The following is a 61,597-nucleotide window of genomic DNA, read 5'->3' on the forward strand; positions in this document are numbered from 1 at the left end:
GACTTGAAAATCTGCACTATTCATACAACTTACTTTATATAAAGCTTGGATGGGAAGTTTATTCATGTACTCCCATATTTCTGCAGATAAACATAAACAGTATTTTGAATCCATCTCCCAAAAAAAAAAGTATTTTCTCACTTTTCAAATTCCCATACTTAATTAAATACATTTATTTCAGTGCAAAGAATTAAGTGAGGCTTGTGAATGAACTAGGTATCTGTATAATCTGTATTTTAGGTCCCCAGGCCCTCAGTTTGGAGGAACACATTCCCCACATATTACTCCTAAAAACCTCTCTAAATTATTGCACAGTATACTTCTTTACACACAACAGCATCAGTTCATTGCCCTACCATATCGCGCCAGCAAATTGAATACCGCAGCGCCTCTGCCAAAAATAAGTCGCATTATTCAAGGTACTGGCATATCTCCAGACAATGCACCACCAGTTAACCAAAGTTAGATATTACGTTTAGAATTATTGCCGGTACTTGCTCACGTTGCAATGGTTTATCTCATTCGGTTGGAACAAATAGTTTTTAATTAGAAATGCTGTCGACACGTCTTGGCGATAGCGGTGAAGTTTACAACTAGAGTGGGTATTAAAGTACGTAATGTTACATTTATTTCAGACAAGTTATGAGCCAAGTAAAATAAAATAGACTTAAAATATATAAAACTTAAGTAACGCTAGTAAAAGTCTGAAGAATTAGGTATACCTAAGTACTATTGTCTCAGCTGTCTTCATCAACGACGTAAGAGACTGGTTAGCGTTGAAAGTAAAATACTTAAAAATAATTGAAAGACAAATAATTAACACCATTTTTCTTTATTTTTATTCATAAACCAAACCATATTCAATATCATATTCTAGGTAGTCCGGTAGTCCACCGGTCCGTCGAGCACCTATCATTCCTTTTAACTCAGGATACGCTTTCATCAACATCCTCATTGTATTCTTATTAATTGTACCATTGACAACAATATCCCTGAACGTCGAATTCTTAATATATTCCTGGTTCATGCCCTTTATTTCGTTTAATCGTTTCTGCAACGCCGCATCGATCTGTACCATCTCCATTTCATGTATATCCTTAACTGCTTTCCGATCCTTCTTATATTTCCTCTTCATTTCCTTTATGAATTTCTTCAATTGCTTCGTTTTCTTCTTTCTTGCTGTTGTTCCATTTCTGAACGATCTGTTCAATATCTTCGTTATTTCGCGTATGATTTTCTTTATGTCCCTCTTTATTTTGCGTTTACGCTTTAATCTTTCTCTTCTACGCCGTTTCTGGTCACGTTTTCGTTTCCTACGCTTTCTTTCCTTGGAGCCTCTATCTCTATTCTTTTTTTCATCAGAATCCGTTCGTAAGATTGAGTCTTCGAATGATACATCGAAGCCTGCGTATAAATCATAGGCAGTCATCAGCAAACCGCAGCAGACAAATTTCGTTCGACCACAGTAGAAGTCACCTCTATATATTCTGTATTCTGGTTCACATTCCATCGGCAACATGCAGCTACCCCACGGTGAATCGTGTTGATTTGGATCACCGCACGGCACACCCCAGGGTCCTATACAGAATACCTTATCATAGTTTAAATGTAAATGATGAAAAAATAATTAGGCAGAAATTTCTCGATTGACATGGTAAACAGTAGTTATGAAACACTTAAAATTTTTATAAAACCTGATATATAATACAATTAAATAAAATTTTATTGCATCTACTGTTACACAACTAATCGCTAAATTTAGGATACAACATATTTCTAACAGTTGAAACAATGTATAAAAGAAATAAGAAGGATTAGAGCTTATTTACGATCAAAGATTGGTGCTACATACTTGCTGCAACCATGTTGACTTTATCCCCCTTAGGTATTGAAGAATTTATGGCCTCAAGCTTTTTCAGCAACCAATGTTCTTTCCACTCATCTTTCCAATTTTTCATTTCTAAGCTTGAACTAGATGCGCTATCTGTTGACAAATCATTCAATCTTCTGGCATCCCTATGCCTCCTAATTACGTCTAAAACAGGATCTCTGCGGTATATCTGTCTTATTATGTCTGGATCTTTAAGAACGGAAGGAGCGACATCACCTTCCTTTTTAGGAGCAAATCTTTGAAAGACCTTGGATTTGTGCTGAGCTGATTTTGCATAATTCCAATCTAATTTATTCTTGCTTTCACCTGCTTGAAAATTATCATTACCAGAATTGATGTATGCCAGTCTCTTCTCCTTCGTATATATTGAACATTTGAGTCCAGCTAAATTGGTAATTATCAAAAAGAAAAAAATACCTTTCTGCATTTTGAAGCTACATTTCGCTTTTAAATAATAATCACTTCTCACCGTTTTATGTAAAAACTATAAAATTTCTCAATATCGGTTCAATATTCGATATTATTATTGTAATAAAATATTTTACGGCATTGGTTTAAATTCAATTATGTCCAACTTATACAATAACTTTTTACGAGGTGTTAGAATTGAGACCTATGTTTTAGACGGATAAGTCGAAAGCAAGACTTTTAAATTACTTCTCCATTATACACTTATGGAACAATAGCGAAACGCAGCACGGGGATGTTAACAATCCATCTATTAATACACTACTCCGGGTTTTGCTATAAATTTTAAATATTCCTATACCCTAAAACTGATTCGAACGCGGTCTTTTCGATCCGTACGAACATACTAATCACTAGATATTATTGTCTTCAAAGTAGAGTAGCTCTAACATATAAATCCCTACACGTACATTAGTAGATTGTCAGTAAGTATAAAATCCGTTTTACTAAACAAGAACATTTGAATTTGATTTATAGAGCTCGGTACACATGCATTATTCATAAAATTTTTATCTACCAGCTAGAGCGGTGCGCCCGAAATCTCAAATACAGGTCATAATTTTGTTGCTATATTTTAAAGTAAACAACAATTTTATTTGAATTTAATTTTTTTTATACCAAGAATATTAACGTAAATACAATATAGTAATTAGTATTTATAATAAGAAATAGTAACACGCTACGCTACAGTTAATTTTTAGGTACACAAGTAATTTGAGCTTCTTACAAATCCGGTCATTTACTGGACCTAGTATTAGTTCTAATAATATTGCAGTCGCTTTTTTGAGCATTTTTTACTAACGCTCATGCATAATTTGTTTATTATTCTTCAAAAAACATATTTTATACAACGCCATCTATTCATACTTAATGGAAACTAATTCTATGTCGTAAACTAGGAAAACAATATTAAGTAAGCATTAATTATTACTAAGATTACTATTACATATTATTTCTTTTTATAAAAATAAAGATATGACTATTATTTTCTAGGAGATTGAATCAATCCATACATTACCTAATTTATTGATCATAAATTTTGTGTAACAGAACTGACACTTTAATATATACTAAGAAAAGAACTTAGAAGTTATGATAGTAGGGTAAATTATAATAGATTATGTTAGATAAGTATGAATTAAGTTTCTTAACAGATATCTGGTGTCTCTATTATGTCGCAGCAAATGAGCTTAATCAGCCGTTTCATTAAAAACCTAGGCCATTTTTTCATATTATTATGTGTTGTGTGGTGGAATGTGGAAATTTGGCTAGTAACAAATGAAAGTCAAATATATTTACACTGTTTTAATAACTTCAACAACACCGTCTGGATTTTCTAACCATACTCTATGATCTTTATTTTTATCTGCCAGATAATTCTTCTTTGTTCCACAGGTGTTACATATCTTCTGGATAAACTTTGATTTATTTCTTGTGTTTAATTTCACTTTGCTTGATTTATTGTTTAGCGCACACTTGCATTTTTTACAAATCTGTCGTTTAATATCTGGATGTCTGAAATGATAAAAATTAAATATAAAATAGCATATCGCCTAATATTACAAATTAATTCCTGAACAGTTTTGACTTAAACTTGAGTGCAAATAGCATTTTAATTATTATCCTGAAGCTATAGAATAAGATAAATAAAATATCAAATATGTCCTAAATATTTACACAAGGTTACCAAAATGTACGTACCTATCCCTTGTTGCTAATTAGACTGTAAAAAACCCAAAAAAGTTATGGAAATTGGGTATAACCTTACAGGATTTTACATATTTTAGATTGCAAATAAATAATGCAAACTTCGCTATATATAAAACCGAAAGGAATTCTTAAGACAATTGTATATAAGTACCTAACAATTTACAACTTTTTATGTGAATTATAATATAAAAAACTTACATTTTCAATACATTCTTCTTAGCAAGATTTACAATAAGGTTTCCATAGTAAGATGAAAGCGCTGGATTAACTTCAGCTGTTTGTTTACTGATCTGAAAATTTAAGTGTATAAAATATTAATTTTACTAAAGGTTACCAAAAATTACCCATTATATAAAATAATGTTCATTCTAAGTTCTTACTTGATATAAAAAGTTAATACGCTGGAAACAATCGTTCCCTTGAACTTTCCTAATTTTTGTACAACTCATTCTTCATTAGTAAATTATTGTAACGTAGAATAAATTATATTTTTTGTAGATTTCATTCAAACAACAACAAATAATCCACAGGGAAAGGGAATACAGCTTAGATTATACACCTAATCTAAGGAATACAGATTACAGGCCAGCTGATTTTGAAATGTTGCTGACGCCTGACAGCTGACTTTGCAGCTGACTTTAAACTTTTGCGCACAGACTAAACACGAATTAATTATTGGTATTTTTGTGGGTATTTGATTAGGGCTCGGGGGAATAATCTGGTTTAAGTGGAAAGTGGAATTTTGAATAGAACGAAATTGTATATCATTAAGGGCCGATTTTTCAATGCTTGGCTGTGCTTGGATAAAACTTATTCGTTCAATAAAGTATCACACGATCGATAATATTAAAATGTCATGACGTAAACTGTCAAATACGGGCAATTACGTAGACAGAGATTCTCTGTCTGGCAATTAGAATACGTTTTTGAAATGGTAGGTAGTTATCTTGTAGTTATATACATTATTCGACGATTTAACCAAGGATTGAAAAATCAGCCGTAAGAAAAACGAATAAAAGACAAACTGTGGAATAAAATTTAAGTAACATATTATGCATGACACCGACATAGCTCGCCGGATTAAAACGCTGAAGTGGCAATGGGCTGGGCACATAGCCCGCAGAACCGATGGCCGTTGGGGCAGAAAGGTTCTTGAATGGAGACCACATACTGGTCGACGAAGCGTGGTACGTCCACCTACAAGATGGACAGACGACTCTCCGAGTGGCGGGGAGCCGCTGGATGCATGCCGCCGGTGACCGGGCGTGGTGGAAAATCCTGAGGGAGGCCGTTGTCCAGCAGTGGACGTCCCACGGCTGACACGACGACGACGACGATTATGCATGAACTTCACTAGCCATACATAAAATGCTTAGAGCATTAATTTAATGCTCTAAGTAAAAATGAGTTTATAAAACTCCAAGTAGATAACTAAGTACCTACTCCAAGTCATTGAAAATTGTATGTATATGTGTAAATGTTCATTTATGTTTGTTAATATAACGTTTACAATATATATTTACGATGAGAACAAGCATAATCAATCATTCAAAAAAGTTTATTCTGTTCATCAATTTAATAATTTTTTATCTGTTTTAAAAAAGTTATGACATGTGACAAATGATAGTTTAGTATAACCTCAAAAAATTACGAAACAAAAAAAATTATTGTTTATTTTACCTTTTTGGTTTTCTCACAAAAGTAACTTCTTATACAGCTTAACATTACATTCTTAAAAAAATTACATATTTATTACCTCTTCTTACCAGTGTTCACCAATTGAATGTGCCGGTCGTTTTGAAATACTTAGTTTAAAATGTTGCTAAAACACCGCATTCTATTAACAAAATTAAATTATAAAAGTAGATTCCACAGAAAATATTTATCATCACAATCTGATGTCGGTGAAATTGACGTACCATTTTCTAATGGGTAAGTTAAAATTACAACCTACCTAAATTAATTTGAGTACATAATACTAGCGACTACTCTACAAATATAAATTAAAAAACCTTCCTCTTCAATGACTTTATTTAGTAAGAAATCCGTATAAAAATCCGCTACGTAGTTTTAAATATCTAAGCATACCTGTACATATTCTTTCTATCCCTATGGGACAGAGGAATAGAAAGAAGTTCTTTCCCGCTGTTGAAACTACTAATTCGTACATTATCATAAAAAATAAAAATATCTACTTTACAATCCATAACAAATAAAATTGAAAAAGTTAAAATAACATAATAGTTTATTTTTCAACTTCTAATCTATAATAAAAAAAATATTTTCAGCACCACTTTAAAGCTAAAGACTGGTCAATACGCGAGGTTCGCGGATGGAGCGTGCGTCGCTACACTGGGCAACACCAGCGTACTTTCCACAGTGGTGTCCAAAGCCAAGCAGAGCAATGTTTCGTTCCTGCCTCTCGTAGTTGATTATAGGCAGAAGGCGGCAGCTGCTGGCAGGATACCAACCAACTTTTTGAGGAAAGAACTAGGTATTATATTAGCCAGAATGTATTTTTTAAGTTAATTTTATTTGCATTCATGTTAAATTATAAATATATTGAATTGTGTGTATTGTGTTGGGATTGTGGTCAATAAAAAAATCCCCTTCAAAAGCACTTCCCTATCGACAATAAAAAAAAACATACCAATTTAGACCATGTAGTTGTTTGTAAAATAAGTTTACATATACATCTTTATCTTATTAACCTTGTGTTTTTAAAAAGAAAGGATAAAAAATATTAATTCACAAAAACAAAGGAAAAATTCCACCACAAAAACATTCAACCGCAATCTCAAATATTATAAATTAATTCCAAACATATATTCACCAAGAAAAATAATTAAGGCCATCCCAAAACATGAAATCACAAAAACTGCCAACTCAAATAATATTTAACTAAATTCCAAACATATTAAATTAACTTAAAACTTAACGCTAACCATATACAACTAACTTACAGGTCCAACAGAACGAGAAATCCTCACATCGCGTGTGATCGACAGGTCTCTCAGACCCCTATTTCCGCAGAACTACTTCTTCGACACACAAATAGTTTGTAACATGCTGGCAGTAGACAGTACTAACCCACCGGAGACTGTAGCTATCAATGCTGCTAGCGCTGCTTTGGCGTTATCTGATGTGCCGTGGAATGGACCAATTGGGGCTGTAAGGTAAAATGAAAAACCATCTGGTAAAAATGTATTCGAAAAATCTAGACCTCTAAAAAAATATTCTCTTTCTATGTAAAATCATACACAATACAGAAAACATCAAATTGTTTGTATAAAAATCAAGTTTTATTTTAGTGTTGCCCTGTACATTATAATGTACAGGGCATGCTATAGCATATTTCAAGTAACAGTGATTTTTTTTTTAATTATCATTGTGTGTAAACTAAAAAGGAATAAATAAACAAGCTGTTTGCGTATTATGTTGTAGTGTAACAGTGTTCTTATGTGTTCTCTTCATATTTCTTTACATTGACAATAAATTATTTTCAAGTACCCACATTAATCACCCAACGATGAATTATTATTTTCAATTATTTGCACTAAAGATTAAAATAACACCTTTTTATTACAGAATAGGACAAATCGACAATGAACTAATCATAAACCCCACTCGTCGAGAACTGGAACAGTCTACCCTCAACTTAGTCGTGAGTGCGGCAGCCTCCAACCTGGTGGTGATGCTGGAAGGTCACGCTAAAGACATCCTGCAACAGGATCTGCTGAAGGCTATCAAATTAGGTATGAATGTAAGTCAAGCTTTTTATTATTGGAGGTTAGTAACTACCGATAAAAATTCCTGTTATATTGACTTGTGAATCTGTTAATTATCTTATGAACATATTTGTTGGCCTTTTTATGTTATTTATCTGCCAATAAAATGTTTAATGCAGTAGAGATGGTCTAAGGCACCTTATTTAATTAAAAAAAATGTATGCGTGTACTAGAGTACACACGTAAGAAGTGAAACTTCTTTATGACCTTAAAAATGTCACGAGTATGGCGTAACGCAAAAATGTCACGCGTACGGCGTAACGCAAAAATGTTACGCTAAATTTTTGTCCAACCCCGATAAAGAACTTTCATTTCAAAAATAATTTATTTACTTAAATACTCAACTATAACAATATACATATACTTGTATAGTAAATATGGCATTGTCATACAGTAAATGAAAAAAAAAATGTTCGAATGCAAGTGTTATATTAATTGTGTCATATAAAACATTAATTGCAACAGCTTATTCTGATTCAGTAGTGTTTAAAGTAGTGTTTCGCTTATTGGAAAACTGCATAACTTTTAAGTGTAATTGTGTTTCTAGTTGATTATTGTATATAGTTTTTTAATAGATTACAAAGTAATATTATAGATCATTTTTACAATTGGTATAATTATTGTTAAAATGATCTATAAAATTTTGTAACTTGTTTTGTTCTCAGCTACTAAAGAAGCACAGAACATAGTGCGTGGTATAGAAAAATTACAAAAAACGCACGGCAAGATGAAACGTGAATACGAAATGCCGGAACCACTTGATGAAAGCATTGTGGAGACTATTAAAACACTATCAACTATGAAGATTAGAGAGATATTGAGGTAATTTATTATTTTATTCTAATCGCGAATTATTAGGCTATAATTTGTTTATTTTGTTTTTTTATGTAGTCGCTATCGCCTATTAAAATTTCAGAACAGAGTTGTCATTGAAATTAACACCTTATTTCGTCGCAGTAACGTTTAAAGTCTATTGTGTCGCTCATTAGAAAACTCTGCCTTATACAGACATTGGCAAAGTTTTACTTCGGATATTTTTTGTTAGTGACTGTGAGTCTAGTTCTATATCCTACTTCAATTTCAAGAACTATTTTTTTCCCTTTTTTACCACAATTTTCTGTTTTCATGATATGTGTAATATTTGTTTGTTGTTATATGTTGTTTTTTTTTATTTCCAGCGATTTCAACCACGACAAAACATCACGTGACAATGCGATATCCGAACTACGTCAAACGGTTCTCAACCAACTAAGAGACACAGAAGCCGATGTATCCAAACTACAGGATTGTTTCAATCAACACTTGCGGCAGACGTTTAGAGATATGATATTTGATACTCAGGTTAGGTGCGATGGGAGGGGACTCGATGATCTGAGGAATATTAGTTGTCAAGTAAGTAATTAAAGATAGCAATTTCAGAGGCTCTATAGATGCTTACTGATATTATAAAAAAAATTGGTTGTTTATAAAGTAGGTTTACGATCGAGATGTTTACGTGATAACGTCTTATTGGTGGCAGCGCTCGAGATGAGACGGGAGATCGGTCCGTCTCTCTCTTGTTATACCTGCGATCGCGCTCGTGAGGTTTTGGTGTGACACAAGTTTCTGAACATGTCACCCGACTAAAACGATTTTAAAAACGTTATCACGTTAATAACTAGCTGTCCGCCGCCGCGATTTTAAAGAAAAACCCGCATAGCTCCTGTTCCCGTGGGATTTCCGGAATAAAACCTATCCTATGTGTTAATCCAAATTACCCCCTATAAGTGTGCTTAATTTCATTGTAATCGGTTCAGTAGTATTTGCGTGAAAGAGTAACAAGCACTCACAAACTTTCGCATTTATAATATTAGTAGGATAAAGTGTGTTTATCTGGGTATTTTTTCCGCAGTTCACACTATTCAAACTTAAAAACTTTTTTAATTCAGTATAAGCTTTTATTATTGTGTAAACTTTTACAAGCACTTCTATGAATAGGTAATTTTTATAATTATGTTTAAATATCTCATGCTCATAGGAATTTTCTTAAGTCATGGGCAATGACCTATATTAACCTAATTAACTAATTGTCTTTTCTATAGGTATCATTATATGAGCCTTTACACGGCAGTGCGTTATTCCAACGCGGACAAACCCAGGTGTTGTGCACTGTGGCTTTCGACTCGCCGGAAAGCGCTTTGAAAATGGACCCTCTTACTATGATCACAAGGTAACATATTGACTAACGGCTAACCTGTTTTTTAAAAGTGAAATATGGGGCAGATGCATTTTGCATACATCTGTTTCACTGATCAATTTTAGTTAGTGACAAGTAAGTGATCAGCCTTCTGTGTCCTGCCAGACCGAAACATTTGTTGTTTATTACATACATAGAAAAATATTTAGAATGATTGGCTGATTGCGCATTCCTTTGCAATAAAAAACAGAAAAAGCAAATACTTTTTTTTAACATTTATTTCTCTTTTATCCGTTAGACAGTCTGTATAAATGATTTTTAAAATAATCCTATACTTAATATTATAAATTTTTTTTTATGTAACTGTTGTTGATTTTTCCCATAGAAGATGGCTATAGTGTATGATAATATAATAAGTGATTTCTATCTAGAATATAATATTTTTCTCATATAAGTAAAATAGAGCAATTTGGTAATAATTTGCTAATAATGGTCATATTTTTCAGCGGAATAAAAGAAAAGAGTTTCTTCCTCCACTACGAGTTTCCATCATACGCGACGGGGGAAGTGGGGCGAACTGGACCAGCGGGGAGACGGGAAATGGGGCATGGGGCACTCGCTGAACGGGGTTTGATGCCCGTTGTGCCCCAACACCCCTGCACTGTGCGACTCACTGCGGAGGTGCTCGAGTCTAATGGTGAGTGGGGGCAAATGGGGCATTTATACTTTTTGATGTCTTTATGTATGACTGAATGATTGAAAACATTTTATTTGCACCAATACAAAGGATGTAAACTTCACATTTGATTACTATTGTTTTCATTTTTTTTTTTTTCATTTTTAAATTAAAAGGATACATAGTTTTTCTTGTTTGTATCATATTATAATGAGTTTGAAAATTACTGTACAGATATTGAACGAATACTCTGTCTATCTTTTATTTTAATTACACAATTTTTGTTGTATCAACTCGTATGACATTTGTGGCTACAACAGGCTATGGCTGAAAAACAGCGGTGAAAGCACTAGTCTTTTAGATATTCTTTACACCATATGCTGAGTCCATAGTCCTTTTCGTAGTAAACTGTTATTTTTCTTGTGTATTTTTTGTTTATGTGTTTGATTTTTACTGCGAATAAATTCGTAATTCTATTCTATTCTATCCGAACGTGTTTTCCAACCTCTGCATTCGTACGACAAATTTGGAAACATGATTCGAAAATCGAACATGTGTGGCTCAGCCAATACTGTGTACCAACCTAACCACGCCATATATACGCAGGCTCGTCCTCCATGGCGTCAGTGTGCGGCGGGTCGCTGGCGCTGCTGGACGCGGGGCTGCCGCTCGCCGCGCCCGCCGCGGGCGTCGCGGTCGGCCTCGTGGCGCGGCACGACGAGCGAGGACTCGTGCGCGACTACCGGATACTGTGCGACTTGTTAGTGAGTGTGTAGTGAGTCGCGGGGCAAAAAACTGACTTTAAGGCCGGTTGCAGAGCTTCACCGACCGTTGTGCGTACCATCGGTCCTGACGATACGCATCAACAATGTGTATAACTATGACACTAATACTTATGACAATACGCGTGCGTATGGTCGGTCTAGCTATGAACGGTTTTATGAATTTCCATACATATGATAAGCGCGACTTACGTACGCACTGATGGTCGGTCAAGCTCTGCAACCGGCCATAAGATACTACTCACCCGTATGTGCTGAGCACACATGTCAGAAGTAATGTGTCGCGGGGCAAACAGCAAAACTGACATTTTAAGATGCAACTCACCATGTGTGCCGAGCACACATGTCGGAAGTAAAGTGTCGCGGGACAAACAGCAAAACTGGCATTTTAACATACAACTCACCCGTTTGTACCGAGAGCTTGAGACTTGAGAGATTTTCAAAGTAAATTTTAATTTTTTTTTGCCCTCAAATTTTCAAAATTTTTATAAAAATGTTTCACCGCTCATTTTGCATAACCAATATATAATTCCTTCCCAGGGTATAGAAGATTACATGGGTGACATGGACTTCAAAGTGGCCGGTACCAAAAAAGGCATAACCGCGTTGCAAGCTGATATCAAAATAGCTGGTCTTCCACTCAAGGTCGTGATGGAGTCTGTGCAAAAAGCATGTGACTCTAAGAGCAAGATCATTGATATTATGAACCAGTGTATTGATAAACCGAGGTGGGTAGATGGAAAAAATTACAAAAAATTTCAAAAATTAACAGATATATGGTGCTAGCTTTTTTATATGTATGGCATTGCTATTTGTTATTATTATATTATAATATAATATAATTGGTAATTAATTAGTGATTCTGTGGTATTTAAATAAAATATGAAGCATTATAAATTTATTGAACGATTAGACTGATACATTATGTCTAAAAAGGCCATCAGTACATAGTATAAAACAAAGTCGCTTTCTCTGTCCCTATGTTTGCTTAAATCTTTAAAACTACGCAACGGATTTTGATTCGGTTTTTTTTTTAATAGATAGAGTGATTCAAGAGCAAGGTTTTAGTATATAATTTAGTAGGTTTTAGACAAAGCGGGCGAAGCCGCGGGCGGTAAGCTAGTAAGCTAGCGACGACGCGGTTGGCGCAGTGGTAAAGTAACTGCCTACTGAGCCGACGGTCCCGGGTTCGATCCCCGGTCAGGGCAAATATTTGTGTGATGAACTCAATTATTTGTTCTTGGGTCTGGGTGTTATTATCTATATATATATTTATTAAATATTATATCTATCGTCGCCTAGTACCCACAACACAAGCCTTAATTGAGCTTACTGTGGGACTAGGTCGATTTGTGTAATAATGTCCTATAATATTTATTTATTTATTTATATTTATTTATATATTTGAATATGTATAGATATGAAAAAGCAACCTAAATTAAGTATTTTTTCTTGGATTATATTATGAAGTAATATTTATCCTTCACAGAGAAGTTAACAAAGATAACATGCCAGTTATTGAAGAAATAGAAGTGGAAGTTCACAAACGCGCCAAATTACTCGGAGTTGGCGGAATCAATCTCAAGAAACTATACGTCGAGACTGGTGTACAGGTAATTAATTATCTTGATGTATTTATAGGTAGTGGTAAAGTAAAGTAGAAATGAGATAGGTAAATATAAAGATTAGAATTAGGATGAGGTAGAAAAGAATGCACGCATGGTAGCAAGAATGTGTAAATGATAGTGAGGGTAGGAGGAAAATATTGAGAAAGAAAAAAGATAGTACAATCAGACAAATAAGAGGAAGAGTTTTCTGAAGTAGGAGAACTTACTACCATAAAAAAATGTTGTGTGGTTTTATGAAACCACGGTAAAAGTGAAACTTAGGCACAAAATTATCGTACGGTTCCGAACACTGCTTTATACCTACTCGGCAGCCGACCGTCACGCGACATGCGCTACACAGACCAAAAAGTTTGAGACGATGTAATAAAAGTTTCACTTTAAAAGAAATTATTTATATATATTATGTATTATGTTCTTACGTTCCGCTCGAGCGTGAAAGTCAGAGCGCGGTGCAATAGATAGAAAGTTACAATAGTCATATCTCGTAAAATTGTCGTTCGACTTTAGTGACAGGTTTTTTTTTTATTTAAATTTATTTATTATTTTAAGATTTTTCGACGTTTTCTCACTGTTTTCCTTCACCGTTTAAAAGTGGTTATGTTATAAACACGAAGATTATTATAATTCCAGATAAGTCCGGTCGACGAAACACGGTACAGCGTATTCGCGCCAACCCCAGCAGCTATGGACGAAGCGCGTGCGCGTGTCGCCACGTGGCTCGCTGCTGAACGCACGCCGGAGCTTGAGTTTGGGGCTATTTATAGTGCTAAGGTGCGATAAAAATAACGCTCATCCTCCTCGATAACACGCTCATCCTCTTCATCCTCGATAACACGCTCATCCTCATCATCCTCGATAACACGCTCATCCTCTTCATCCTCGATAACACGCTCATCCTCATAATCCTCGATAACACGCTCATCCTCATCATCCTCGATAACACGCCCATCCCCATTATCGCTTTTCTCATTATCCTCACTATACTCGCTACTTCCGGGAATCAAACTAAAAATTAAAATTTGTTATTTATTTCTTCAAATCGACACGAACAGGTCTTGAACTAGTTTTTTCTACATCTGCACGATATTATCCGTGATACCCCAGCCACACTATGCTCCTCGTCCTGCTCATCGCGCTGCCGCTCGCCTCGATATTGCCGTCTGGCCACACACTGCTCTACTCGCGCGATTAATCGCGACGCTCTTCACTAGGGATGGGTCGTCGACGTATTTTTCATCAACGAGACTAGATCGTTAATCAACTAGTCGTTCAACTAGTTAAAATAAATAACTATTATTTAATAAATTCTTAAAACAATAAATTCTAATCTCAATAAAACAATTAAGTAATAAATGTTTATGCTTTCTTACAAAAATTATACTCCCTAAAAAAAGTATGTATTACTTAAAAAACTTATTATCGTTTGTTTTTATAGTTTAAATTCAAAACATTGATCTTGTAAACCAAAAATATGTTTTTTTTAAACTTCAAAGAAAAGAATTTATTCTTATCAATAAGACTGTTTAGCCATTGAATTCAACTAGTGCATTGGTGAGCGATGGAATAGTCGAATCGTTGAGTGTACATATAGACGGTTAATTTAACTAGTCAGTTGATTCCATAACGCCCATCCCTAATTCGCACTCGTATTGCCGGTCCTTTGACTCGCGCGCAAAAGCCGACAGCAGTGAGCAGGACGATGAGCACGACGAGTGGCATGACGAGTAACGTGGCCACACTACGTCCCTGCTTACTTCCCTCGTCACTTCCCATACCACTCGTCGAGTCGTGTGGCTGGGGTATAAAATGTTAAAATTTCCACACTGTATAAGTGCTAAGTTTATTTGAGTTTTTTTAATTAAAAATTTTAAAACTGGAAAAATTTAGTCACGGATGGCCGAAAGGTCAAAGGCATCGCCTGGGTATGTCGAAAGACGCGGGTTCCAATCCCGCCTAGTGATCGAAGTTTTTCTATTCTTTAAAAAATTATAAATACAATAATTTCATGATTTTAAAGCATATTTTTTCCCAATTTATTCAGGTTGTAGAAGTAAAAGACATTGGTGTATTGGTCACGCTATACAGTGGTATGACGCCAGCGCTCGTCCACAATACGCAGTTGGACCATAGGAAGGTGAGTGTGTATGGTATTAGTGTAAAACGGCTGAACGGATTTTGATGAAATTTTTGATGTATTAATGTTTGTGTTTGTAATTTTTTTCGATATTAGAATGAAAGTCAACCATATGTTTGATTATACATAATTTCATTGCATATAACTAGAGCTAAAGTATTTAAGCTTTTTGTATGAATTAAAAATAATATTATGTTCAATATTTTTATATTTGTAAAATTCAAAGTGCAGTTAAAGTTAAAAATTGTAATCATTTTTTTCTAAAACACTACGGAATTTGTCAGCAAACAAACCTTATAAATTTTAAACTTATAACTAACTAACCAATGTAACAAATCATACTTAACTATATGTTTTTCCAATTTTCAGATAATGCACCCCTCAGTGTTAGGTCTGGACGTAGGTTCGGAGATACAAGTGAAATACTTTGGTCGAGATCCTGTTTCCGGCCAAGTCAGACTTTCAAGAAAAGTACTTACCTCCCCCCCACCTCCACTTGTAAGAAAACTGGATAAAAGCTAGCTTTTAAGATCACAAGAATTAATAAAAAATATGAATCTAAAAAATGTTTTATTTTATGGGTAGCTTTTTTCATTTCTTTGGCAACAGGTGAACTTTATTGTGTTCAGAATACAAATTTGTTACATTGTATTTTTTGCTTTATGTAAAAAAAGGTTTTTTTTTTCATATTGTTTAAGAAAAAATATGTTTTATGCATATTTCTTTTCAAATTGTATCAATTCTGAATTTATTGTAAATTTAGCTACTTATTCTTAGATTTATAAAAATTAATGCCAATTTTGTAAGACTTGGTTAATTAGTTGTCCTTGACTGTGTGTTATATTTTGTTAAGGTTTAGGCGTATGATGAAAAAATTGTAAATATTAATAAATATATATTAAAAATTATTGATTTGTTTTATTTGTATATTCCTCACCCAATTATTAGAAATGAGTCAACTTGTAATGTGGCGTTATAAAATATGAACTTTTTATTTATAGTCCCGTGGGACAGAAAAAACTGGCATCACATCATTCCTCAGAAAGAACATTTGAACACAATTAGTGTAAAAATGAAATCAATATCTACAAGTTATAATTTTTACCCAAAAAATATGCTACTTACTAACAATGATATATTGTGTAGTGTATACGCTGTTACATGTTTACGCTGATCGCTTACACAAAAAAAAAATTTATTATATATGCAATTTTACAGAAATAAATCACGCGTGGTAGGGATAAGAAAAAGATGGCGCGTAAGGGAAAAATGTCACGCATACGAAAAAATGTTACACTACATTTTCCAACCCCGATAAAGAAGTTTCACTTCAAAAACTAACTAAAGCATGGGATTGTAGACTCTAATAAAGTAAGAACTCAAAAGGTAAAAATCATAAAAACACAAATACGAGCTTTTGCCCTAAGGGTACTTTTCCACTAGAGGTGTGCGTTGCTGTGGATGCGTTTGATATCCACCAATAATAAATAAATATAAATTTTCGAAATAAAATGCCAGTCTCATCTTTCGTAAGCCAGATGCATATGCATGTAATGAAATAAAATTTCATCAATATTCAAAATTGAAACTTTCTGAAATGGAAACTTTGAATTTACAGAGAAACAAATTGGTTTTCTTGAAAATCCTCAATAACATATCTTATATGCATATGATGCTTACCATTGGTGGAAACTGAATCAACTGAAATATCCATACTAATATTATAAATGCGAAAGTAACTCTGTCTGTCTGTCTGTTACTCAATCACGCCTAAACTACTGAACTGAGATATTTTGATACCCGAGAAAGGACATAGGCTACCTTTTATTGCGAAATATGTACCACGGGCGAAGCCGGGGCGGACCACTAGTGCTTTTATATAGGAGGCAAGCCATGGATGTGTGCTATGAATGGCCTCTAATAGCTATGTGAATAGAACGCATACTATCGATACATCGCATGGCTCGAGCTGCGCATCTTTCTCACAAAGCTACTTTTTCGGCGGCGCATCTTCATAGCACATCTTACTAGCAGCGCTACCTATTTTAGCATCAGGCTACTATTATGTATTCTGTTGCATCAATGGAAATGGTCACATAGTTTCACAGCACAGCTGCATAGCACATCTCTGCTGGAAAATGACCCTAATTCTCATCCACAATGTTGTTCAAGTCGACATTTTCTATTGCAAAAATATATGGGTATACTGTGAGTCTGGACCAAACTAGGGACAGGGAGTCGTGTATTTTTTCATTTTATGTATTGTAGCTATCCTTATAAACTGTAGGTTGAAAGATTACGATGGTGTCTTATCATAAAGCTTCTGATTATCACGCCACATGACGTGCCATTTTGTAAAGCTACTCAATCGGAATAAGAATCCGACTTAAAATAATTTAAGGTAATTGGCGAACTTTTACTTGTATAGATTCCGTATGATATTTACACTAGCATAGATAGCAACAATAATTAGGCCAGGTATATTTTGTAAATCTGTGAAAACGCTGATATCCATAATTTATTTTATTTGATATTTTTTGTAGTATTAATCATTTTTCAAAAAGGATAAAACCAATAAGGGAATAGGAAGAAAAATAAAAAGCGATATTCTTTTACATTTTATTGCAAGAAATAATCTGTACAATCTATGAAAAAATATTGTATCACAAAAGGACGTTATGTCGAAGGCACTACAGTACATTCGTCCGAGGGATCGTAACACCTACATTAGTTTACGTAAACATACATTCAGTACACTTTAGTATAAATAATTGACCCCTAGAACTTAGAACTAATCAAATTGATTGTCAAAAAATAATCAACAATACTTGATAAACATTAAAGTCAAATCCCACAGTAATACTTGCAGTCTTTGATTTCGTTGTGACTACCAGCATTAAATAACAATATTTATATTAATAATAATAGCTATTTACAATATTCGATGAAAATATAATTAAAATTCGAATAGGAATGCTCTGCGCAGAGCTATAACATTAACACCTAACACCGTGCGGCAAATACAGTGGCTACAGCTTAGTTATGTCGAGATATGGCTGCAGACTTAAAGAGTGCAAATAAATAACGACGTAAATATAAATCGAGTCACACATTATCTAGCAGAATCTGTCAAAAACCACACAAACATAAGCACAGACTAAAAAATGGCCCCCCCTACAATAAATTATTTATACAAACTTGTACAAATTTACAAGCCATTGTGATTTTTAATCTGTCCTTACACTTGAGAACTGTCAAAATGAGATCATTGTGACTATTGCCATTGCCACCATATTTATAAATAAATAAAAAAGCACGTGCACCATAGACAATACAAAACGAAAAAAAGCTAATCAAAAATAAACAAAAGCTATGTATCTGAACGATACTAAATAACGTAATATTATGCAGTTCATACAATGGCATAAGCTTGAAGTGTTCAGGTACACTCAAACCTTTGATTTTGCAAAACCAAATTGTAGTCAATCTTACTCTAACATTGCTTACTTATATAGAGAGGCAAATCTCGTATTTTAATGATGGCAAGAATGGTGGATAATTTGTTAGTATATAGCCTCATATTGCCATTTTTAAATTTGAAATGAGGAAAAATACTTAGCTGCCTAATTTTTCATAAACACTATATGAAATATAATTGATCATTTAAAAATTAGCACCACAATATTTAATTATGGAACAGGGTAATTTAGAATTTTATCTTAGCTTTCCCCATTTCAAATTAAATTTTCGATTCAAAAATCATTTCGTCAATAATTAATTATAAAATCGTAGACGTCTGATGAATTATTTCACATAATAAATTACCTAACAATTAAATCTCTAATAATAGGTAACATCATTTCTATAAATATTTTTGTCATTTTTTTTATATATTTCTAATTATCATCTTTAAAGGCACAATAATTCGTTATAAACACGTAAATAATTATTTAAATATATTTCAAGGTAAATAGCAAAATATCTGATTTATTTAAATAATATGGTAAATTGATACCATTATACATGAGTATTAAAATATTTTGAATGAAATATAATTATATAAATCATTCGAATGCATGGAAATCATTAGTAGAAGATACGTGTTTAAGATAATAATGCCATTTTTTTGTATATAGACATTTTGTAGGTTAGTCACCACAAATCGTACATAACCACTATATAATATACCAATGGTATATATGTATTTTAAAATGTGTGTTAAATTTACAATATATTTTGTAAATTCTTAACTCAAACTTTATGTTACCGAGTTGTTCTATAAAAGATATAGAATACATGTTATTTTTATATGAAGGACTATTGAATTAAGCCCCTCATGAATGAAGCTCTTTAAAAAAATAGTCATTATTATTCTAAACACGTCTTCAGTTCGGAATAAGTCGAGACAAAATGTTTAAGAATTCGGCGCGTGGTAGCATAGCTAGTAATTGATAAATGAACACAATCCAAATCTAAAAGAGCATTTTATTTCATAGAAATAAGATGTTTTTTGATCTCCTACTAAAATGGCAAGAAAATTGAAATCTTAGCTTCTTACTTTAAAATCAGTTCATTACCCTGTCCTTTTAAAATACGCAATAACTTAACATTTATCAATTAATAGCTTGCCACTTAACTTCTTTGTCTGTTTGTATGTTTGCATCTACAGACTCAGCGTCTGTTTCTACACATCTTACATAAGACATTTTTTTCTATATGTATATGTCACGGCTAAAGGTAGGTGAGAACATAAACTTAAGATTAGCCGGCTAAACTTAGGTTTATTTTCGACGAGGTGTTAATGTTAGTTTGTTCTATCTTTAGCCGGCTAAACTTAAGTGTAACCGCAGGCCCGTGGCTAAAAATGTCGGGGTGGGTAGATTTGGTTAGCGCCGGGCCGGTGGAGGGCTTGAGGGGCCCGCACAGTGCCAGAAAACACTCGCCCTGTTCCTTACATGTATTATAGTAACCAAATCTACCCACCCCGACTCAGGGCAGAAAGCTGGTGGCTAGGTTAGGTTAGGTTAGAACTCTTAAGACCCGCACGAGCCGAGCGAGCGCAGCGAGCGTGCTGCGGCAGCAGCCGGCGAAGTGCCAGAAAACACTCGCCCTGTTCCTTACATGTATTATAGTAACCAAATCTACCCACCCCGACATTTTTAGCCACGGGCCTGCGGTTACACTTAAGTTTAGCCGGCTAAAGATAGAACAAACTAACATTAACACCTCGTCGAAAATAAACCTAAGTTTAGCCGGCTAATCTTAAGTTTATGTTCTCACCTACCTTTAGCCGTAACATATATACGCACCTAGTGAAAGGATAGACTGCACTTTGAATACCAGATATATTGTGTAGCATTTCTGTCAATTTGTTCTCTATGGAGGACTTCATAGAGGAGATACTTGATTGTCGTGACTGGCTTGACCACTTACTGACCATTTCATAAAGGGTTATAAATTATAATCCTTCGCATTGATTACTAATTATTGGTTTTCTAATATTTCTATTTTTGTCAGCACGTCTTAGCATCATATATTTCTGCATGATCCAGCACCTGTCCTATTCCAAAGCCAGTCTGTTAAATGTACAATGCACACCTTTTGCCTACTCTACGGTATCTTATCTCCTTATTCAAATTAAGCTATCATGGAGGAGGAGATTTTAGTGGGTAAGAATCCCACATGCTCTGCTTTTTCCTCAAAAGATAGAGTATCTTTAGAACTTTCCCTCCATTAACAAAAAAAAAATGGCCCTCCCTACGTTGCAAGCGTCAAGCCAGTCAATCCCCCTTTTACCAGTAGTTTACTCCCCCTTGCGTTTCTACCAATCTCTCCCTCCTTCTTTACCAGCAAGTTACCTTTCTCAACCCCTCCCTTTTTAGCACAGCAAGGTCTTCTCCTACCCCTTTTAGCAGTTTACCCCCTACTGACTCAACCCAAAGATCTTGAGCGCATTGAAAGCAGTGGCAAGTGCTACATCCTCCGGTTTCTCACCGCGGAAACCAGCCACGAGTTCCACTATAGCTGGTAATGCGCAAGGCTCGTTGCGTTGGAACGTGCAGTAGCGGTTCACGAAGTTCATCGATCTGTGAATATAATAATAATTTTTTTGAAGTGAAAACTTCTTGAGCGGCGTTGAGCATTTTTTCTGTAATGGGTATAAAATCTTAAACTCGCGTCAGGACACGTGACCTGATCGAAAATGCGTAAGACGGATACCATTCCAAAATATCAAACATGCTCAACGTTAATAATCAAGTTTTCACTTCTGCTGGCACTCCCGGAGTGCAACCCGTCTTTTTTTATTAGCTAAATAGTAGGAGGAAAAAGGAGTAAACTAAACTGTCTATCAATTTTCGAACTACAAATATGTAAATGTAAAATAGTTCATGGACAGTTAAACAACTTTTGGATATCTCTCAGTTAAAATAACAAATAATGCTTATAAATATCAAGTGTTTATAGGTCATGAGGGATATTATTATCAATTAGTGTAACAGGCATTAAACCTATGTAAATAAAATATAATCACCAAACATATTCGAAAACACAAGACCAATCGGAAAATTTATTTTTCACATTAGAAAAACTCACAAAAAGGCCATGTCGTGATTCATGTTATCATATACCTTCCCATATCATAAGAAATTGTTTCACAAAAATAAGGCAGTACATGCTAGTGTGAAGCAGAGATACGGTATTTAGTTAAATACTATCTGCTTCATATATAGGACTAGCTGTGCTCCGCGGTTTTACCAGCAGTGCTCCGCTCCTGTTGGTCTTAGCGTGATGATATATAGCCTATAGCTTTCCTCGATAAATGGGCTATCTAACACCGAAAGAAATTTTCAAATCGGACCAGTAGTACCCGAGATTAGCGCGTTCAAACAGACAAACAAACTCTTCAGCTTTATAATATTAAGTATATATTAAAAAAAAATAATAACTCACCTCTCAGTAAGCGAATCCTTGACGTGCAGCGGCAGTTTCGAGGCCCTCATATTCGGATACATAAACGGGGAATCAGTCTCGACCAATAGCTTATCTAACGGCAGAATCCTCTCAGATAATAGCCTTCTAATGCCTCCATCGGACTTGTCCTTACAAATATATCCCGTGATGCCCAAATAGAAGCCCTTCTCTATATATCTGATGCCCTGTTCGACTGTTCCCGTGAACGAGTGTATCACTACAGGCGGTAGTTTATTGGCAAATTCGTCCAGGATTGCGATAAGGTCGTCTTGGGCCTCTTTTTCGTGCACGAAGAGCGGTTTTCGCAGTTCGCACGCGATTTCAACCTGGAAGTATCGATATTGGATTATGTTAAGTTTTGACAAACTGTACAGAGCAAACTATGATAAACTAGTACACGAACAGGCAATGTTTTATACAAATCAATAAGGCAATAAGAAAAAAACTTCCTAACTGAACTTAAGGACTTTAATACAAAAATTTGAGACTTAGTACTAATATAATATTTTAAATATTTCATTTACAGTTGAGCCTCAGCCTAAAATTGTATCAAAATTATATAAAACATATAATTTTGTGGGTTTTTGCATTTGTATGTAAAAAAACGAAGCATAATTGTTTTCCTCATCCTTTGTCCTTCAAGGAAAGTCAATACACCTTAAAAATCGAAACTTTTGCGCGCTATATCTGACCCGTTACCCCCTATCAATATAAAGTTTCAGTTTATAACATCAAAGCGATACGTGAAGGCCGCGGATAACCGCTGCTATAATAAAACCTTACCTTGAAAATTGTACTGAGATAGGACCATTAGCACGTACAATTACAAAGTAAATTGGAGTTGGTATATGATAATAGATCAAACCTTTGATCAAAAAGCTAGATAGAAGGACATATAGACATAAGATTCTATAAATCTTTGAAACTTACTAAACGACACCCGTTGTACGTTGACGAAAACGTTGTAATTTTGGGGATTAATCTATTATTTATCTAAAACACAACATTAATCGATATGGCAATATCTGGTATAATTGATACAGATTTCAGAGACTGTCTATAAACAGACAAAAAGAAAATTGGTGTTATTTTGGATATATTATCCTAAATTAGACATTAAATTATACTAAAATGCATGTAGGTATCTATTTTTAAACAATGGGATTAATTTAATCGTCCATTCTAATCATACTACACACCCTAATTCCGCGTAAAGATAAGATTGTAAACAACAACACATAACAATACGATTCAACAATTAAGTCTATAACCTAAATGAATAATTTACGCACGATATAACAATTAGTGCCCCTAATTACAAATAGGCCACTAAATTGTAATTTGATAGCCTAGACTAGTCTAATAATAACTAGTTACGTACTACGACCCAGGTGTAGGCTTAGCCTTGCGAGACACGGCTAAATTTAGACTATATTTAACCCGCGACATTGTTCGTGCTCCTTTGTTATAGCAAGATGACCTGCTACTATAATCTTGGCAATCTTATTGAATTGGGTCAGACAAATGTACATAACAAGCAAAAAAAGCTGAGCGAATGCCTTTTGACAATAATTTGTTTGTGTAATTGATTCAAAAAAAATATATTTTTGTCTGTTACACTAATAAACAAGCATATAAATCAATTATGATTATGGATTTTCTATTTAAAAATTTACGTTGAGTCACGGAAACACAGCTTAAAATATAAATAGTATTTTTGGGATCGTAAGTGGTCTATCGATTCAGTTTTTTCCTGTGTTATGACTAAGATCTAAAATCTAAATGCAATGATTCTATTTCTGATTGACAGACATTCTGGTGTGAGTGAACCCCGAAAGAAATACTCATTGGGCAGAGTTAAATTTTCCAAAAAGAACCAAATCACATTACAAATGTAATTTTCAACAACAGATCAAAATCAATTCATCCATGGTCTATTATTTATAGTATATCTCAAAATCAATATTCAAGCTATACCTAGTTACTACCTCTCTATTAATCATAACATTCAGACTATTAGAACAATCTTTGAAAACTATCAAATTAAAGATGAAGCACCTCAACATAATATGATCGCTAGTTGTACCTAAATGCTCTGTGTAGTGTGTACTAAGCAGAGATAATTACCATTATACCTACAAATCCTTATATTATGATTGACTAACTGTGCTCCACGGTTTCACCCGCATTGCTCCGCTCCTGTTGGTCTTAGTGTGATGATATATAGCCTATAGCCTTCCTCGATAAATGGGCGAATGGGCGAAATAATTTTTCAAATCAGACCAGTAGTTCCTGGGATTAGCTCGTTCAAACAAACAAACAAACTCTTCAGCTTTATAATATTAGTATAGATAATTATTAGAATACCTACAATCTTATAAATTCACATTCCAAGCCGATACACTCATCATTCCATACATTCCGAGACGCACATGTAGGTGCTGCTCAATGTCCAATTATCCTGTTTATTTCGGGTCACCTGAGTCTGCTATCGGATGTATTTATTAAGTATTTATCATTTGCAGATCTTCGAGGAAATTGTATTTAAAGTGTTTGTTGCTTTAGTATCTATACCATTTTTGATAAAGAGGCAGTTTCTTGAAAAATAAAAATGATAAAACTGTTATTGAAAAAACTAAGAGTCCGATTGGATAAACACTCTTGAAGACATAAAATAGGCAATAAAATCAATCAGTGTTTCACTTGCACAGTTGAAATTAATTCAACTATACCTCGAAATAAATCCTACAAGCTATATATTTATACCTACAAGCTAATTTACGCTGCATTTCAAAGGATTAAACATACATAATTATAATACAATAACACCTACATATTATGTGTGTTAAAATACAGAAGGATTGCTCTACCTACTGATGAAATCGGGTAATAACAAACTAAATTCACCACGCGGCTTTGCTTGCAAAAGTATATATTATTATCTATATTTCATTTTCACTTAAAACAGATTGACATAACTTTACACATAACAAATTTTAATATTAATGTGATTAATATCAAAATTAATAAGAGCATTGTGCCGAGCACACGTCTCACAAGTAAAACTTCTTTGACAAGATTCAAAGATACCAAAATCGCCGCCTTACTCCATGACGTGACAGTATTGCCATGAGGAGACTTTGAAATTTCACTTCAATTAGAATTCCTAATGCTCTTCAGTTATCCCAATAAACTCCTCACATAAAAACCAAACATAAATCTACACAAAACATCTTGTCTTTAACCTTAACAAGAGCAAGTCTAATTTTATCTTACGATTTTCACGGCCGGAAACTTTCATTATAACACACGAGGGGTTTTTGAACCCGTTAGCGTCTTGCTACCATCGTTATCGTATACCCGATACCGGATATACGTTAATTCGGGAATCTGATGTGTTATTAATGTGTTAGAGTAATTTAGGGTGTTAAGGAAAGAAAGAAGTTGTTATATTAATAAGCTAGTCTGCGTTTATTATTTTGCGAAAAGAAAGTTTCCCATTATGGATGTATATTTTTAAGTTTTTCAATCTTAACCTACAATACTACGCGAACTCCATTGAATTTTTTTTTGTTCATGTAAAATACTTTTAACATGAAAAAACCACACAAATTTCTAATAAATATATACACAAACTCTAAAAATAAAACTTATAATAAACAAAACAAAAATTTCCTCGGCACAAAAAGCGATTTGCCGAAAAATCGCTACCGCTTATACCACGCACCTGCCGCTTAAACGCGTCCCGTTGCACGGGTGTCTCAAAGAAATCTTTCCTATATACCTATTTAGCAATCATTGTAACTTCACCAACGAGCGCAAAAAAGCGATTTCCCCAAAAAATCGCTACCGCTCATGCCACGTACCTGCCGCTTAAACGCGTCCCGTTGCACGCGTGGCTCACTAAAGTCCTTGCTATAGTTGAGACCGCACTCGCCGACCGCCACGCACTCGGGCGCCGCCGCTGTCGCTTGTAACTCAGACCAGAGCTCTTCGTCCACCATAGATTTGGCGTCGTGCGGGTGTACACCTAGTTTTTGACATTGTTTATTACATATTTTTCGTTGTCACTACACATTATAAAACAAAGTCACTTCCCGCTGTCTGTCTGTCCCTATGCATGCTTTGGATTGAGCATATCTTTAAAACTATGATCGATGCGTCTTTTCTTAATAGAAAGATTGCTTAAGCTTTTTTTAAGACAGAGCAGACGAAGGCACAGGGGGAAGCTATTAAAAATAGTCTGAATCTAAAAAGCCGTATACTTTATTTTGTGCGTATTTATTATTTTAATTTTTAAACTACTCTGCCGTCGCTATCGCTTGTAACTCGGAACATAGGTCCTCGTCCATCATTGATTTAACGTCTTGCGGTATTTTAGAAATCTAATCCATGACTTTATATATTATTTTTACTATGTATTAATGCTAAATATTTATACATTTTATGACTATGTTATCACATATAGGTACTTCACTGCATACGAAATCGATTACCACGTTTCGTTTACGCAGTAATAAGTAGGATATATTATGTGTTAGATTGGTTCAGTTCATTTCAATAAACTATTAATAAAAAGTTAAATATAAAAAGATTTTTCGTATTATTTTCACCATTTATAGAATTGTTTTTTCCCACAATTACTAATTTAAAATTGATGTTTGTTATTTCGATATATATAAAAATTAGGTTAAAAGAACGAATCATTGAATATGTTTTTATTTATTTACATACAAGATTGCTACACATTTGAATTATCAAAGGCCCAAATACTCGACTTATGTCGTGAGATAAACTAAATGCTGCAGGATTATCATACGCTGATACGATCAATGCATGTCACTAGATATAGATATGTAGATAATCCCTATTTTTATTTGCTTTAATTTATTAAATATATATGATAAAAAGTATGATATTTTCTGTTATTTTTCTATGCATTTAATAGAATTTAAAAGGCTGAATCTGTTTGTTTATGATAAAAAAAGTTGTTTTAAATTAACAAAAATAGTAATAACTATAATATAATTTTTTTAGTGACCAATTCTACATTGTTTTTTCTATTTTATGAAAACATATTTTCAACTAAGCATTACTAAAACTTTTGTATGAAAAAAAAACACATAAATGTAATACCACACAAAAAAAATGAACAAACATACCTGCTGTCGAATATATTGTGCTGGGGTAGAGTCGAGTTAACCTAAGTGCTTCCTTGCTGCTCCTCACTGATGTGCCTGTGACCATTATCTTTTGGACACCTGGTTAAAAGTACACAAAATATGTTAACATGTATTCCGAAAAATTAAAATATGTTAACATATGCAGAATGTATTTGAATAAATATGTACCTTACAGGTAATAGATAAATTTACTTAATTTCAGTGGCATATGGGGAAAATGTAAAATCTCATCCGATTACGCGAAGTTCATGGAAAAAGCCGAAAAAGAAACCTCGTCCTATTTTCTAGTCCGATAAACAAGCAATTTTGGAAATTCTTTCATCAATGCAATGAAACTATATTCTCGAGAGACTTAGGCTTTAAAAGTTTATAGTTTTTATTCCAGTCCAACCCAGACAGAGTCGGAGTCAATGATTAGTTTAGAATTAGCTATTTTTATATATCTACAATACAGGCACAACCCTTTCACTATTAAAATTAACAAGTTATTTTACAATAAGAAACTTCATCACTGCATCCATCTATAAACTACCAAAAACCCTATAAAAATAGATACACTAATTCCTTAGACCTAAATAAAAATAGAAACAGCACAGTGACTTAGTTGTATAATACTTATCGCTAAGTAGGATAAAACTAAGTTATATAAATTACACCACACAGTACGGAGATTATAATGATCCCATTATTGCGGTTGAATTACTTCATAACATTAGATATAATTTTTAAAGAAGCCAAACGGCCTTTCTCATGACTTATAGCAGTTGACATGACTTTGTAAATCTATACTAATATTATAAAGCTGAAGAGTTTGTTCGTTTTAATGCGCTAATCTCAGGAACTACTGGTCCGATTTTAAAAATTGTTTTGGTGTTAGATAGCCCATTTATTGAGGAAGGCTATAGGCTATATATCATCACGCTACGGCCAACAGGAGTGGAGCCACGGGGGTGAAACCGCGGGGAGCAGCTAGTTAGGTTATATAGAGGATCAATTTTGTAATATAGACCAAAATCCTTCCTACTAATATTATAAATGCGAAATTTTGTGAGGATGTGTGTGTATGTATGTTTGTTACTCTTTCATGCAAATGCTTAACTGATTACAATGAAATTTAGCACACATAAAGAGGGTAACTTGGATTAACACATAGGATAGGTTTTATCCCGGAAATCTCACGAAAATGGGAACTATGTGGGTTTTTTTTTTTTTAATGTGGGCTGAAAGCTAGTGTTTGTATATTTGTAATAGTAGATTTACTCTTTTTTAGTAAATGGTCAATAAAGTACTAGCAAATGGTACTTACAATCAGAAAATATTTTATTTATCTGTTTGTTTTTTGTAACAGATTTTATTTAGACTTTGGAATTTGTTTATAAACTGTATGTGTAATATCTATAAATATGTGTAGAATAATATATTGAAGATAATATATGAATCAACTTCTTAGTAACCAGTCATAATAAACCAATTATGAGTAATATATTATGGTATATATTTATGGTTTGAAAATATTATAAATTGGATAATTACAAAAAAAATATTCTTAACATTCTGACATTACATTAAACAGAAAATAATGCTTATAAAATAATAATATGATGTGGATATCACCTGATTGATGATACATACTGGAATGCAGTATTAGATTCCATTCTGCATGAATATGTATAAATTTATAGAGTGGAAAAACTAATAAATCTCAATGAAATATTGATATGATCGAATGTGAATTTCTAACTTTCTTATGAAGCAACCTTCTTTGTAATATAAATAAATTAACGCAGGCATTCGGCACACGAATATCTAACCGGTGTAAATTAATGCACTGTTACGTCCTAACATATTTGCACGCGAGATTTTTGGCAATTATTTTTTATTTATTTTTTGTTTATAAATCGTACCTGCATCTTTTGCCCTTTGCACTACTGAATCCAGATCACGGCCGTATTTCTTGTTCGTCAAGTTTGCGCCAATGTCGATTACAATAAGATTCTCGTAACATCCCTTCAGTTCCTCGGAAATCTGGCATTCTTCAGACGTCATCCTTAATTTTGTATGAAGCTTATTGGTTTGGTGTTTACCTGAAAGAACGCATAATATTAGCGTAACAATAACTTAATGCATGTTTAAATACCTAAATAATATACTTACAATTTGTATCAAACACTCTTGCTTAATAAGCTTCCTAAATTTTTAATGACTAGTCGAAATGTACACCCTTTTACTGAAACGCCACCATGTTTTTGAGTTGATAGTTTGATCTTGACGTCGACGTTCAATTCATATTTGACATTTGTCATTGACAGCTGTAGCCTGTAGGATACAGACTTAAAATTGTCTAATTAGACTAAATAATTGGTTCTTATTAGGAAGCAATCATGGTAAAATTGAGTGTAACTAATATTTTTCTATTTTATTAGTTACAACAAATGTAGTAGTATAAAATATATTTTATTCAGTGAAGGCAAGTATAATAAAGCAATTTATAAACGAAAACCCAAATGACACATGACATTAGCAGCTGTAAACTGAAACTGTTGTAATTTTGTAAATGTCACATTCTGCCAAAAGCAAAATAAAATATGGCAGAATTAAATTGATGTTTTTGTCTAAGGGTGTACTTGATTTTAACATACTGTTATTAAATAGTCGGCTTTCATGTGTATTATTGTGTAACAAAATATTAAAAACAATGTCAATGTAATATTTGTCTGTTGTCATTTGTCAAAACTCAAATGTGATCTGTCACCGAATAAGATCGAGAAAAGCACGAAAAATATTATATTTTGAAGTTATATTAATAAAAGTATAAACATGTTCAACGTGGGGCAATTTGTTAACAAGAATCTCGTGGTCCTCATTATAATTCCACTGATCGCGGGAAGCCACTACGGCTGGATGAAATTACAGAATGTCGACGTTCTTGTACCAGAGAAAGATAGGAAGAATTTACCAGCGGTATGTACATTTAGAAGTCAATTATTCGAAGCATGTGTTATGCGCTGGTTAAAACATAAACTCATAAATTATTAGAAACCTGTAAATAACCTTACACTTAACATCTGAGAGTGTAGAGTCAAAAATAGTGGAATATAAACAGTCTGAATATATCATTAATAAAATTATTATATAAATGGCTGTATTCGTTATGAAAATATTCAATTCTCCAAAATATTCACTTATAATACCACAAGAGGAAATGCCAGATAATTTTGAAGCTCGTGTGGTATCGGGGGATTATTTTTCCGTCCCAAATGTCGGCCAATAATTTCACAATTGAATTCAACCTGTCAGTTAGACGTCAACTACCAAAGAAAATTTTCAAAAAATTATCAGTATAATACCATGTAGGTTGTACCACGTGACGTCGAATGGTGCAATTCTATTGGTCGATATTTGGGTCGGAAAAATAATCATTGATATTTGGACATTACCAAGTTTCAAGTTCTAATCTGATGCACAGTAAAACCACAATTTTCTATCTTTCTTGTGAAGTTATTAAATTTAATTTCACTAATAAGTACCTTTGTTATAGGTACTTATTAGTGAAATTAAATTTAACTTGTCTTATTAAACTTTATTTTTAATTCTATTTCCAGATTTTCCGAGAATAAGAACTTATGGAGGGGGATGTAAATAATATGTGATGGAGGATATTGTTAAACTACCTATTAGATAATATTTTATGCTGTTAGAAAAGGTAAATTAATGTAATTAATTAAAATAATTTTTCTTAACAGTTGTTTAAATGACTGTGAAGTATAAATAAAATGGTTTGTTATTAATCAGCGTTTCTTTTATTAATTTGAAATCATTATTCCTGTTTCAAATTATTACTCTAACTAGAATAGATATTATATACTTTAACAATAATTCATTCATTCCATAAAAAAGTGCTTTTATAATAAGTAACATAATGTGAAAGAAAGACAATATTTTAGTTGTATATTATAAAGACAAAGAAACGGCATTTTAGTTCAAAAATCTTGTGCATTATAGTCTTCTCAAATGAAAAAATATAATCTGCTCTTTTTAATCCGTCAGTCCTCGGATCACAGACACAATAGAAAATCTATTGTGTCTCGGCCCGATCGGGCCGCTCGGTGGTCAATGGGTTAACAAGCAATATTATTATAAAATGGTATAATGGTAAAAAATCAAGATGCTGATTTATTTAAGAATCAGCTGTGTTAACTGTAAAGTATGTATTTAACATTTTTATGTGAAACTACAAATATATGAATTCACAAACTCAAACATTTATTTATTCAATTAGACTTCTTTTAGAAGCACTTTCGAATCGTCATTACATATTTTTAACATTTACCACCTAAAGTAAAGTACAATTCTAAACATTGATAATATGAGGGTAGTTGTTAAATAAAACAAACAAATAGCAATAAACATTTAATTTAACGTCGCGGTGCTAGTCATATGGTGGGGAGGTGGCCTCGGGCCTCCATCTCTGTCTTCTTCTTGGGCTGGGATCGCTCGTTTACTATCAGCTGAGGTAGCAGGGGCGATGATTGTACCTGGGTGTTTAAGTAGTTAAAATAATGTAAGTATGTATTTTCTATGAATTGCTGTAGGTATCCCTGGTGCCATGCCAAAGATATCTATCTCGCAATACAGGTAATTTAAATAAGTCCTTACATAGTTGTAGTAGAGTAAAAGATAGGGGTATATTTCTTAATGTAAATTTTCACTAAATTATAAATAATTCTGATCTATTAAAAACATACTTAACCAATACATTTTCTATAATATATAAGAAATATATTATCTACACTCATATAACTAATATAAATAAGACTTAAATTTTAAAATGATAAAATAAGATTTTTACATTACATAGGCTATCAATACAATCACATTTAAATAGATCATCCAAAAATGCAAACTACCTTCAAATATTGCTTATAATTTGTATCAAATAAATGAGGGTACCTCAAAAAGTGAACTCATTTCCCTTTACTTTTCTTGGACAAAGCAGTGCTATCAGATATGTGTGTAGATGTCTCTTCATACAACGCTCGAGATCTTTCATTGAAATTTTGCTGTGTTGACAAAGAATCTTATAAAAACTCTATTCAAAAAGTACCTAATTATTTTGTGTGTTTGTCACTACTGGCCTTGTGTTGGGTACCTAGTTACTAGGTTTAAATCTAAAATATTAATATTTTATAGTAGTGACCCTGCTAGAACTGATTTATTACAGTAAAAATCGATAATGATTTTTTTTTATTAGAACAAACTTTTACCACAGTTTTACCTAAAACGCACAGAATATTATAGTCTCAACAACAACCATCAACCAATCATAAATCCAGATTTATCCTTTTCCCAAAGTCCCATCAAAACCTGTCCAGCCGTTCACCACACCACATACAAACCTGCGCCCTCCGGATCCGCTCGTACTCATCGTGGTCGGAAGAAGGTAAGGTAAATAGAAAGTTCTCGAAGATCGGATGCCGTAGTAATTGTTCGCACGTCCACCGCATCAAGGGGTCTTTGTCCAGGCATTTCTGGAAGCCCAGAAACTTCTATAGACTATATTTGTATCGTGTATAATAGGATAGGAAGTCGTTATTTTCAAATTACAATAAATAGCTTCCTATAGAGTATAGACGATTAAATTTATTTATTAGGTTTATTTGTGAAACAATAAGATAGATAGCCAGTTGATATATGAATTAAATAAACATCCGCGCAATAAAACATTGCTAGAAAATTAACAAGTCTTGATAGATGGCATGAAATATTTATTTAAATACCTACAGACGTAAAAAGAAAAGTAGAACTTATACTGTTAAAAAGCTAATTATATCATTGAGGTGGGTTCTTTGGTTGTGGTCTGGTTTGAGGAGCAAAAGTTGTGGGCGGGATAGTTAAAAAAAATAAAATAAATAAAAGTAACTACTTACGTAATAAATATATTCAATTTATAGTATTTTCTAGTGTTTGATTTTACGCGAGTAGGTATTAATTACCACCCGTGACCACGCTCGCTGTAAAGTGTTCGAAACGTCGGGAAAATAATGTATAAATCGCGTTTAAAATCCGTTAAAAAGTCATTAATTTCTAAAGATTCAAGGTATTTCAAGAATAAGCAAATTCAGAACCAGTTGGATTTCAATGTGATTTATTTTGCAATATAACTACAAAATACATATATAGGTATATATAATATGTATTTAGTAGATAAATACGAATAATACGAGTATAAAGCATATATGCTTTATACTCGTATATTTCTCACCTGCAAAAAGTCTAAAATCAGTTCATTATTCGCGTATCGTGGTGGTATCTTCTTTTGTAGCGGCTCGAAGTTAGTAGGTTCTGGTAATGCCAATCCCTGAAAATTCATATTATATATCATAGGACCAAATAAATATTTCTTTTTCCTATTACGAAACAGGTAGGTACTTAGTAAGGTAATCCATTTATTTTTTCAATAATTTTCCTTAGAAAGTTAATTCACTCGATAAAGTGTACATTTGGGTTGGGAAGTTAAATTTAAATTTGATAAATTAGTACCTATTAACTAACGTATAACAATAAAAAAATTACCTGAAAAAACGAGTTTTGCGAGAAGATCGTCATATGCCGTGGCAGCAGATCTCCAAGGGTCTTCCTAATTAGATATAATTGGTCTAAATCACTCTTTCCCGGCCATAAAGCCTCACTGGATAGCAGCTCCGCGAACACGCACCCTGCAAAGTTCTAGAATGTCTTAGGCGGCATTCGAACGTCCTAGAAGCTTTTAGGCGCCAAGTATTTAGCGGAAAAAAAACAAGTTATACCTATGGAATTGTTTGGTGTGCTGTTTCTTTAAGTAATCAGGCCCGCTTAGTGTACTGTCTGTCTTATTATATCAAGCTAAACTTTATACAAAGCCTAACCTAACCGCAAAATTCATAAAAAATTGCGCGAAAATCCGATCTCTTCATCTAACAGTATTACTTTTACCTTGGTGAAGTGAAGTATCAGGGATTGCTGGCCTAAATTATCATAAAAGATTTATAAAACTTTTAAATACCTAGTTACAGGTAAATCTAGGATACCTAAATCGAGCTAGAAACGAGGTTAATATGCTACAAGATTAGCCGCTTGGCCCGAACTCTCTCCATTAATTTATGTTAAGTAACCCCTTTGAACTTGCGCATAAAACGGGGCAAGTAGGTAAAAAGAATTAAGTAAATTGCTTACAAATTTAGAATGCAGAAATATCGAAGAATAAAGGTAGGTAGATGTATAAAAAAATGGATGGAGCTATAGATGGACTTGAATAATCATACCTACTGCAAATAATGCTCCAATTTGATCCCTATCTCGTAAGAAGCATAATGAAATTATTAAAATACATATATAAACAACATAAAATCAAATTTGTAATATTATGAACTTGTAAAATGCTATTTCCAACTTTACAGGCAGACATTAACACAACGTAAATAATACAAAAATAAAGAATATTTCCAGACTCCCAGGAGAACTTTTAAGATCCCGAGAAATAAAAATATATTTTTAACTCCCACTGACATTCCGAGAAATTCTAAAATGGCTCTTGATCTCCTGCAGTGTTTGAATTTAGCTTCATAAATTGTTACATTTTTAATACGGCATTTATTAAACTAGCAATCTGTTATTACTAACCGTAGGGAATGTAGTTAACTATTATCACAGACTAATAATAATATACTACGTATACAACTATTATCGAAAGACTTGTAATAGGTACCTACACCTTGAGCACACTACCTTCGATAAATTTTCTTGTTTAAATCGTGAAACCGATTTAAACTGATTGGATTTACCATTGTATAACAAAGAAAGTGCCTAATCAGTTTATGTAAAAATATACCCACAAAAACATATTGAGATAAAGCTATTAAAAAATTATTTTGCCACCTTTCCAACGGTAGGACACATTAATTACACGATAATGACAATATAACAAAGCAAAACAATAAAAACACCATAAAAGCTCATATCCTTAAATATGATTTATAAATAATAACTCGGAAAAAGCTTTTTTTATACGGCAACATTAACATTTCAAGTACATCAAACATGAATCACGGAAGAAATTGCAGTGAGAACAAAGAAATTACAGGCACATCTCTGTACCATCCTTACTCTAAAGGTTAACCAGTATAATGCCGGCTGTACACACTCGCCGAGACACACCGAGACAGGCCGAGAACGAGTATGTACATGGTGCATTCGTCTTGTCTCGCACTCTCGTGTCTCGCCTCGGCTGTCTCGGTCGCTGGTCGGTTTTTTGCGCCCGAGTCAAAGGGTCTCGTTGAGTCTCGAGAGAGCGAGCATGTACACAGTACACACTCGTTCAGTTAGTTGCTCGCCGACGTTATTTATGAACGCACGTGTTTCACTATGTGGTCTAATGAACGAAAATTACAGTTTTTGGAGTGCTATCAAACAGAACCTTTTTTATGGAACTTATTTATTATGGATTTATTTTAAACTAGCTTTCCGCCCGCGGCTTCGCCCGCGTTTTCAAAGAAAAACCCGTTCCCGTAGGTTTCCGGGATAAAACCTATCCTATGTCCTTTCTCGGGTATCAAAATATCTCTATACCAAATTTCATGCAAATTGGTTCAGTAGTTAAGGCGTGATCGAGTAACAGACAGACAGACAGAGTTACTTTCGCATTTATAATATTAGTATGGATTGGCCAGAAGATTCTGCCACCAACTCAGTCAATTGATTTTCCATTTTACTTCTGAAACAAAGAAGCGTTTCTATTGATTCCTTAAAAATACAATAAAATACATTAACTATTCAGGAAGTTTTTATATTTATTTCCCTGTTTCTACTGCGGTGCATAGTAATCATCCACCATCTTCTTTTTCTCCATGGTTTGAGAATTTTTTTTTATAGTAAATGTTTAAAAAATTATAATAGCTCACGGCACAAAGACAAATAGCAGCAGCTATTTCTACGTCCATTCTCGTGTAAGTCTTCAGTTCAAATGTTAGAACGAGTGTGTACAGGCATGCTCTCGACGAGAGTCTTTTCGGCCGAGGCTCTCGACGAGAGGCTCTCGACGAGTGTGTACAGCCGCGGTAAGACGTTGAACCGCACAAAGGTAAATATAAAATAACGGAGTAAGGAGTTTATTATATTTTGAGCTTTATGCCATAAAAGGTTACTTGGTACTTTTATGTGGGTTCATAATATTATGAGTAACAATGAAAAATACTAGAACATGTTACGGCAGTAAAAGAAAAAGATAAAGGTGTAAGAAGTGATCCGCTTATGTCGTCCAAATAGTTATTTTCATAAAAAATTATTTTTAACAACTTTTTTATTTTTTTTTTATTTGAGGGTGTAAAATTGGATAGGATCTTTTTAACCGACTTCAAAAAAAAAGGAGGAGGTTATCAATTCGGCCGGTATGTTTTTTTTTTTTTTTTTATGTATGTACACCGATTACTCCGTGGTTTCTGAACCGATTTACGTGATTCTTTTTGTGTTCGATGCGGGATGGTGTCGAATTGGTCCCATAAAAATTTTTTTCGGATAGGCCCAGTAGTTTTTATTTTATGAGCATTTTTGTCTGTATTTGTAAATGTTGCAAGTGCAAGTTTGAAGTCGGTTGTTTTTAACGCAGTTATTGACTTGTTAATCCTTTAAAATTACTCGCGTATAAAGCATTTTAATGCTATAAAACAAAAACTACATAGATAAGTTAATAATATATCTCTCACCAATAGCCCACACGTCCACAGGCGTGCTATACATGGTGTCACCGACCAGCAGTTCTGGAGCTCTATACCACCTGGTGGCCACGTAGTCCGTATAGCTCTCGCCTGGACCTGGACATGTTGGTGGAATACTTTTTAGAATTAATTTGATATTTTACTTTTATAGCATTCAAATGCTTTTTAAATATTAAAAAAAAATAAAAAAAATTCGATCACTACGAGACGGGACCGCGGGATTCGAAACAAAGGATGGCGTAGAGGTAAATAGGGAGTAGAGGCGGGTTCGAATCCCGACGCGACGTGATCGGATTTTTTTGGGCTGATTTTTCAATCCTCGGTTAAAAATTATTCATCCATTACAAAATGTATTCTTATTGCATGCAATTGACAGTTTACAAGTGACATTTTAATATTATCGTGTAATACTTTATTGGACGGGTAAGTTTTAACCAATGATTGAAAAATCGGCCCTTAAAAATAATTTATACTTGTTGGAATGTCCGATTGTATCTAGATAAACATACTACACAATAAATGGACAAATAAAAATACCGACTCTATTTTGGAAGTAAGATATGAATGAAGATAATTGACAGTTCATATCATTTCATTGTACCCAACGTCGTATTAACAATTAGACGAATAATATCACATTTCAAGTCTCATTTCCTGTAGGAACTTTACAGTCTAGACGAATAATATAAAATAAACCAGTACTGGATTAACTAATATGGCGATAGGGAAGGATTTAAGATAGGTAGGCACTATATGACTTTGTTCAGATCTATGCAATACCTTCAGGCTTCATAAGTAGTTATTTTAATAGTTACTAGCAAACCGGGCGAACTCCGTTTCGCCACCAGAGACACCTTTTCTTTGCTATAAACCTCACGGAGCCCGAGACCTTTCCAACGAATGCAAAACCGTGGAAATCGGTTCGTGCATTCTGGAGTTATAGCGTCAGGAAGGAAAACCCGACTTATTTTTATATAGTAGATTAAATTTTGTTAAATAGGTATTAAATTTTGTTAAAGAGGTGAGGCTATAATAAAAATATGAATTGTACATTACGAATAAAATTATAATTTAATCCTGCAATTATATCTTCAGTTTGTAGAACCGTATATCAAAGCCGATACTAATCTCACTGATGTTAGTAACCGTTATATCACTTATAAACGCATTAGGGTCATTCTAAAACCACATTCTAAGTAAAATAACTACTAAGACGCTCGACCCACTGAATTATATAGCCTACTTACTACTAAAGTAAAGTATTTTTTTTAATCAAAATGAGCGTAGTCAAATTTATAAAATGATTTTGATAAAATAGAAGCTTATTGCAGGATCTTTCCCGTTGCCAAATTTGAAATTAAAAAGCTTAATTTTCGCTTAGCTTTCGACGACGCGGTTGGCGTAGTGGTAAAGTAACTGCCCGGGTTCGATCCCCGGTCAGGGCAAATATTTGTGTGATGAACTCAATTATTTGTTCTTGGGTCTGGGTGTTATCTATATATATTTATTAAATACTAGCTTCCGCCCACGACTTTGTACGTGCATCCCCGTTTTTCCCCGTTCCCGCAAGAATTTCGGGAAATCCTTTCTTAGCGGATGCCTACGTCCTAACATCTACCTGCATGCCAAATTTCAGCCCGATACGTCCAGTGGTTAGGGCTGTGCATTGATAGATCACTATATCAGTCACCTTTGAGTTTTATATACTATAGATTATTATAGGTCGATTTGTGTAATAATGTCCTATAATATTTATTTATTTATTTAATTGAATAAATATATTAGTACCTAGTATAGTGGGTTTTAGTTTAACTAATCGTATAGCTCTACCATCTACCTCCTGTTTCTATTTGCAAATACATACTTACATATATTTATAGGGCATGTAATTTAGTTTTAAATGAGCAATAATAAAAATAGGGTGTGTGCCGAGCACACTTGTCAGAAGTGAAACTTCTTGGCAAGATTCAAAGATACCAAAATCATCTCCTTACTTCATGACGTGACGCGGTATTTGCCATGACTTGACCTTGAAATTTTACTTTCAAGAAAGAAGTTTCACTTCAATAATAATAAGTAGGTACTTATGTGTAGTACCTACCTATTTAAAATATTTGTTTAGAACCGACTACCTATACAAGACGTTATTTTTTTGTCCATAAACTAACTACAGAAGTTGAGTAACTTCCTTAGAATTCTTGACACAGACCTTAACCACAGATTAGAGAATAGTTACTTCGTAACCTTAACCTTTTGTAGAATAAAAACAATCTTTGTACAAACTTTTCATTGTTATTCTCCGATCAATCAAGTGCTTAGTAGGTACCTCTGCATTTATATTGAAACATTCAAACTGTTATTCACGTTTTTAAAGACCTATACCTTAATCAATCAGCCAGTAAATTTTTTTCAGGCTTTAACCGTAGCCGATGCCTAGCTCTTTTTAATACTCGAGAATTCGTTCACGCAAACCGTTTTTCTAACTTTCTAGGGCCTTCGGTGAAAGGGTCCTGGCTGGATTCGGATTTCCTCTGCCTAAAAACGGACTATTGAATATCCTATGTTCGGTAGAGCTGCTCTCAGTGGCGGAATCGCGGGTACCTACCTATTATAAGAATTCATTAACAACTTATTGTTAAGTAATATAAGACATTAAGTAATTCAAGATTCTATGACTCATAAACCCAGCCAACTCTGAAAGCAATTAGCAGTGTCAAGTTGCCATCAAACAAAAAAGAAACATAGCTTAAAAGCACTCAGCTGTGCCAAAAATAGCCGCCATTAATCCACGTAACTGAACCGCTAGTCGTGACCTTGGCAATTTGCATTGGTGAAGGTCATGACGTCACGATGCAGGCGTTGTTCGCTAAATATGTAGGTACTATAGGTAGGTACCTAATTAAGTCTAGATTTAGATTAGCGTACCTAGGTCTTGTACTAAAGGTCTTGTACTCTTATCGGATGATGGATCGATTGACGGAGCTTATGGTTCATAGATTAAATTAAACTTAGAACTTCTAAGTTAGAAGTAAGATTAAAGTTATTACCTACTACCTACTTGAGAAATTATTAGGTAAGTAAGTATGTATTCTGTCACTATTAAATTCAACTGTTATTAATTATGCCAATCCAACACGACATCGATTTTGTGTATTTCCGTCCACTAGGTAGGTAAGTACTCAGCGCTTTTTAGTGCAAATCTAGAATATGTTTTTCTTATTTCATTACATATTATCTTGTCAATGAAAAGTAACTTTTTTCTTCCTAACTGTCTATTTAGTATGTTATTACAAAAAAATCTCTAGTATATAACTGTATCTACGCCTGTGTCTATATCTATGTATCTTTAACTAGGTAGGTAGGTACCAGCCCCCCTAGACAAGTGGCTTTCTATTAGCGTAAAGTTCAATAGAATAGATTATGAATGTATGAGATTGACGTAATCAATCGTCGTCGTCGTCGTAATCAAACGTCAATCTCATACATTCATAATCTATTCTATTGAACTTTACGCTAATAGAAAGCCACTTGTCTAGGGGGGCTGATATGAGCCTAACCTAACTGATAGCACCTAAACAAGTTTTACCTTAATCCAAGATGATCATCTCACACATACATTTCGCAAATCCCCTGATGAGATATTTTCATAACACCCATTAATACACACTTATGTTGTAAAGAACATTAAAATATCGTAACATGTAGGTCGCTGTGTTGTGATTTCTTTTCATAAATTACGATTTGTGTATGACATAAAGATGAGCAAACATTTTTTTAAGTAGCAGTTTAAATAATACTTTATGATCTGCAAATTACATAAGAGATGGGGATAATAATTATACTGCTTCTTAAATTATCTCAAAATTGTAAGAATCTAATCTAGGAAAGCTACTCTAATGAACTCTATATATTTTCGAAATGCCATCTAAATCCCAAAAACGAACGATCCTGTCGAGTGAAATTTACATAATTCTAAATAACGAAAAGTAAGATTCGGTGAAAAATAAATGAAAAGACTAAGCCACTTGTGCTTCCTACCTAGCTTATTTATCTGTTTACAGTTTATCTTTGAACTTTTTTATACATAAAACTGGCACTTCGTTCATATTTTCATTGATACATTATTCACAAAGGTGTAAAGCGTAAACATTATACTCGCATTGACATAATATAATACATATTTAGTACAATCACATGTTAAGTAAACCGTGCGTTGCTACACGCATTAAACCGTACATATCTACTTGACCGGGGCTTTAAAACATGTCAAGGACTAACTTACTATTCAATCTATACTAATATTATACAGGGTGTCCCACTGTTGGTATACTAAGCTCAAAGGAGGTTATAGTTTTGCATACGCTGAGTACGTAAAAAATAATTAAAAAATTCCAGACGCATTTTTTTTTCAAATAGATGAATTCTTAAAACTCTATGTGTACACCCATAACAAGCGAGCCGCCCAACTTTGCCACCAGCACGTGAGCTATCGTTTAAGATTATGTTTTCATAGATAAAATGCTCATATTAGAGAAGGGGTATATGCCGGCTGCGCGAAGCTAGAGAAGAAAACATGGATTTTCAGGAAAAATTTAGCAAAAAATTTTGGACGTAATTTTTTTTAAAGTATTTTTTACGTGATCAGTGTATGCAAAACTACAAGTTCCTTCGCGCTTAGTATACCAATAGTGGGACACCCTGTATAGAATGGTTATGGTATTTTTGAATGGAAAAAGAACTACTAGACTGATTCAATATTTTTGAATATTTGCCACTAACAAACTTAAAAATAAAAAGCTCTTGTATCATACGTGTATTTACCAGCAGAAAAGTAAGATTACACCTGACTAGCATATTTTATTTCTATTTTTATTTTTTAGTTATTATTTATATTATATTTAACCTTTCCTTGCTTATAATGAAGAGGGACAAGTAGAGGTGAGTTTATTATAAACTTAAAAGTGACATATACTTAATTACAATAATTTACATAATATTATACACATTATAATTTAAAATTTTGTCCATAATATTATAAAACATATTACGATTTCGATAGAACTTTACACGGTTCCCTAAGTTGAAGGAGGTAAATGTAAGTCATTTGAGTCTTTGACAAACTGAACAAAATTTCACTGATACCACCTATACTTGTTAGAGATACTTGTACGTATACTTGTGATAAAATAGATAGATAGATAGATAGATAATTGTTTATTGCTCACACACAATATTTAAAATACAGTTTATCAAAGCAAAAACTCAACCTGTATAATATTGTTTTATAATAAGTGATTCCCTTGTAGATATAATATCTAATTATGTAGCGACTAAATACATGTTCTCAAAAATCCACGTGGCCGAATAAAAGCAGGTTTTCCAATAAATAGAGCAGAAACATAACGTCTAGTCATAAATCGTAGCCCAGTGGAAAGTAGATGGGAAGTGTAGATTGCAATCCGCTGTTATCGCCGATCGGCCTTACTTATATAGGCTACCTGCCTTAAAATGTTATCGTTATGGGTTATTTTAATGGGTGTTTTATGGTATTATAATAGGTATGAGTTATTACATGTGCATATGCACATGCATAGTATACTGAGAAGAATTTTGTGTATGTTTGATATTATTAAACTGGGAGCTAAACTTTTAAAACATTCACATTCTAAAATGTAATGTAGGTACCTGTTATTAAAGATGATAGTGTTTTGCCTAGCTACAGTGACAACTATGTGGACAACTACACCAACAAATCCTAACAAAAAATCTAATATTTCTAGCTCCAAATACGTCTTAAATACTTCGTAGAGAAATAGCTACAAAAACATAAATTTAATAGGTACTAGCTCTCCTCCTGACGTCCACTCCGAACGGAATCATGATGTGAACTGAGTATTCTGAGGAGCAGGAACCACCTGGGACGAGGAAAGGAAATGTAAAAGAGCGAAGGTAGTTTCAAAATGGGCAGGTTAGGGGAAAAATCTTCTTCAATTTTATTTGTCAAAACTTTTCTTATGTGGGATTACTGATTCAACTGTCTTTTACACTTGAGCCTGCAATGACAACCCAAAAATCCCAGCATCTTACACAATATTAATCACTATTCAACATTCATACCAAACCAGGCTGCAATCAATACAAAGTTATCATACCTAAAGTTGAAATAGAATCGCAGCGTTTGCCATAATATGATCTCTAATGCTCTTGAAGCTGATCATGTGGCAGCAGTTAGCCAATTAGTTATTTTCCCAAGGCAGAATTGAAAAATATGAATTCTACCTGAACTAAGATAAAACAACAAAAAAGCATGCAAAATGTTCACAATTCATTCTTGCACATTTCTACACACTAAAATACGCACTGATCATCCTAGCGAAGCCAAAGTCGCACATCTTGACTACACAATGCAACGACTGCCAGATGATTTGCTTTGACAGCAGACCATGGGGCAGACGCTTTTATTCTATTGTACGGTGTACCCAAGGCACAGCAACAAAAAAAAGCATGCAAAATGTTCACAATTAGTTATGGCACATTTCTACACACTAAAATACGCACTGATCATCCTCGCGAAGCCAAAGTCGCACAGCTTGACCACACCATCGCTGGTCAGCAGGATGTTCTCCGGCTTCACATCGCGGTGGATGCAGTTGTGCCGGTGGCAGTACGCCACGCCCTGCAGCGTCTGCCAGATGATCTGCTTTGAGAGCAGTTCGGGGCAGCCCTGGTGGACGTGTTCTTGGTGTTATTAGATGAACTTATGCAGAGCAAGCAGCCTCGCGAAGCTATTGCTAAGCGATTTCACACATAGATTGAGCTGCTTTGCACGGCAATTGATTCGCTCTATTTATTAAAAATTTTATGTAGATATAAAACATAGGAGATACATAAATGTTTTTATTATTTAATTATAGGAATAAGTTAAACATTATTCGAAAATTATGCAGTATTTGCATTTAAAACACAACCGTAATTCGTTTATTATAGTTGAATTAATATTTCATGTTTGTAAATAGCTCCCGCATAAAAACAAACAATCCGATATTTATTTACATTAACTGATTATTGTTTGCTTAAAATTTTACTATGAAAATTCGTGAATTATATCTCCATAGTGTGCAACGTGTTTTTAATAATTGTTAAAAATTGTAATATATTTTGTGGCTTGCGTTATTCTTAAAAAAGCCTAAGTATTATCTAATTAACTTGCAGATAATTTCTTAATAAGTTTATCCAATTACATGAAAATCATACTTTACAAGTTATGAAGTCAATCGAGGAACAACAAATGCTTTCACTTGAAATAATAAAAAGGTTGTATAAAAAAATGGCGCCTTATCCAAACAATACATAAAAGGCTTCAAGGTTCCAAGATGCAGCGGAGACATTACTTCATTACGAAATAACGCATTATAACGATTATAAATTATAATTGATAAAGATTTACTACAGCTGCATGTTGTAAGCCTACATTTCAATATTCGACTTTAGGATGTTTGTGCAAGATGCCGGAGTGTGGAAGGTCGTAATATTGCACATTATTAGAGAGAATCACGTTTTCTTTAGTTAGCTTTATCACGTGGCTTCACGCACGTGGTAGCTGGGATAAGTGGTCCATGTGTCAATAGACATGTTCGTGGAACTTTAAAATATAAGTTCCTTGCTAGTTCTTCTCGGTTGATGCGATATTGGTAATAGGAGGTTTTCCATAAAAACAAAAACAGAATTCAAAAACACAAAAGTTTACTTGAATAAAAAATATTGCAATTTGAGTTTAAAAGACAGATTGTCTTTATCTTTGTCTATGCATTTTGCAAGTTTTATGCCGATAAGTAACTAAAATTTTGCAAATTTTGGACTACCTACTCGACTTTTTGTTAAAAAGTAAAATCCAGTAATTTTCGCAAGTAGTAGGAAATGCGGATGATTTAACATCTGTCTGACTGCTGACAGATCTTATTGCGGAAAAATAAAATAAATCTTCCCATAAAAGGAATCTCTCGATCTCTAGATTGAGTCACTCACGCCATAAATTGACTTCTTGGTATTTAATCGTATAAATTACTTGTAACTAGTTATTATATAAATTAGTTATAGTTGTATTGTATTGTCTTTTTTGAGGTAGGTAGGTATAAATTAAATTAAAGACAGATTTTGTGTTATCTGTTTTTTTTGTTTAAAGTCAAATAAATGTTTCATTTTTGAAGTGAAACTTCTTGAGGCGCGTTAAGAGTAAAATTTCAAGGTCACGTCATGCCGATACCGTCACGTCATGGAATAAGGAGACGATTTTCATATCTTTGAATCTTGTTAAAGAAGTTCCACTTCTGACACGTGTGCTCGGCACACACGCTCTTTTTTACTCGCTACCAATAAAAATGTTTATTTGTAACTTTCCAAGTACCTACCTATTTAAAATATTGATCGATGTTATACAATTTACATTTAGTTTTTAACCTTCCAAATTCATTATCTTATATATAAAAATGAATCGCAAAATGTGTTGGTAAGCGCATAACTCGAGAACGGCTGAACCGATTTCGATAATTCTTTTTTTAATATATTCCTTGAAGTACGAGGATGGTTTTTATGTAGAGAAAACGTAAATATGTACCACGGGCGAAGCCGGGTCGGACCGCTAGTTGTTAATAAATTATCCGGTCTATTTCATTTCAACTTGAACCTCAAGTTTATTGACAGGCATTCAAACGATTTCTTTTATGTAAAACTGAAAGACTACCGTATTTTATAGCTAAAACTGGGTTTATTGGTTCTGTTAACAATTTATTATTTCACTTAATGTGTCGAGGTTAAAAGTACTCTAGGAAATGTTTATACCTACACAAAATCAAATTGTAATTCTTATATTACATAATATTAAAAAAAAAATTAATTTTTGCGTGTGTGTAGCATGATTAGGTATTATAGATGCATTTTCAACGTCTGGATTCATTGGGATACTTATATTATTATTTCAAATTTTTGTAAGTAGTATCGTTCGAAGGCTCTTCTTTTAATTTTGGTTCAATCGGAACAGTTTTTTTATACTGTAATTAGTAATTTACGTATAGGTACAACATTTAAAAAATATTAAAAGTAAAAAATATTTATTCAAAAAATCAAGCATACAATCTCGTTGAACTTATTACAATAAGGCTGTTAACACAGTAAATATGTAGTATACTCTATACATCATTTGAACCAAGATGCCCACACTAGACTCGTGGCCTGTATTGTATTAATTAGGAAGTTCATTATATGGAAGCAAATTACCCTCAATAAATATAAAAAATAATGTTATCGTACGTTTATAATTGAGCCAAACAATTATTCTTGTTTTTTTCAAGGAAAAATGAAACTGTCTAGAATTAATTGTTTATCTTCGGTAAGTAAAAAATAATTCATGACGTAGGTACTTCAAAAATACGATCATATAAATTTAGGTAGGGATACCTACCTAATGTGTCTGCTTGAATATTTTCGTTATTATAAATTTAACATATAGTCATATAGTACCTATGAAAAAAGGTTAATAATTTCAACACGAACAAATTGTCATCGATAATAATTATTGTAATATGTATCAGATAAAGATAATATTATATTTAATTCAACACAAGGTGAAAAACAGCACGTGAGGCCGTGTCGAAAATAACTCGTTTCGCGTAATTAAGCCGATGCAATTGGTTAAGCAATCGTTACATTGATTAGGAGTTTAGGACGGCCATTTCCAGTTATTGGCTCATATTTTCATTGCTGCTACGCGGCCTACGAATTTTTCTCGCTTCGCTCGCTCGCGTTCCGCTTACTATAACTTATGCTTACTATTGATTATGGTTTTAACTTTTAATTATATGTAGTAAATATATACTATAAGTAACAATGCAATTCTTATTGTGACTGAAGTATTTGAATTTTATATTTAAATTTTAATTCATGAATGGAGAACTTTTACAATATACTTAAGATTATAATAAACTAGAAAAAAATCAAATGATTGCGATAATGCCATAATATAACATAATTATTGGTAACTTAAAAATAATAGGACAAAATATGTTCCACTTAACAATAGTTTGTAAACAACAATGTAATCAGCTTTTTATAACAAAAAACAGTTAACGATTCAAAAAAAGAACAAAACATCAACTGGGCTGTTGCTCATTGCCATAACCGAGAAAAAAAAAACAACTCGGCCGTCAGCCCTAAACTTTTCGCGCCACTGCCTTGACGTAATAGGTGATAATTAAAAAAAAATCAGCCGCATTTCTAAGGTTACACGTGAGTGGCTCTCACGTGAACGTGTGGCTATGTCGACAGATAAGTGTGCAATATTATATGCACACATGTTACGTATTTGGAACGTGGATATAGTGGTTCTATTTGAGGATAAGTCTATAATGTCAACAAGAATGTGATGGCTATGTGTTGTAAATGTATTCTGTGGATGAATATTTGGTAAATTTTGATCTGTAGTCCTACGTCTATTTTTTCTTAATCTTTAATTTTGTTACCTTTACCACAGATACCATAATACTAGCCTTTACTAAGTTAAGTTTAATTATTTTAAGTAAACTTAAAAGCCCTCTCGCAGACAATGCGGACGTCGTATCATCGTATGCGTGGCCGCTGGGCGAAGCAATAGCTCCACGCACAAACAAATTTTTTCTTGTTTTGTTTATAAGTATTTTCAATGTATCGATGTGCCCAATGAAATCGGTCGCTTTACAGTTAACTTTTAACGTTAACGAATTATAAAAAGATCGTCTTCGTGTAAAGAGAAAGTAAGATCTTTAAAGTCATAAAAAATACAAATGCCATGCTTTCAATTGAAGTCCTGAAAAACCTGTAACAATTATGCGTCTGTAGAAAACCTGCGGTCTTATCTGTCTTATATGTTGACGATATGCTTACGAGACGACTACGACTCGTGTGAGAAGGGCTTAAGTTTTGTGCTTGAAAAAACTAAAGTACAAGCGTGATTTATTCGTGTTTCACAAAAGTATGAATAATGGTTAATGTCGTAATGATTATTATATAATTTGACGAGATTTTTTCTTATTATTGATCAAATATTCATGGTGTTTACTCACATAATAAGTAAAGTTTTTATTGTATTATTGTTAATCAATTTATTCCAGGTCGACGGAATTTCTCAATTATGTATGATTCTTTGAAATAAGTTTCTTGTACTTTGTCATATCCGTTGTTTTTATTTGTTTTTAATTTAATAAAATTGTTACCTATTTGGTTTTTTATTGGTATTAATTTTTTGTTCATAGTCTACACACCATTCCTTTTAGCGTATTAGTCGCTATAAATTTATTCATTAAATATTAGATTTTAAAGTGACACTTTTATTACATCGTCTCAAACTTTTTGGTCTGTGTAGCGCATGTCGCGTGACGGTCGGCTGCCGAGTAGGTATAAAGCAGTGTTCGGAACCGTTCGAACAGTTTCACTTTTACCGTGGTTTCATAAAACCACACAACATTTTTTTTCTATAGAAACAATAAAATAATTAATATAATATATTGAAGCTTATACTTACAGCTGGGTATTTTTCCATCTCATGCAATACAGTGTGGTCACAGTACTCGAAGACTAAATGCAGCTTGCGCTTTCGTCGGAACACTTCAATGAGGTTCACCAGGTTTGGGTGTTTCAGATTCTAGACAAACAAACAAAAAACGTTGAAATAAAATTGCACTACAGTGAGATTTTAAAGCCGAGGTCATTCAATACCTTTTATGTGCCTAACTACGTATAATTTAAAAAAAAAATTATCAGCCGAGTCCATATTTTGCAATTTTCCTCGACAACTAACTTGGGGCGAAGGAAAAGTTTGAAAAGAACCAAACTTTGGTGTATATTCGTTATACGGTACTTACTCTAAAAAATATCACAGTTATTATTTAACTTGTAGATAAGTATAATAATTATATGTTTTTCTTTAAAAATGTGTTTATGTAAGAATATATAGAATATATTTTCCTTGAAGCTAGTAGGACCGACGAGCTTTGAAGATTCGATACGCACGCCCGCCCTTTGTCCAAGTGGTGCATGTGCATGGTGGTACCACAGTATTACAATATTATTTCCTACAGTAAGGAATCGCCTTTGATGTCGCGCGATGCCGCCGCCAGCGTAGGTACTTACGCTGCCACACGAAAATACGCTAGGGTTGCAACAAATGGGAAATAAAACAATTTTGATTATTAATATTGTGATGAAATCATATTCATATGTATATTCAAAATAATTGCGATTATTAAATCTGATGTAATTATTTGTTCATAAATATATAATTACAGATATTGCACTGCTAAATAACTTTATTTTTGGATGTTCTTAATTGTATATTATACCATTTAACTAAGTAATGCATTCGCATTGGGATGTACAATTTGATTAGAAAATAATGAGGACAACATATACATAGCTTTGATTTTAATTCAACAGATACAATAAATACAATCTTTCTGAAATATTGTTTCCTTCTGGGATTTCAATGTAGATTTACATCCGTAAACGGAACAGTTTTTGCGCGTCATAATAGAATATGTAAGTACCTATGTATAATAAAATTATTACACAAAAAATACGACTGCGTCGTCCTTTCGCGATAGTTAATGCAAACTCAGCGTGATTGCATTAAGCGGCCCGCGTCGCCCGACCCCCCGCCAGTTCCCCTCCGTTTCTCTGCACAAGTACATTCGTCGCCATACTGTAGGATGGTAATACTGTGGTGGTACTGTGTGCTACAAATACCTAACAAATTTATTTAAAATAGTCTATGTATTTATGTGATACATACATTTATAAGAAATTTATCATTAGTGATCATTGTGATACTAATATTCACGTTTATATTGCACCAAACATGTTTGGCTTCGGACGCTGACATTTTCCATGAATTATTTAATTATTTTAACGCCTTAAAATTATTATAAAATCTTTTAATTTTATCTTAATAATTCATACGAACATCAATTGGCAGTAATAATAATTGCAGATAATATTCTACCTGCGTCAATCGTTCGCTAAACTCTACCATAGATACTATAGACTCTAATAAACGATTAGAATGATTGATACTTTCCGCGTGTCGGAAAAGCAACTTAGACTTGCAACCCTGACCTTTACAACATTAATGGTAAGCCGAAAATAAACGACCTTCCTAATATATTGCCTGATAAAAGGATCTCTATATTTACTAATAGATTATCTGTGCTAATAGTTTATGCAATTTTTTGAAGTCTAACATTAATTTATTGATACGTTTAGATTTGATAGAAAATATAAATACTTCATCAGTGTTAAGTGACGTTCCAAATGTCCTTTGTGGGGTATGGGGACAAATGCGTCATGTATCTGTTTCACTGATCGATTTTATATACATCACATGAGTGAAATCTTTTCAGTCTCCACCAGGAATTGAAAACAGGAACCCACAGCCTTGGTTCTGCGCCCACAAGTTTACCACTGTACTATTTATATTATGTATATGCAAAACCTTACTGGAATAGTTTCCAGTAAGGTGTTGCATATAATAAATTTACTAAAATTGTACTACCATTTGAAGGGAAAGTAGAGATAAATCCTCTTGTCACATAAAATATAGAAAGTTATGATAACTGGTGTCCAAGATGGCTATTAGACCCAACCAGACCATTCGTTTTCGAAATCTCTAGAAATCTGTCTAGCAAAGGATATGGAAGAAGTACCATAAATAGTAATTTGATCTGTTTGTTATTATCTCCGAGAAAATAAACCTATTTCTAATTAAACCAATAGCAACACCTATCTCAGAATCGCTGATAGCACAAGTGCGAAATATTTCGCTAAATATATTGCCGTACATTTCCATCAATGGCTACATAACATAAATACAACTGCCCAACATCAATCAGGGGCCTTACCAACCACACCGTCATGAAGCCTGGTAAAGGATCTTCCCTTCTATGGAATTGCACCTTTCCCTCCCCAACCAGCAAAGATGTCCTATAACAATAACTTACATCACTAAAAAGCTTTTTAAATGACGTATAACAGTGTCGCGGTGACAAGCTTGTTGTATAATAGCGTTTAATGAGATGATTTTGCTCTATAATCATACACAGCAAATTTGTCCCATAACAAGGTGATGTAAACGTTTATATCACTATTTTATACGGCGTTTATAGAGCAGCTCTTATCCAGATTTTGGTACAGCAATAACAGGACGATATTATCACATAACAGCGCTGGTGGTCTCTTTTTTACAGCAAATTAGTGCAATAAACGATTCTAGGGTAACCTTTATAGTCCCATGCCTATAGAGGCGTAAAAAAATCTACAATAGGACAATTTAGTGTTGTAATGGTTTTCCTTATTACTATTATAGCACTGTGAATCTTCATGGTTGCTGAAACTCCATAATACAGCAATTAGGTGATATATCCGAGTTTTATATCACTTCTTTGTAACCTAAATGAATTATATTAGTGTTTTTCTGCCCATTATAACGCAGTGGTTTAATAGCTGAGTGGTCAGAGTTATAGGACTGATTTACTGTATAAAAGAGTTAATAACTCTGTTATGTAACAAAAACGGCGTATTAATGTAGTAAAATGCGACACTTACGAGAGATATACGGCCTATAAGAGAGTTTCTTTCACTTTAAAACAACAAAAACCTGCCATATTGTCAGCACCGTCTCGTAAATAAATGAAGGGTTCTATTTAATAATCATGGATTGAATGAATTTAAAAAAATCGCAGCTTCAGTAACGATTGACACCAGACAAATTCAAGGTGAGGCTTCGAATACGGACAATGATTCCGTACAATCTGTTACATCCTATGAACAAAACCAAGTTAACAGCCATCATGTGGTTTGTGATAATTCAGAATCAGACCATTCAGACACTAGTGTTTTGCTTGACACTTCGGGATCGGAATCTAAAAATCGGAATTTACACTAGAAAATACAAAATAAAACATGTTATGGGTTTTCTATTTACATCAGGGAACCCTACTAATTTAATCCAGTATATGGCATAACAGTTGTCAAAACTACGTTCGTTTGCGGACGTATAATAGCCACGGAGTTGCTATTTGGCATCCTATACAGCAATTTGGTGTAAAATTAGTTTTTTAATTACTTAAAACTCAATAATTCGAGGGGGGCATGAAAAAAACAGCTTAATTATGCATATAATCTATCAGTAAAATTTCATTCACAAGTCAGTTTATGTATCTAACATAATTAACAGTGTAACAAAAATTAATATTCGACACCACGATGATGGTTCCTATAGTCATTTACTCGTATTATCAATTGGTACACGATTTACCATTTTGTATTATAATTATAGCGTCGCAGTGACTTGTACATCGCAACTTCGTGCTACAAAAGATTTGTGGTTACTCTTAAAACACAACTTCGCGCTGTAACTGCATCGCGGTTCCTTTTATATCACTACTTCGCTCTATAACAGCATCGCGATTCTATAAGTGTACTCTTCTATATGTCCAATTGGCATCTGAGTTGCTGCTACAGCAACACAATACCACCAAATAGCTTTATAAATGCGCCACTTTGGGGTTTATACAACGTTCTTATCACCCTTATAGAACTACCAATTAGCACCTCTGAAACGTTCTTATCCCTTCTATAGAGCAACGATTTGCTGGTTGGGTCCTCAACACAATTGCATATATAGCAACCTTTAACTACGGTGAACAGGTATATATACTTTGTATTATATAATCTTACCTTGAGCATCCTAATCTCCCGCAGCGCAATCTTCCTGATCAGCGGGTCGTCTTCGTTCTCCACGAATTTCTTGATAGCGACGATCTCGCCGGTGTCCCGATTCCTGCACTTGTAGACCAGGCCATAGGAACCCTCGCCGAGCTTGGCGAGTTTCTCGTAACGTTCCATCGCGCGGCTTGAGGCGCGCGATCTGGGCATGAATTAAATAATGATGTATTAAAATTATAATTTATACTTTGAATACTTCTTGATGGAACTGCATTTTATTTTAAAGGAACACACAATTCACTAGTTCCACTTTATGTAGATTTTTATTACAAAAAACAACGACCGGTTTAGAAACATCACTGTCGGGTTTTAAAATTACAACTGATCGATTGGTGGTGGAAAACATCGTGAAATCGACATGTAGAATGGGAGGCCCGTGTCCCAGCAGTGGGAACGTATATGGGCTGACGATGATGGTGTTGATGATGACGTGGGACACATGGTTATGTTTTATATGTTCTGTGGTTATGTTCTAGTTTATTTTTATTTGTTTTATGGTGTGTTATGGTAAGGACATGGTTATGCGACATAGAAAAATAAATAATTGTAGAGCAAAGACAATTAAGAGTCGTATTGTGATTAGGAAAACAAATAAGTAAGATATTGATGTTGTATATAAAATAAGTAATTTTAGTAAGAAATAATAACTAGAATTTGACTCAGGCATTTTAAAATGGGAAAAGAACCAAAATGCGAATATATATGCGATAATAAAAATCGGTGAACTAGTTTTTGAGTTTAACGATCACATAAATCAAACCTCTTCTTTTCATCATGCTCGTGTATATAATTTGTGAAGATGTAGCAATTGTTCAAACTGTTCTCTAGAAAGTAAAGATTAAAGCATTCTGTATACTTTACGATTCACCTACTCGTTCACAATAACACAAAGACTTCATATTTCCTTTGATAAATTGGTTAAGAGTTAAGACCAGTGAACTGGAAAATTCTTTATGAACAAGTAGCCAAGCTTAAGTAGCCAAGTTTGAGTTTCAAAATAAATCAAAAGTCGTATTAAATACCTCGCAGAGACAACATAAGGGGAAATAATACTAATATTGATTTCCCCTTTCATGATTTGTTGGAATCACTATAATTTGGCCATAAATGAGATCGCTCACGATATGTCAACTTTTGTTTTGGGGCATTATTCCCGTCTATCGTACTAATATCGGTTTTTCTTTAAACTCGCTTCTCATAATCAAATAAAATGCTATTAAATAAACATTACGATAACAAGTTTTGTGGACAATGCTGTCAGAATGATGACATTTCAATATTCTTCTCATTATGGAAGAACATGAGGATATAGTTCTTTTTGGTTTAGATTGGTCGTACACACGTCGTGCATATGCTTATGAATCACTTAAGAATCAAATCAATTATTTAATATAGGTAGTTACATACACTCATTTTATTGATAAGTAAACCTTAATCCCCAATTCTGAACAAAAAAGGCATTTATGCTCCCCCGTCAGTTTACAACTTGTTCTCAATTCAACGCCGAATCAACGGACTATCGTTCACGAAAGGCCAAAGGGTTGTTAAACAAAATTCTGCGATGAAAAGTTACCCGTATGACGATAAACACAAACGGTACGTTGTATTTGTATACGTAGTATATTATTATTAGTCTGTGGTTGTATGCATAAAATATTATGTATGTAAATATTTGTATGAGCACAGTCATTATATTGATTCATTTGCTTTTCTTTACTAGTCACTGAACTGTGGAGAAAGTGTCAGTGACCGAGGTCAGTATTGACTGAAATATAATAAACTAGCGGTCCGCCCCGGCTTCGCCCGTGGTACCTACATGTTTAAACTATCCTATCTCTCAAGTTGGATCGAAATGCACATGGTGTGCGAATTTTATTATAATCGGTTAAGTGGTTTAGGAGTCCATTGAGGACAAACATTGTGAAACGAGATTTATATACCTATATTAAGACTAGGATTCCGCTCGCGGCTTCGCCCGCGCAGTCAAAGAAAAACCCGCATAGTTCCCATTCTGGGATTGTGTCATTTTCCCGGGATAAAAAGTAGCCTATGTCCTTTCTCGGGTATCAAAATATCTCCATACCAAATTTCATGAAAATTGGTTCTGTAGTTTAGGCGTGATTGAGTAACAGACAGACAGACAAAGTTACTTTCGCATTTATAATATTAAAGTATGGATATTCAAGACTATTTATTATAATTAATACAAAAAAAGAACAGAAGATTTTATCTAGAAACCTAGTAAACATTTAAAAGCATTTAAATTACATATATTTAACACTATTTTTTATTGTTACCTTACTTAACCTTTATGTTTAATTAATTAATGCAATTAAAGATACTCTATGTAGTATTAAATTATGAATATTATTTGCATAGTAATCCGTAATAATATTGTGTTAAATACAACACCAATAAATCAAACGTAAAGGTTCAAAAAAATTAAAAAACAATAATAAATTGTATACGATCCGCGTAGGAAACTAGCAAAAAGCCTTGTCCTGTCTAGCCTTCGTAATTGATCTAGATTTCCGCCCGCGGCTTCGCCCGCGTTTGCAAAGGAAAACCCGCATAGTTCCCGTTCCCGTGGGATTTCCGGGATAAAAACTATCCTATGTGTTAATCCAAGTTACCCTCTATATGTGTGCTAAATTTCATTGTAATCGGTTCAGTAGTTTTTACGTGAAAGAGTAACAAACATCCATACAAACTTTCGCCTTTATAATAGTATTAAGACTTAATTACGTAAATAAATAAGAATTATGGAATAATTATAGTAGGGTCAGATTACAATTATGTGGTTTAGTATGGTTAAGGTAAAGAATATATGTAATATTAAGTATACTCTCTTATGCTTATCAATTTATTTATAAGGCTCGCGACTTCAAACTTATATGTATATGTACATATATGTATAAACATATGTTGTGGTTTATACAGCCAGACTTAAGAAAATATTCTTATTCTTATTCTTATTCATTTGTTTTTATTTGATAATCCAAATGCTCATATATTTGTTTTTATTTGATAATCCAAACGCTCATATAAGTATCTACCTATTTATTTATATGAATCTAATCTATACCTATATTGTACGTACCTACACCTAGTTAGAAATGACAGTGACTGTGAATCTTGCTGAAAAGTGAAAACCTTAATATCAGTGGTAAGTAACTGGCAATCAACATTCATAATTTCATAACATGGGTCACTGACACTTTCTACCCAGTTCAGTGTGTACTACCTACTCATAGATCTCGGTTGCTTTTTTTTTTACCCGTCTGCGTCAGAAAGAGCTTTTTAACACGATATTAACAATTTAATAAAACAATAATTCAATAAGAAAAGTCATAGTCTTTGTTTGAATTACTTTTTGCTTTCAAGTAATGGCGCGGGCGCGATGTCGTAAAAGACGGACAGAAATTATTTAGTAATCTGTGATTTTGTATACTCATTTCTTATAATAGTTAGTAACGATAATAATAAACAAAACTTGTAATAAAAAATATGTAACCCTTGCGTAACAATGCCAATGGTGTGATTCCAATATTACGATACTAGATAAAGGAAAAATAAAATGTCACGTAAAACATGTTAATTAATTAATTTTGCAATACTTCGATAAAGCCATGTACAACAAAAGATAATAATAAATTGCGTATAAAAATTATTATTTCTTTATGGTTAAATCAGGCTGGTCGCGGAAGAATTCTAACAAAGGCTCGACGGAACACAGTGGGGTTTTAGTCGGTAAGAATCCGACATAACCCACGGCTCCTTCCCCGGGGGCCGTGGGTATCTTTGGAAGATTTCCCCACTATAAAAAAAATGGTTAAATCAGGCAAATATAAATTCAGCAACGAACTTAAGCAACGAACGAGTCAATCTATACTAATATTATAAAGAGGAAAGGTTTGTATGTATGTATGTATGTATGTATGGTTTTCACGCATAAACTACTGGACCGATTTTGATGAAATTTGGCACAGATAATCTTTAGACCCTGAGAAAGAACATAGGCTACCTTTTATTGCGAAATATGTACCACTGGCGAAGCCGGGGCGGACCGCTAGTAGCAGATAATTCAATTAATTATCGCGAAATTCAACTCTTATAAAAAAATTATAAATGATCCAATATGAACCTTATCTTGTAGTCAGTGGTAAAAAAATAGAAATCAAACATCATTTTATGGAATAAGTAATTGAGTAACACAGTGCTTATATTTTTTTTATTTTTTCAACCTCGAATCAGGACAATCAATCAGTACTGGGTAATTTCCATTGTTATTTTTTTACTTTAGGTGCTAACATTTTGTAAAAAATTATTTTATTTTCTAACTGCACCATCTTAGAAATATGACATCTAAGTATAGCTGCTATTTTAGATCGGAAACTTTGCTATCTGTTTAGAAAGAAAGTCAGCACACATGTGGAATTATATGAATATGAATACCAATGAACCCAGCAAACTTTGTTTTGACATTTTTCTAAAAACATTTGGGAGGCCAGTGGACTTATAAAATAATGATGACTATTATTTCCAGATCTACAGAATATACACAAAATAATTATGTTACATTTTGTGACTAAAATGCAATAAAAACGGGATGTGAGAATTTTACTAGCTGAGCACCCTGCCTTAATCTGTGATATATAATATGTATAGATAATTTTATTTTAAATAGATAAATGCTCGGAGTTTCCCTACGAGATAGATTCAGAAGCCGCTGGATGCAGGCCGCCGGTGACAGGGCGTGGTGGAAAACCCTGAGGAAGGCCTTTGTCCAGACTCCAGCAGTGAACGTCCCACGCTGACACGACGAGATAAATAGAATATTATTGATGCACTATACATAAAAATATATAGACTGCATTAAAAATAATGAGTATCGGAACAAATAAATAAATAAATGTTATTACTTATTTTATTTACCTACCCAATTAACTACATACTTTGCCAAAGTTTTTCGACCACGACGCGGACGGGGACTATTTTCTCGAAGAATATAAATTATAAAGAATAATTAGTTGTCGAGACAACCACTGGGTTTTTGTAATTAAACCATAACCATTATTTATTCTGAAGGTCTGCTTTAAGTTACTAAAAACAATAGCATGTTATCTACTTTAATTTCAGTTAGCACAAAATATAAGTACCTACCTACCTACCTAAATATAAGTACCTACCTAACATAAATTTTATGAATATCCGTGACGTTATTAATAATTGCCGTTAGAAGGTGATTCGTGTGACCGATAGAAATTCTTATTTCTAAGTTCTAACTAAAGCACAATCTTTATAAGATCTAGAATTTTCTCAATAATTCTACCATAGTATACACTATGATTACGTAGACTAAATGGTTTTAATATAAATACATAGGTACTTAGCTACCTATTTTTCTTTACTTGCTTTCGAATTTTTATTGTATTGTAACTTATAGCAATCGAATCGGATTAGCTTGCGTGTGCTTGCACTCATGCAACAACTGATCCGCATAAACGACGATTATCAAAATATCTGCTTTGTTTTAATTATCTACTAGTGGCTAGTGCACAAGTTCTACAAGATAAAACATTAAAATAATGTATGCCAAGGTACATAATTTATATAAATCGGTAACAATACAAAACCATTTTACAAAAAAAAATGTGTGTTTTTTCCTACGTTTCTTATAGGTAAATTCAAAATTATTTATTTTTTCGATATTGATTCTGTACCAATGTAACCTTTATAGGTAGATAGGTATACGCTGCTACGTTTGGATGTTTGTAGTAGAAGTTGGCTTTATAAATAACTAGCTTTCCACCCGCGGCATCGCCCGCGCAGTCAAAGAAAAACCCGCATAGTTCCCGTTCCCGTGGGATTTCCGGGATAAAACCTATCCTATGTCCTTTCTCGGGTATCAAAATATCTCTATACCAAATTTCATGCAAATTGGTTCAGTAGTTAAGGCGTGATTGAGTAACAGACAGACAGACAGAGTTACATTCGCATTTATAATATTAGTATGGATTTAATAGAATATTTATTCAGAATTATCATTACCTATTGATCGACCTTTAAAAACGATAAGCTTGTTGTTGTTTAGGTTTTTTTTAGAACACATCACAATTCACAGCTTGATTATTATAAATTGTATACATTAGTCGCATGCAATATTAAAAGGTCATGGTCACTCACCTTCTCGGCAATAGCGGCAGGTTGTTACCAAATAACCACAGCCGTTTATCACCGAACCATTTCTCCATACAGGAAGCCACGTTGTTCCACAGTTTGTCAACTTTCAAATCCAGCAGCTCAACACTATTCATTCGCGTTCGAACGACGAACAACAAAACATTTCCCGCCAAAATGTGCAAGTCAAAATTTTGACAGATTATTTTTTTTTATACCTAGAATTTTATAGACACAGGTTGTCGTCGTGAAAGCTGCAAAGCCAATACGTGGTGAGCAGAAATATATCGATCGCAGGGTTTGTTTACAGTTTCTGTTAGCCTGTGTACATGACAACCGCAGTGGTAGGGCTAAGTAATGGTGAAATTGAACGTTTATTGCAGAAAATTATTTTTGTAGTTATATAACTTTATTCTATGCTCAACGTTGCAAAGAAAAATAATCTCAGTTTGGCTTAAATTATATGTTAGTTGCGACTGTGGTTGCGACATAACTAGGACTGGTGGAATGCCGTAACATCGCTCACAAAATTAGGACGATTATCTTATATATAAAATTCTCGTGTCACAATGTTAGTCCGCATACTCCTCCGAAACGGGTGGACCGATTCTCATGAAATTTTCTGTGCATATCGGGTAAGTCTGAGAATCGGTCAACGTTTCATATGTACCACGGGCGAAGCCGGGGCGGACCGCTAGTATAAAATAAAAATAGATTCAGATGTTAAAATAAGTCCTTATAATATATTTTCTTGTTGGATTAAACAGTTAATCTGTGTTTGTCTTTATTGTTTTTGCAATTACAGTGACTGCAAGGCGTGCAAGATTAGGCAATAAACTAGGAAATAATTTGGAAAATCCAAAAGTGCACGCCTCATAATTTTTTTTTAATAAATATTTATTAATTATTATTTTTGTTTATTTAATAACAATTAAACCACATCGAATCAGACCCTGAAAAATGAAAGGGTTCTATTCCTGAGCATACTCAAGCGTAAGAGAAAAAAAAAGACTCGATTAGTAAAGTATTTCGGTCGCTATCGTGTTAACAAGAAAAAGGATCCGCACATACAGACACACGGACGTCCAAGACAGAACTTTTTTAAACTGTTTTTTAACTAGTTTATATAACAAAAATGACATCAAAAATATCATGAATGTTAAAAATAGTGTTTTTTCTTAATATGTGTGTGTATGTATTATCTTACAAGTGCAATGTATGATACATAAAGACATTTTAAGTTTGAAAAATCAGATGTTTTGCGCGAAGTGACAGTAGTACCCACCTCAACGCTTCGCTTATGAGGCGTGCAATATAATTTTCACTCTCCTTCAAAACAATAATTATATGTACCTATGTTTTTATTCTTTTAATTTTATAAAATACTTTTGGCCCGCCCTGACATTCATTATAGTACGATTGATGGAATAATACAAACGTAAAGCAATTCTAACGATAGACCTACATTTTCAACCTATATTTATATTTTCAATTTCGATATTACGAACTACCTACCGTCTACCGTTAAATTACACATAAACAACAATAACCTATTATTATTGGTAGCCGTTAATTTATGTTTTACACAGTTCAGTCAGTTCTAATATTTAGTAAGTATTACATGTGGTAGTCATGTGGTAGTGGTGGCTTGTAATTTTTTTTTGTTAAATTTTTCCGTTGGTTGCTATTTTCAATGTACTTACAAATAAAAATTTTAAAGGACATTTCTATTCAAATTAAAGTAATAATAATAAGATTGATCAATTTATTTAAATCTCATTCTTTTTCTATGTCATGAACAGCATGAACTAATGGACCGATTTCAAAAACTCTTTAACCGTTCTATATTTAATACTATGTACATCACAGACAAAGATCACAGATATAATAATATTTGGTTTGTGATGTACATTGTACATGATCCATGAGTCTTATAAAAATGGGATCCACGCCATATCCACGCTAAGGATCCACGGCTTTCCGCCCGCGGCTTCGCCCGCTTTGTCTAAAACATAATAAAATAATTATATACTAAAATCTTCCTCTTGAATCACTCTTTCTATTAAAAACATATATTATAATCTATGCAGCAGATAAAATTAAAGAGCGAATGTCTTATATATACCTAAGTCAATACTACAGAAACATCTGACGGAGAATAGTTACCTCTCTATCTCAGCCGCTTTTTATTTATATTTCTATCTCGTTCCAATCCGGTACATGCTGAGTGCCGTAGACAGATTCTCTGTCTACGCTGAGTGCAAAGATCTTTGAGTTCAAAGTTGTGGCAGACTATATCTGTCAAAATGAACAGACTGCTTGGTATTGCTGCTAATAAAATACTTTTCATGATTTGTGGGTAAAACATTTTAAAAATTTCTCATAATTCAAGAACATATTTATAGCCACTATAATAAGCTACTTCTCTGTGACCGAACTTTCTTGTCACAATT

The 61,597-nt window shown here is 33.5% G+C and overlaps 5 protein-coding genes across 5 annotated transcripts; 1 reads left to right on the forward strand and 4 right to left on the reverse strand.

Moving 5' to 3' along the window:
• Positions 1-838: 838 nt before the first annotated feature.
• Positions 839-2,318, reverse strand: LOC149900850 (uncharacterized). Its single transcript, XM_090112269.1, has 2 exons — positions 1,853-2,318; positions 839-1,578 (listed from the first exon to the last, which is right to left on the reverse strand). The coding sequence occupies exons 1-2, from the start codon at positions 2,316-2,318 to the stop codon at positions 839-841; spliced, it is 1,206 nt and encodes a 401-aa protein (XP_089968395.1).
• Positions 2,319-3,653: 1,335 nt separating this feature from the next.
• Rpp21 (ribonuclease P protein subunit Rpp21) lies at positions 3,654-4,598 on the reverse strand. The gene is made up of 3 exons (XM_090112795.1): positions 4,450-4,598; positions 4,268-4,359; positions 3,654-3,874 (listed from the first exon to the last, which is right to left on the reverse strand). The coding sequence occupies exons 1-3, from the start codon at positions 4,516-4,518 to the stop codon at positions 3,655-3,657; spliced, it is 381 nt and encodes a 126-aa protein (XP_089968921.1). The 5' UTR covers positions 4,519-4,598; the 3' UTR covers position 3,654.
• A 1,090-nt stretch (positions 4,599-5,688) lies between these two features.
• Positions 5,689-16,161, forward strand: PNPase (polyribonucleotide nucleotidyltransferase 1). Its single transcript, XM_090112623.1, has 14 exons — positions 5,689-6,001; positions 6,358-6,563; positions 7,035-7,245; positions 7,658-7,824; positions 8,523-8,679; positions 9,036-9,249; positions 9,939-10,066; positions 10,540-10,730; positions 11,316-11,473; positions 12,032-12,219; positions 12,981-13,104; positions 13,750-13,890; positions 15,161-15,253; positions 15,623-16,161. The coding sequence occupies exons 1-14, from the start codon at positions 5,886-5,888 to the stop codon at positions 15,773-15,775; spliced, it is 2,247 nt and encodes a 748-aa protein (XP_089968749.1). The 5' UTR covers positions 5,689-5,885; the 3' UTR covers positions 15,776-16,161.
• A 4,467-nt stretch (positions 16,162-20,628) lies between these two features.
• LOC149900853 (uncharacterized) lies at positions 20,629-29,685 on the reverse strand. Its single transcript, XM_090112192.1, has 6 exons — positions 29,563-29,685; positions 29,313-29,492; positions 27,388-27,486; positions 26,092-26,255; positions 22,205-22,551; positions 20,629-21,339 (listed from the first exon to the last, which is right to left on the reverse strand). Exons 2-6 carry the CDS (start codon positions 29,452-29,454, stop codon positions 21,177-21,179), a joined length of 915 nt encoding a protein of 304 aa, XP_089968318.1. The 5' UTR covers positions 29,455-29,492; positions 29,563-29,685; the 3' UTR covers positions 20,629-21,176.
• Positions 29,686-31,805: 2,120 nt separating this feature from the next.
• LOC149900854 (cyclin-dependent kinase-like 4) lies at positions 31,806-59,444 on the reverse strand. The gene is made up of 9 exons (XM_090112542.1): positions 59,151-59,444; positions 52,917-53,106; positions 48,709-48,828; positions 43,716-43,881; positions 37,146-37,253; positions 33,982-34,124; positions 33,671-33,766; positions 32,805-32,936; positions 31,806-31,943 (listed from the first exon to the last, which is right to left on the reverse strand). Exons 1-9 carry the CDS (start codon positions 59,279-59,281, stop codon positions 31,842-31,844), a joined length of 1,188 nt encoding a protein of 395 aa, XP_089968668.1. The 5' UTR covers positions 59,282-59,444; the 3' UTR covers positions 31,806-31,841.
• Positions 59,445-61,597: the final 2,153 nt, after the last annotated feature.

Source organism: Colias eurytheme, chromosome 18 (genome assembly GCF_061535395.1).
Source record: "Colias eurytheme isolate Ceu_HAF_F1 chromosome 18, ilColEury1 Martin Lab GWU primary, whole genome shotgun sequence".
NCBI classification, from domain to species: domain Eukaryota; kingdom Metazoa; phylum Arthropoda; class Insecta; order Lepidoptera; family Pieridae; genus Colias; species Colias eurytheme.

Excerpts from the sequence above, each read along its gene's own strand:
- LOC149900850 (XM_090112269.1), bottom strand. The coding sequence starts at position 2,318 with ATGCAGAAAGGTATTTTTTTCTTTTTGATAATTACCAATTTAGCTGGA. Across the intron at positions 1,579-1,852 it reads AGTCAACATGGTTGCAGCAA|GACCCTGGGGTGTGCCGTGC; the intron begins GTATGTAGCACC and ends TATTCTGTATAG.
- Rpp21 (XM_090112795.1), bottom strand. The coding sequence starts at position 4,518 with ATGAGTTGTACAAAAATTAGGAAAGTTCAAGGGAACGATTGTTTCCAG. Across the intron at positions 4,360-4,449 it reads GTATTAACTTTTTATATCAA|ATCAGTAAACAAACAGCTGA; the intron begins GTAAGAACTTAG and ends TTAAATTTTCAG. Across the intron at positions 3,875-4,267 it reads AAGAAGAATGTATTGAAAAT|ACATCCAGATATTAAACGAC; the intron begins GTAAGTTTTTTA and ends TTATCATTTCAG.
- PNPase (XM_090112623.1), top strand. The coding sequence starts at position 5,886 with ATGTTGCTAAAACACCGCATTCTATTAACAAAATTAAATTATAAAAGT. Across the intron at positions 6,564-7,034 it reads CTTTTTGAGGAAAGAACTAG|GTCCAACAGAACGAGAAATC; the intron begins GTATTATATTAG and ends ACTAACTTACAG. Across the intron at positions 13,891-15,160 it reads GGGCTATTTATAGTGCTAAG|GTTGTAGAAGTAAAAGACAT; the intron begins GTGCGATAAAAA and ends CAATTTATTCAG.
- LOC149900853 (XM_090112192.1), bottom strand. The coding sequence starts at position 29,454 with ATGACGTCTGAAGAATGCCAGATTTCCGAGGAACTGAAGGGATGTTAC. Across the intron at positions 22,552-26,091 it reads GGGACGCGTTTAAGCGGCAG|GTTGAAATCGCGTGCGAACT; the intron begins GTACGTGGCATG and ends CGATACTTCCAG. Across the intron at positions 21,340-22,204 it reads AAGGATTCGCTTACTGAGAG|ATCGATGAACTTCGTGAACC; the intron begins GTGAGTTATTAT and ends TTATATTCACAG.
- LOC149900854 (XM_090112542.1), bottom strand. The coding sequence starts at position 59,281 with ATGAATAGTGTTGAGCTGCTGGATTTGAAAGTTGACAAACTGTGGAAC. Across the intron at positions 48,829-52,916 it reads GGGAGATTAGGATGCTCAAG|AATCTGAAACACCCAAACCT; the intron begins GTAAGATTATAT and ends TTGTTTGTCTAG. Across the intron at positions 34,125-37,145 it reads TGTGGACGTGTGGGCTATTG|GGTGCGTGTTCGCGGAGCTG; the intron begins GTGAGAGATATA and ends AGAACTTTGCAG.